At 38.8% G+C, this 72,089-nt stretch overlaps 4 protein-coding genes across 5 annotated transcripts; 3 read left to right on the top strand and 1 right to left on the bottom strand.

Moving 5' to 3' along the window:
• Positions 1–25,287: 25,287 nt before the first annotated feature.
• Positions 25,288–27,387, top strand: LOC143429848 (splicing factor YJU2). 2 transcript variants are annotated; one of them, XM_076905662.1, is made up of 3 exons: positions 25,288–25,422; positions 25,557–26,273; positions 26,368–27,387. In XM_076905662.1, exons 1-3 carry the CDS (start codon positions 25,399–25,401, stop codon positions 26,707–26,709), a joined length of 1,083 nt encoding a protein of 360 aa, XP_076761777.1. In that variant the 5' UTR covers positions 25,288–25,398; the 3' UTR covers positions 26,710–27,387. The 2 variants fall into 2 exon arrangements, with proteins under 2 accessions (XP_076761777.1, XP_076761776.1); XM_076905661.1 differs by having other exon boundaries at positions 25,557–26,277; positions 26,372–27,387.
• A 180-nt stretch (positions 27,388–27,567) lies between these two features.
• Positions 27,568–31,961, bottom strand: LOC143429915 (uncharacterized). The gene is made up of 13 exons (XM_076905767.1): positions 31,855–31,961; positions 31,737–31,786; positions 31,572–31,693; positions 31,024–31,242; positions 30,063–30,925; positions 29,860–29,979; positions 29,650–29,762; positions 29,430–29,569; positions 29,164–29,282; positions 28,675–29,023; positions 28,277–28,467; positions 27,635–28,045; positions 27,568–27,586 (listed from the first exon to the last, which is right to left on the bottom strand). The coding sequence occupies exons 1-13, from the start codon at positions 31,959–31,961 to the stop codon at positions 27,568–27,570; spliced, it is 2,823 nt and encodes a 940-aa protein (XP_076761882.1).
• A 1,818-nt stretch (positions 31,962–33,779) lies between these two features.
• On the top strand, positions 33,780–65,452 carry LOC143430035 (spondin-1). Its single transcript, XM_076906005.1, has 16 exons — positions 33,780–33,935; positions 41,972–42,173; positions 52,323–52,566; positions 52,945–53,131; positions 53,286–53,450; positions 53,648–53,902; positions 55,931–56,153; positions 56,615–56,780; positions 58,811–59,132; positions 61,353–61,557; positions 63,236–63,406; positions 63,830–63,952; positions 64,120–64,271; positions 64,714–64,792; positions 64,912–64,980; positions 65,169–65,452. The coding sequence occupies exons 1-16, from the start codon at positions 33,933–33,935 to the stop codon at positions 65,342–65,344; spliced, it is 2,742 nt and encodes a 913-aa protein (XP_076762120.1). The 5' UTR covers positions 33,780–33,932; the 3' UTR covers positions 65,345–65,452.
• A 2,554-nt stretch (positions 65,453–68,006) lies between these two features.
• On the top strand, positions 68,007–70,836 carry LOC143429615 (glucose dehydrogenase [FAD, quinone]-like). The gene is made up of 6 exons (XM_076905293.1): positions 68,007–68,369; positions 68,628–69,063; positions 69,212–69,591; positions 69,739–69,806; positions 69,944–70,220; positions 70,465–70,836. Exons 1-6 carry the CDS (start codon positions 68,007–68,009, stop codon positions 70,834–70,836), a joined length of 1,896 nt encoding a protein of 631 aa, XP_076761408.1.
• The last annotated feature ends 1,253 nt before the right edge of the window (positions 70,837–72,089 follow it).

Below are 72,089 nucleotides of genomic sequence, written 5' to 3'. Positions count from 1 at the left end.
AAAATTACCTTCTAGACTTAGCAGTACTATGCTAATCAATTGTCAGAGAAATTGATCTGCATTAAAGATGAAGAAAATGACTATACCTCCTGCGTTTCTATTTGGAAGAGAATCCGAAAAACATAATAATATAGACGATAGCATTCAAATCTCTAACAGCACATTGAAGAAAATTCCTAAAATAGTATCCCAACATCACTTAAACTAACATATAGTGACACTAAATCATCATCAGGATACAATTCTAAGAGCAGGACACTTCGACCCTAAAAGTGTCCACCAACTGTAGCACAGAACGCCAATATGGCGTCGGGAAGAGTAAAACTCCCTGCGCATGTCCAAAGCAATGCATCATGGAGCCTGACTACAGGTGGTCAATAATGGTCATAGATGGGGCTAATGTACCCGCTTAGGGTGAATTACAAATTATGCACATAACCCAACATTCCACCGCGTTAATTAATTAGCCAATCTAATAAATACCTGCAAAATTGCACAATATATACATCTCAATAATTCTGTACAATTTCAACTAGTTACTTATTACTTATCAAGTTACTTCTAACAATAATCAACAGGATGTACCCTCTTTCGACATCACACAATACTTGACTCGCAAACCTAAACGAGACAAAAACAATATTTCTACAAAACGTATTCACAACCACCTCTTAGTTTCCATTGCCAGACCCACTGTCACACCCGCTGAAACATCAACCCCCGCAATTACATGAAACGGATAAACATCAGCGAGAAATCGCGACCTTGGAGTCTCGCGGAGATCGTCACGTGTCTAATTGACGCCATTCCTCGAGGACTAGCCGCTGGATCACGCGAGAATCCATCGGGCAAGACGACGCGGCGGAGGAAAGAAAGCGAATTCCCCTTTCCTTCGATACTTATCGTTTCACGTCCGCGCGTAGTTACGTAAATGCCATATGGCTCCGCCGTTTTTGTCCCGTGGAGGGAAACGGCGAAGGGAGGCAAGGTTATTTATTACATCGGTTCTTGGCTACGGAAGTCTGGGCTATTGCACCGAAGCCTATTGTCGAGCGGGCCAGGTTCGAAGGTGGGGACCAGGGTTAGGGGTGGCCCAGCAAGCCGCCACCTTTGTCTTCTGTCGACGGTACAAATTCCCGAATTTGTTTAGAGCCGGTTGCGAAATTAATCGCACGCGAAACTCGCTGAGAAATTTGATGGACGTACGGTAAATTGGCGTCGTTTCGAGGGTCGTTAGACCACTGTTTCCCCTGGTTAGCGGTCGCGTACCCAATTTGCCTTCGACGACTGGTCCCGGGGGTAAGTCTGGTGGGGAACAGACGGATTTTGCGCGTGGACAACTTGGCGGACCGGTTCAATCGGAGAAATCGAGAATTTTGGCGAAGACAAGAGGGTTTGTGTTTAGGGAGGGTGAGAGTGAACGACTCGAAAGGGTTGCTGCGAGGGTATTCTTCGGGTGGTGGTTTTATGGTGATTCGTTTAATGAAGCTTCATAAATTTTAATAAGATTATTGGATCGAGGTTTGCAAACAGAAAGACTGTCCAAAGTCACATTCTTGTGCATTTTAATATCTTTTTCTTTCATAGAGATAGGTCTACTGAATGTAACTTGTGACTTGAAATTGCGAAGGACGTATCTTCGATTCGCCCTTTTAACGTTATCTGTAGATCACTGTAGGGCAGTCTGTATATGATACATGAACTAATCATTCTGAAATCTAATTTCATTAAAGTCGAGCCAGTATCATACAAAACCTAGCACAAAGAATACCACCAATATTAATAAAACTTTTAAAAAGTAACTTGAAATTATAACTTGATTTTATATTTAAAAAGAGGTGAAGAAAATCTATGTTTACTAAAACGAAAAAAGAATTGGTGTCAAAGCATTCCCGATGAAGCTACGATTTGTGTCAAGTCGAAGGAACGTTAAAGGGGTACAAAGAGCGAGCGGAAGTCGGCGGCAAACGGCAATCTGTTATGGAGGAAGCACGATCTACGAGTAGATTGTCCATTTTCCTTACAGCAATCTACTGATACGGATGTACGTCGGTCAAAACTCACGAAACGTCACACAAGGCTGCCTACGCGTTGGATTTGATCTCCGACGACTTCCTCACCACCTTGCGGTTACCACTGGCTTCTTGCTCGTGACCTGATACACCACTAATTTCGTGATTACCCCGGCAAGGAGTACGGTGACATAGGAAACTCGATGGGCCCTTTGTTTAACGATAAAGGGGCGCATGTAGCACAAGGGAAGCCAGTTTTTCTCAGCCTTGCTTTGGTCAGCGTATACTCTTCGCTTCTTAAGTCTCCGTTCGGCTTGATTTTGTCAACTAACTTCCTCTCTTCGAACTTTCTTCGCGAAGTTGTTGCAAAAGAATAAAACTACGCGATTGTGATCGAAAAAGACCAAGTTGGTAAAGTTACCTTACCCCATGAATCGATAAACAAAAAATCTTGCAAAGTTAATTATTTCTATACTTTAAAAATTCACTGATAAATAAATAAAAGATGTAAACGGTATTTAAATTATTTAAATGCTTCGAGTGGAATAGTTTAGTGGAATAATAGAGAATAATCAAGAACGATAAAGCTGTAGGAAAGTAATATCTACGACATAATAAAATTTAAGGAGCAGTATTCGATTAAATGAAACCGTAATTATGCGACGATTATTTCTCTACTCTACATTTATCGCGCATAGTATCAGCGTGCAATTAATAATCACTCAGTATATCTGACTCGCGGCGGAAGTGAAGATTTCTCTGAATGCGTCTGCTTGCCATGCAGAAGCACATCTTAGCCTCGGCATTCTCATTCTTCTCCTTATAGGCTGATGACGCCAGCGAAGGAAGTTGTAGCATTCCTCCTTGTAAAAATCTCGCTCCTGGCGCATAATGCACCCGCAGAAATTTAAATACGCGCTTCCAATTTGCAGCTGGCACGCGTTCCTCCATATTTACCTTCCAGCCGTTGCCAAAATGCAAACGGCCGACGCAAAGTCACTGTCATTGCTGTTTTTTACATTTAACAGTTTTTTTTTTTTAAACTTACATACCCTTTGTATCGTTGCAATTGATATGCAACTCAAACCTCATCCTTTTTCAACAAAATAAAAGGAATTAAGCTGCAACTTACATCTCTCATCTCAATGCACACAATCTTTATTGTCCTCGCGCTTAATTTATCCTACAGTTATTTCTTTCAGACACGACAGAGTAAGATTAGAACTGCGTTTGATCAGAATTATGTCTTGATTCGACTACATAGTTATGTATTCACATTAAAAGAACCTGAGATAACTTGTATTGCTCTACAAGACAGCTTGCTGAGGGCTAAGAGTGCCATAATTAAAATAAAATCCTACAAAACCAATTTTCCAAATGCAAATTCCTAATATTAGTTACAATATAAAATAAAAACTCTGCTAATTACTTCTAGAAATTGCACGAGTCGTCGATAAATACGTATCGATATTGTTCTGCCGTAAAAGTGACTGCCAATATCACGGAGACATTCCTAAAGAACCAATTTTCTAAATGCAAATTCCTAACATTAGTTACAATATGAAATAAAAACTCTGCTAATTACTTCTAAAAATCGCACGAGTCGTCGATAAATACGTATCGATATTGTTCTGCCGTAAAAGTGACTGCCAATATCACGGAAACATTCCTAAAGAACCAATTTTCTAAACGCAAATTCCTAATATTAGTTACAATATAAAATAAAAGCTCTGTTAATTACTTCTAAAAATTGCACGACTCCTCGATAGATACATATCGATATTGTTCTGCTACAAAAGTGACTGCCAATATCACGGAAACATTCCTCCTCGAGGCAGGCGACAAAAATGCCAGCCCACGGTCGACTGAACAAGCTCCACCGACACTGGGCTCGATTCCGCTCGCCACGAGTTTGATTCACGAGGGCGGCCGCGTTCTTATTCCACGGCGTTATTCTCACGCAATAAAGCCCGAACCGCGTCGACCACCCCGTGGCTCGCGAGCCACGCCAATTACGCGGAATTCTGATCGCTTTAGTGGCCGGTTGGCGAGATAAAAATAAGCAGGGCCGCGTTAATTTAATCTTAACGATGACAAACGCCCCGGAACCGATTAAGAGACGCGCGTCTGCGAATATCCAAGATTAAGCAGAGGGAACCGGGATCGTTAACATTTTCCAGCGGCTGGTAACCGACGCGACTCGCGTCGAACAGGCGAGGAGAACCGCCTGCCGCTGGAATTATGCCTAATGCGACGTAAAACCGCCGGCTGGAGAATAATGCCGGTTGCAGGAGGCCACGGGGATACGGGCAGGTTTTAATTAATCGTAAACGCGGCTTCCTAGGGAATTTCGTCGCGGCAACGAATCGTCTAGATTTCCCTTGGGTCGAACGGCTCCTCCGTGACGGGGGAACGCGTTCGACGCTGGCGCAATGGGGAAATTAGTCTCTGGATATTGTTCTACGAGTTCTGGAGCAGAGACCGCGTATTTTTCACGCTGCATCTACCGAGAGATCGGAATAACTTCGTTGACGTCTCGTTGAAACGAGATTACTCGTTTTTTGGATATCTTATTTTGTGAAAAACATTGCTTTCGATTTTTACCACGATGTATATGGTATAAGAATGCAGCTACTGTGCACGATTATTTTAAGATACAATTAATACTCGAAATACAAATTGAATTTTCAAAGAGAATTTGTGCATAATATAATTTTTTTTTTTTTTCAATGTTAAGTAGATTTTTTTATTTTTTGTGTAAATATAGTGTGAAATGTGCAAAATCTTCTGTGTTATGTAGACGACACACTTAATTGGTTATAAATAGCAGTGGCCTCTCCCTATCGTATTATCGGCGATGATAACGAAAACTGAGAACGGGGTTAATTTGCGACGCGTGAAAACCATTAGCCTTCGAAACAAGGGTGCTCCCCCTAGTTTGCCATTTATCCCTGGACGCCTACACACTGTCACACGTTCCAATTACGGGATTATTCGATGGAAACGTTGTTTACAGTGTTCAACCGTTAGCCAGCATATGCTGCTGGGGCTTTAACGTGTTTAATGTTTTCGATAGCGGGATATCTGGTGCGCGAGATAAAAGGAGCAAGGTGAATTAAAGATGTCGATCAAACCAGCCAGCGGAGCCATATTTTCAATCATTTCCGTTTAATATTATCGCCTACAGACTTGAATAAATAGAAACATTTATGATCCTTTCATAATTAAAATTTTGTTTAGACATAGATAACTGGAAATGTGTGATTTCTCTGTTACACGGTGTTACAAAAGTGTAACAACCTTTAAATACATGGTATTTGAAAGAAATTAGAAAAATCAAAGATTTTTTGTGTTACATGAATTCTAAATGAAGATCGTTAATTTCTCAGATAATATTAATGTTCCTCCATTAAGTCCTTCTCCTCTTTTCTTTTTCGCCTCTTCCTTTCATCCTCTTTCTCTCTCTCTCCCTCACTCTTTATCTATCTCTCAAACCCGGTTTCAAACTCGAAAAACCATTCCGCGAAGCAAATAAGTTTTAATTAATTCCATCATTTCTTTATTACGCGTCAATGAACGAGGATGAAACGAGGAACGAAGCCGAAGTGCCAAGGAGGTTTATTGAACTTCATCGACGCACAGGAGCGTTTCGACGCCCGTTTCGTCCTGACTGGGCAGCATTCTTCGAAAAACAACAATGTAAAGAAAAAGTATCGGCACGATGTTAAACATGGAACGGGTTGCATGAGCCTTCTCTGAGAAGAGTCCTCCAGGAAGGAGGGGAGAGTAATGGTTTCGAAAGAATTTGTTAACGAGTGCGTCGTTTTGCAACAAAATTTACGTTTGCCAAGAACTGTCGGAAACGTTTCATATTTCCACCTCCCTTCTCCCTCTTTTTTTTCCTTCTTTTCATTCCCGTTTTCTCAACCATTTTTCGGCTCGAGCTCATCCGTTTCGAGATTTTATCGCGATAATAACGTATTTCCGCGGGCCAACTTTAAATCGCTCCTTAGGGGGTCACGTCAGAGATGGTTAATTTTGTTAAATGCCTGCCAGTCGAGCGTTTAAATACCGAGAAACGAGACGCGTGACAGAGTGGATGCGAAACGACTTTATTTGAAAAATTCAACGAACGTCCACGACGAATTGGAAAATGTTTAAACATAAAATAGACAAATTAGAGTAACGAGTTGGAATTTTATACCAGCTGTTTTAAATTGAACGGTTCGACAGCAACAAAATACGTGGAACATTATTCTTTTCCTTTATTCAGCCATCCAATTATCATTCAAGTGATCACCACCCATTACATCATCCAAAACCCACGTAAGTCCTTCCAACAATTTTCCCAAAGCTTTCCCCGACATTCTCTCACATACGATGACTAATAAATATATTCATACATCGCAGACATCTGATTTCCGTTCATAATATTTTTCTATTCACGATATCAACGAGAATTTATTTTCAGTCCAACCTAAGCGCATTTTCATTCCAAGCTAACTAAACCAATCAAACCTTTCAATCACAATCGTCGATCATCAATTACCTCAAACATTACCCACCACTCTAAACAAACTTTCAAACCAAAAACAAAAGCCCTCTAGAAACAAACAAATACATTTTCCTCTTACATCCTCAAATCTAAAATACACCAAATTATAAGTAGTTTCCCTGCTAATCACCCTCTTAATTTCCCAGTCCCATGCACGATCCTCAGACGTGCCGAACCGTCATCCCACACCCTCTCCCTGCGCACATCCTCTTCGTCGATCTTCCTCTCTCTCTCTCACTCCTGATCGCGGTCAGTTCATTGAGCACACGTCTGGTATGCGAGGACTTCTTACCCTGGATCTGGCTGGCAGCCTAATGGCCGGGCAGGCCCCGGATCGAGCGACGCAGGAGGCACTCGAAGGACCTTCGTGAGTGTGAAACGGCCGCCGCGAGATGGCCTTCAACTTACGGGCCCAAGGTTTGGGAACCCGGCAGGCCCTCCCCGTCAGCAGGACACGCGCGCGGAAAGGAAGCCTTCCGACCCTCTGAAACGCGCGGCCTCGCACAATAAGTGTATACGCACGGGAGACACCGATGAAAGGACACCGCGAATTTATGATTGGCCGACAGGTGGCCGCGGTTGGTCCGCGCCGGCATCTAGACACGGGGCTTTTAAACTTGGCTCACGAGCCGCTTCGTGGATTGCTAAAATATCGCCTGGTCCCGATCCCTGGTGGCTCTCGACAGGATGGCGAAGGGAGGACTGATATCGAGGAGTTCGGGACATTCTCGCGGCATCACCCGTTATCTGCTTGATTTTCGAGCATAAAAACAGGTGGATGTGATATATGGATCGGTTTCGTCGGGCGTTTGGTTAGTTGGATTTAAGGAATACGGCGAATGACTCTTGTTTCATTTCTACAGTGCGATCGGAGTGTATGTTTAAGTTTACGTTGAATGCGAATATCTTGTGTATTGTGGCTGCAGAATGTTCGTTATTCGGTTGGTTCGATATGTAAAGTGGTTCCCTGGGAGGCTTGGTTTTCTGAGTTTTAAAGCATTCCTTGAATGATGCTTGTCTTATCAAATTATTTTATGATTATACTGTTTGCGTTAAAGTTAATATTAAATTGGTGAATATTATAAAAAATATGCGAGGAAATTATTAGACTGAACATTGCCAACTTAAAAAATTTTAATATGCTTAATATTCTCAGTCATTTAATGTACACTCAGTATACTTAATATTATCACTAATCTAATCGCTATACTTAATGAAGCGAAACTTTGCTTAGTGCATGGTAGAATAATAACCGCAACGACAAGGAACGACTCCATCGTTCTAGCCTTGCAACGCTGTCGAAAAGAAGAACGAGACGGAAGAGGAATTTTCAAGAAAGGCCAGTCGAAGCTTTCGACTTCAAATACCTTCAGGAATTCCGCTATCCGTGAGATTTGCATGTATCCGCAAGCAACGAGATTGTTCATCGTGGCTGCACATCACGACCTACGTACAGGACACCCTGGCACGTCAATGATTGCAGGCGACTTCCTGAAGGCTATTCAACGAACAGCCGTGGTAAAAAAAAAAAAAACGAGACGAAAAGGAACGAGGAGCACTTTCTGAACCGTACTTTTGAATTACCTTGCGCCATGCCATATTTCATCCAATACGAAACCTGCGTTTCCCTGAGAAAACCAGAAGCGATAAACGAGCGAAAAAGTAGCTAGAAAAATATCGTTGCATCTACTTTACTTGCTGACAGAAGCTGAACGTGAGAACTTTAAGTAATTTGTACGATTTGAAATACAGTACAGCTATATATGTAAATGTGAAAAGAATGCTATGCGAAACTAATATCACAGGAATTTACATAAATTAATGTAACAAATAATTACATGCATTCTCTGTGCATGCTGCATACCTTTTTAGATATCTTAATTTTTTATAAATCGTCTGCAATAAAAATTATAATTTTTCATGAAATATTTGAAACATGATAACGTTCAGAAATATGTTTCTCAAGATCGACTTTTGGGAGTGAGGCCCTCCTTCAGGGTCCAGCAGTAAAACTCTGCAGCAGAAACGCTCGGTTCCCACATACGTGGTCGACAGAACTTCCAGTAATGAGATATGGTACACCGCGAAATATCTGATACAATATAAACTTTACGTATTCGTTATCTTGCCGTTTATCATGTTTTGCGTATCACAGCCCACGTTGTAGGTATAAACTGGTACCTCTGGCGATCACACGGGACCACCCGGGGCCTCTCTCGCACGGTGAAACAAAACGAAGGCCAGAAACATCGCATATCCCCCACGATTTCTTAACGAATGCCTCCGAAACTCTCCGCGACGCCAAAAATCATCCGCGAATACCGAATCTACGTATTACGAACGATGCAGCTTATCGAAAAATGCAACAGCATAAGAATGTTGTTTCACGATTGAATCAAAAATACATCTTAATTCGCAAGCTTATCACAATTCGCGTTCAGATCGTAAAAAGTGGAACGAAGAAAATGAAACGAGAAAGATGAAGAACTCAGTCCAATAAAACAATAAGCAACAAAGAGACGTGACTCACAAGAATGTATCCAAACCTACCTACTATCTAAAATCAATCTGAAACATCTATCAAAACAGCGTCCGACAAAAAGACAGAAAGTCTACCAAAATAATATCATGGACGCAGACCTCTCATCCGGGCCACCTAACAAAACAACTCGCCTTCGAGGAAGATACACACGGAAAACGTACAACCTTGACCTCGAAACGGAGGAACGCTGAAGCAACAACGAAAAAGAAACGTGGTCCGCCAAGAACTAGCCTCTGATACATATTCTACGGTGTCCTTTCGAATATCTTGCTACCATTCGTCACGTCCAACTCTGAATATTATACGAGTCACGTGTTATGCCATTTCTTAAAGCTATTTTCACAGTTTCTGGATCATAATTTTTGCTATCTTTTACGATATGTTTAGGAATTATAATTCTCGTGAGAAATTACGAATCTGAATCAAGTATGCAACGCTAAAAAATCTTACATAATCAAAGTCCATCAGAATGTAGAGGAAGAGAAGAAAGGAACTCGGCGGAGTAAAAAGAAACTCACGAAATGACAAAAACGGAAGGATAATTGTAAATATGCGTGTAAGAAATCGCGGGACACTGATTTGCGAATAACGTTCCATTCATTACGGGACGTTATTTAAATTACAAGTGCCCATTGAAAATTTCAGATAGTCACACATAGAGGCTGAGCACTTTATATAGGAGGCGTCACCTTTCAGCTGCTGTTATTCAGTTGTTTACATTGCGGATGCAGAAGAGTGGATGACCACTCCGTCCGCGGAACTGCGAATAGCCCCATACAATATATGCGCATACTTACTTACTGGACAGAGCTGGAAATACATCTAACGGCGGTACAGGTGCAAGAGAAATTTGCCTGTGACTCTTGCCACTGACGCTGCTTTGAATACCGATGCGTTACCGATCATTTACACCGGCTACGTTCTGATCTTCGTCGTTGTGCCCGAGAAAATGAGTCTGTGCAGCTCTCGGACCTGCATTCCCCGCGCTAGCCCACTTTTCGCCCCTGCGCGGTAGGCAATTTGCGTTGCGCGCTCGTGCCTATAAATATGTAACGTGGCCAGCGCGGTCGCGCGCAGAATTCGCGCAGCTATGAAACTGGCCTAAAGGTTGCCCCTAAGGCGCGCGAGGTAGAAGAAGGAAGAAGGCTCGTCTCCTTTCCCTCCGCCTTTTCCCTGCAATTCCTTCACGAGCCTCGCCAAAACATCCTGCAACGGCTGACGCCTCTTCCACGTACAAGAGCTACCACCGTTCGTGACGACGCCGTGCCCGTGTATATACGTATACAGTATGTGCACGCGTTTTATGTAGACAGAGCCGCCACTGGCAGCCACGAGCTCACATGTAAATCACGTGTGCCACACACGAGGCCTGACGCTTTCTACCGTGGCGGAGGTTCAGGTGAGAGAAGAAGACGTTGGAATTGGACGTCCGCGGCGCGCTCGGACCGGGACAAACCAGATGCGCCAGAAGAGGAAAATGATCGTTGGACCGTACGCTCTACACTTTTCCTTTTTCATTCCTTTTCTGGAGATCAAAAGTCGTCGAGTTTTCTTCGCTATTTTTTTCATGTTAAATGTGTGACATTCCTGTGACGATGAACGATTAATAATTTTTAACGATAAGAATTAAGCTAGCATCTTTTATGAATCTTTATTTTACGATTGAATATTATTTATATGATAATACTTGTTGATATGTTTTTCCAAAAATTATCTTGATAAGTAAAGTAATTTTTTTTATTTTAGAAACAGCGAATCTAGGATCTACGAGTGGTAATTGTAGTATGTAAATACTGGTTTCTTTACTTTTCGAAATTATTCGCCGAAGCAGGAGAGGAAGCAACGAATATCGCTACCCAAGTGATAACAACACGCCAGACGGGTTGAGCGAAGTTAGAATGCATACCAATTGCAAGAATGCATCCGTTGTAAGCCGATGAGGAAGAACGTAAAGTAAGTAGAATGACGTCCCGTGTCACGGATACGTGAAGCTTCGTGTAAATGGTACATTTGAATAGTTACAACGTCTTTCCGAAACGTGTTAGAAAAATTAATCACATTCGACGTCCTACCAGACCTTTTGTGTTTCCATGTTGCCTCCAACTTAGTATCGCATAGGAAATGAATCCCAAACGTAAAAAATATAACTACACGTGTTACAATCCCTTTCGACAAATTAAGAAGTTACTACTCGTATTAATCAATTTTTCATCTGCAAGATCGTGTTCGAAACTAGTTGCCTTGTTCGTTAATAATTCTCTATCACTGTTACAGTGAACAATCGAAAATAAGATAACTTTTAATAGCAAAATTAATGAAACGTCATCTCCCTCGAATCTTGTTACATGCGATTTATTCTATATTTGAAATTAAAAGTCAGGGATAATGAAATAACGTTTTCTGTATGAAAACTCCCTCGCACACATACGTACTACAATTCTTAATGAAATAAATGAAAAACAAAATAACGCAATCCGTTTTCTCTCTCGTTCGAAAAAGCTAACAGCAGGGAGAGGCATTATTATATCAGATTCGCCAATTGGCAAATTAATAAAGACATTGAAAGCGGTGGCTGGCCAATTAGCCGGTGGCCCGCCAACAGCAAATCACGCGAACCGTAGGGCCCCACGAGAGTCACGGCGTGTGTGCGTGCACGCGTGAATGACGCCTAGCGCTTTTCAAGGAAGGCATCATCCTCGATGCGGCGTGCATAATCAAAAGCAGAATCCTCCGGGCGGAGAATGACGCTTGTTCGATTAGCGGCCCCGGTCTTTATCGAATCCCATCGCATACCGGGACGTGTGCTATAGGACGGCTGTCATTCACGAATGAAATCTCGCGCCGACGATCTGCGAGAGAGATTCAGACGAGGCATCGTCGTGTCATCCGGTGCTACATGCGAAACAATCACCGCGTCGTATCGTGTTTTATTTATAACGACTGCCTCCTGATCTCCGACCCGTGTTTTCTTACCAAGTCCCAACTGTTTTCGCGCAATTTAAGCGATCCCTGATCGTGCCGTGTCGCGAACAATGTCTCGGATAAAATAATTCATTTTTAATTACTAGCGTCGTTTCGTTACAGGGCATACGAAAGCTTTGAATGATACATGTGATTAGGACAATAGTAATTAAATACTGAGGATTTTAGGATACCGTTATGTGTGAGATCTTTGTTCTAGAAAAGGACTCAGTGTGAAATTTTTCGATGCATGCATGATGGAATGATAGCAATCTATTAAAGAGTGCAAAATTGATGGCTGCGCACAGACACGTGGAAATATTTCTTTTGCAAACGAAGCTTCACATGCAAATTTGTTATTTTTTATCTTTCATTTATTTTCTGTTGTATAATAACCTCATAGAGTTTCTTTTAAAGGTATGCGGATACTGTATATCAACCTCCTTGAATTTTATCTATTTTAGAGAGGAATTTGATGAGAAAATATAAGAATATATGATTGCTCTCATAGCGATGATCGATTAAGGATATTCAATGTGTAAGATGAGAAAATTCAAAGTTATTACTAACAAGATTACCACCAAAATATGAAAATACTCAAACGCAATTGAATTATTGCAAAAAGCCGAAAAAATTCATGTTTTGAGAGTTTGCTTCATTTTGTTTGACTTTAAAAAGAAAGTCGAAAGGTAAACAAGCGTTGAACAATCATCCCAAGCGACACTTCCTCCGCCACTACCAAACACCCTTCCATTCAGGATCTTGATATTCCGAATAGCATGCAAACATTCGCGATGGCTAACTAGAGGAGCGCATTCTGAATAGATCCACGATAAAACACCGTTAGAGGTTTCTCTTATTCCTCAGGAACGCGCCCCGTAAATCAACTCCATATGCGCGACGGGATGGAATTTTCAGGGTGACCAACGAACGCGGCTAACTATACGCAGAGGACGTACGATCAGGCAATACCACTTTTTCTTCTCACTTTTTACGAGGACACCCGTTGTGGATCATCGCTGCGACGTCCCCTTTCCGATTCCCACATATATTTAGCGGGTTGGCAGGTACGGGCCCCTTTTATCCGATTCGATGGAAAATGGATGACGAGAAGCCAACAGACGCTTAATGACAAGGGTAACGGTGAAATTCAATTGCACGCTGAAAAGCAGTCTGTTTTATTCGAGTGAAAACACATTTTTGAAATTCTAATTAACTTATTTTTTGGCTCGAGTACAGCAACATTCTTTAATTCTACAAAATATTTAGTTACACCATTCTCTGGTGTACGAGTGTTGCTCCAATTATTTGACCGTGTTCGAGGATAAACGCAGCGATAAAGAGTGCTGCGCATCCTCAGAGCGAAAAATGGCATACCGATGTGTAACGAGGCATAGGTTAGCAAGCCCAATCAGAAGGCACAGGTGGACTCGATCAGCGGTAACGTCCGTCGCGGTACGCACCAGCGAGATGAAAAACGCTTTGATCGGTACTCAACCTGTTCTCCGGTTGATCAATGTACCCTACAGGTGGAAACGGAGCCACATTTCTGTCAGCGGTTCGGTCTCCCCGAGTGGATCGGAATGCCCCAGCCTAGACGAGGAACTGGACTCGATGCGTTTGAGAAGTTGGACGTTCACCGAAAGAATCGATCGAAAAATCTGACGAACTGGTCCGGTTAAACCAGTCGACCAGCCGTTTACCGGTCGCCGCGAACGCTGATTACGGCGGAAAAATGATCGGTAAAGCTGTAAAATTAACCGGTAGACTGTCGCGCCGCGGAGACAGTGCGCGAATTCTTTTCGCCATCCGAACCGTGACAGAACTACCCGCGACGCGGCTCGAGTCCTTGAAATCCATCGTCATATTTGGAATACCATGGACGTCGATTAGGTCAATCTCTCCATCCCGTTTTTTTTTCCTTTTTCAGCGAAAAAGTGTTACGAATTTAACGACGGAAATGTGGTCAGTCAGATTAGAAACTGTAAATAGAATACAGTTACTCGAGAACGCGAGTAAGGATCAACTAATTTATTTTATGGGAATATTGTATAGTTTATTGTTTGAATCTGGAGTAAATTTAATTCTAATTTCAGTTTGTAATCAGTTGCTATTTTTCGATTTTGCTGCTCAGAATAGTATTTTGTACAGAAATGTTTTACTGATAGTGGTACTTTATAGGAGATGTTGTCTCTTCTTTTTTGAATAAATCAAATTATTAAATCAAGTTGAGAAGATTAAGATCGAGTTGGTTGATGATTAGCGCCTTCAAGATGAGTTCAACGACCCATGTTACAAGGCCATTCAAGGTCACGTAAGAACAGCATCAGACAAGGCAATGTGCCGAATATAATTCTCATTAATATTTTACAGTCTGAAATGTACCTTCATTGCGTAGAAAGTACGTAGAATATAGAATAATAAAAATCGCAAGATATTTGTAAAAATCAATGACTTAATCGAGTTTCGAGTAAATTTAAACTTCCTTAACCCCGAATGCATTTTGCATGGTGTGAATAGCATTGTACAAGAGGAATTTCAAGCGAGCTAACATAGGCGCGTGCCGTGTGTAACAAGTGAGACCATAACCATAAAAATGAGAACCAATCGGCACCATTTTAGGTGTCCGTTACTCGAAATCACTTGACTTGCGCGAGCTTTAAATAGAACTTGAGTTCAAGGAATTTAAATCGCCGTAACTTGAATTCAAATTAATCGAGTCACTGCAATCCGAAACTGATTCATTGATACTCAAAACGCTAGCAAAAGGTGGCCACTAAAAATGCTTGAAATCGCAATACATTTACACGCGCACTTCCTCTTTCGATCTTTCAAGTTCCTCCCCCCAAAACTTCGCAAATAAGCATCAATCATGGTACAAGAACTGCCCCGTATAAATTTCACATCTCTTGCTCGAAACGACGCAGAACGGTGTTTCAATCAATTCGAAAGGGGCTCCCTTTATTGACTCCAACGATGGTCGCATTGAGGATGCCCCGCTCGCAAAAGAAACGAGCTCACTGCGAAAACGGAAGAATGTAACAAATTAAGAGAACGATCAAGGCCCCTGTATACATGTCACTGACGTATTATGGGAAAATGTCTCAAGAATATAGGTAATTTTCTATTTTAAGCGCGACGAGCAATGACTGGTAATTTCTTTCTTAAATTTGTCGTCCTTTCTGTAAACTAGTATCATGAACAAATTTGTATTATTTTACGATCTAAAATGGTAAAATAATTCAAACAAAAAGACAATACTCCAGCGTCTTTACTTTACTATTCTCAATTCTATTGTCTATGCAACAAACAATTGCTCACATTTTCTCTGAAACTAACGCGTACAGAATAGCACTCTTTTTCAAACCACTCAATTAATCAAATTCCAAAATTTCAAGAAAAAAAAAAAAAAAATAGGAAACAGAGTCAGTAGCAATCAACAATTCCTCACACTTTCCCTCAAACTAACACGCACGGAATAGTACTCTTTGTCAAACCACTCAACCGATCTAAACTCCTAAATTTCAAGAAAAAAAAAAAAAAAAAAACAGGGGGAACGAAGTCAGTAGCAATCAGAGGAGTGAAAAAGGAACGTCGCGATCGCCCGTAAAGGAGAATATCGGGCGTCGAAATGCGAGTCGTTGATGGGAACGCGGAAAGGTTATCGATCAAGCGGATGCAAGGTCGCCGAGTCCCGACTATTAATTTAATTGCACGATCATCGGGGAAGGTGTGCCCCGAATGCAAAGGCCCGTTTCGACGGTTCCACTCGGCCGATGGAATTCAGCAATGCGGGAGGCGCGATCCTGGCTACGAGGTGCACGCTTCGGAATCCTGACTCGAGCCAGCCGCTCTGGCGACACGAGCCGCCTTCGTGGAAAAAGGAAGCTGCCTTCGCGGATCGATCGCCGTCCCTCGTGTCCCTCCTCGTAACTAGACCGAACGAAAACTTGGTACGCCAGATTACAGTTCGAGCGCCTTCCAGAATGTTTATGCCCACTCGACAAAAGGTTCCTCGTTCTGTACCAACGGCACACTGTGTACTCGCAGCTTTTTCTAGGAACGACTATCGAGATTAGCCTATTTGGACTTGATATTATACTCTTCAATGATTAATAATTTCAGATATTTATAGAAACGATACCTAATCTCAATTCTAGCTAAAAACGGCAAATAGAAATGAGATACCTTTGTCGACCCTCGATAGCTTACGTCAATTATGTGGATTGTCAAACTAATAGATCGATTTCTGAAAAAAATCCTGTATGTAAAGTCAACCCCCTGGTGCATTAATTTAGGTCAGCAAGATCAATTGAAGAGAGTGCGACGAATGATAGCAGGGGTCGCTCTAAATGGGTAACCCTGTGCGCAAAAGTCTCTCAAGCAACATTCACTCGTTTCACAATTGGCAACTAGAGATCAATATCTAACCTCGCACTTAAAAATCCTCGAAACGGAATATCAATCGAATCAGGAAGTCCTGACAAACAGTTACTCCAAGCAACCCCCGTGCAGCGCGACCCAACAAAAGCTACTTCGCTCGTTAATCTCGAGCAGCCTGGCAAGAGTGAACGCGAACGGCAGTAAATATCCGCGGGACCGTTCGATATCGGCTATCACGTCGGCCATTTCACGGGAATCGGATCAGCGAGGCCGCGACCCCTGCTGCAGGTAACTCAGTTAAGCGAAAGGCACGCGCGCCGCTGGGAACGCGCGGCCAAAAACGCGGGCTAAGTATTATCGGTTTTTGCCGAAAGTGTACGAGGAAATCGGCGGCGCGCGTTTTTGCCAGGCGCAACAGTTCGTGCGGGATCGAGAAGGGGGAGGGGGAGAAAAAAAGAACGCACCGCCCAGGAATTCGATAATCTCTTTACCAGGGTGTCACGTAGGTGCTGCAGTTGCGCGGCAAGTTTTTTCGTTTATCACGTACGAATCGGGGAGGCCTTCCCTCCGGCGGACCCGTGGGATCAAACAGGATTTCCGACAAGCTGCGGTAACCGAATACACGGCCGATCCCTGGCCGTGGTGGTGCCCTCGCGGCCATTCCGACCGTGGAAAGTATTCTTTTCCAATCCATTTAACGAACGTTAGCTTAGGCCAGCGCGGGACTGGACGCCTCGAGCCGATTGATGTACCGAGAGAAATGGGACGATCGAACGTTTCTAACCTAAACCTGTCGTTGGTTACATGGTTTCGCCGTCGGAGTTATCTGAATCGGCTCTTTTTCTTGGTAGTTCGGAACTGTTGGGGAAATTGTTTCGACAGCGCGCGTTATCTTCATGGGAATTGAAATGGATAGGCTTAAGGGAAACACCGTTTCAGAGACCTAAATATTTGGGGATGAAATGTTGATTGGTACACGGTGATGGGCTGTTTCGACTAATTGAAGACGAGACAAGATCGATAATATAACGAGGGACAAGAATTGGTTATGATTGTACTGTTATAGAAATATCAAACAGTTGCTTTTGAATTCTAACTAGTTTTACGGTCGATCTTCGCGTGTATTTCACCCTCGTAACATAGATACTTATTATCAGGCTAATGCTCGTGTAAAACCATGGTACACTTGGAATAATATTGCAAAAGGTGGTTTGAAAAGTGACGTGAGTGCCTAACAATGGCAGTGTTATCGTATCGCTGAGTGGAAAAACCTGTTACAGCTTGTCGCGACCGTGGAAACTAGTGTTATTGTCTCGTTAGATTGCCAACAATAGATACGTAATCATTTATGCTCGACGACAGCTAGAAGCGAGTAAAATCACATGAGCCAGCCATGTGAATAACAGTACACGCATAGGGATGTAAAAATATAAAAAAAAAGTGGGAAACAGCAGATATTCAGGTTATCTATCGGATCAGTAAACGTACAACTTCTACCAGTCCAGTGAATACATAATCTGCCTACTTGGCAAAACGATTTTCTGTTGACGATATAAAAAAGATGGCAGCCGGTTTTCAGACAGGATTTTTCAATTAAATCTCCACCGCGTTGCAGAGCAAGATTCATTATACACCTCGCGAACCAGAGCCTTAATAACAAAGATCGCCTCAGTATCCGAATCAAACTGAATATTATCGCAAATCCTCCAATTAAGGATCTCCGATGAACCCCCTGGTGCACACTTTACACACTCGCTCCCCCTACAAACGAGTTTGTAACGGGCAGAAACCCGAGCAGCAACATCCACCAATCTGGCTAACAACAAAATCGCAAAAGGAGGACCGCGTGAAGGGAGAAGTCTGCTGGAAATCGTCAAAGACGAGCGTTGAGAACGGATCGAGGATGCGCGAGAGGAGGAACGCGGTATCGCGTATACGGGGGACCCGTCCGTCTCAAACTGGTCCGCCCTTCGATGCGTGCCACTTTGTTTCGACTTTGATCGGAACTCAACACGGTCGATGGGCTTGCGCGACGAACCAGATCGCAGGTACACCCAGCGAGATTAAAATTTCACGACACGGTCGTGCTACAATGTATCCAGAGGAGGCGAGGACCAATTAAGACGTTACCTGCACGGTTGAAATTCGATAAGGGCCGAGGAATGGTCCGACCATTTAGAAGAGAGTCCTGGCGGCTTGCTGGCCAGCAGGGCGCGCTCTCTGCCCCCACTTCGAGGCATCCGAGCCCTGGACGCGAACGAACCAACTGGACCAGCCAGGGGAAAGGACCTGGAGGAAAGAGAGAATTGGCCAGCGAGAGGAATGGCGGTGATTCTCCGGTGTCACACGCGCCGCCGCTCTCCTGGAGGCCTGGCCAGGCTCGTGTTTCGGTTTTCGGCTTTCGTAGAAGCGCCCTCGAGGCCCGCCACCCGCTCTTTTCCCTTCTTTAAGCTTTGCTGCTCCTCGTGGCCCGTTCGTCTGGACAGACGCTGTCCTCGTGAGGTGCACGCGCGATAAACGACCGTACGCGGGGGTAGTAGATGATCGAGGATCTTTGAACTTAAGGAATAGATCCTTGCATGCAGTGTGAAAGCGCTCAGAAGCAAATTTTAGGAACCAAGCGTGTAAAGAAGTCACCCTTTTCACATAGGGATGAAACAGACGAAAGAGAATGAGATTGTTTTGTGAAAAAAATTGAATTCGATTAAGCATTTTATGGGGGATGAAAATGACTAATTTTTGATACATAGAAATGTTAGAAAATAAGGAAGAGGGGATAAAAATGGAAGTTTGTAAAATGAATCATTTATACGCTTTAGTGGAAGTTAGATTAAATGTATCTTAGCTAGCTATTTCGACTGATTAATGGACCTATTGTTAATTGGTTCTTTAACCCCGGGACTGGTGAAAATAACTCTACAAAAGTCACTGTCAGAGTCCAACCAGAGGAAACAGGTTCAACCGCTTCGGTACTATTTCAGGACACACGCGAATAATGAAAGCGTTCGTGTGTGCAGCCGTGAAATGAAAAATAAGGAAATGTCGATAACGACGGTACGCGGAAGGGGTTCGAGCAACGGGGTGGCGTCGAGCGTTTCTTTCCGCTTGGTGATAGCACGGTATCGCGTCTCGAAAGGGAAAAGACAAAAAGAAAGGGGAGCTCGTCTGGTGGCGCCCGCAGACGACTGTTTTTGTTCCTTTACAATTTGGCAGTAGTCGACCAGTCTTCGTAGAAGAGTAGGACGCGCGGATGCCTTGCCAGGACCGCGAGGAATTCGTTGCTAGCCCTCCTTCAGAAACTGCATCGCGTCTAGCTTTTAAAATACACACTATCAATAGGAAAACTATTTGTGACTAAAAAAGAACGTTTTCTTATGACAAAATTGAAGGGGATCGGGGAGACAAAATTAGTGAAACGATTAGCGAGATGACTTAACATTTGTCTTAACACAAGAAATAAAAAATTGCTACATCAATACCTAGTTAAGGCGAACAAAAGAATTTCCACCCAACTTCCACTCATCTCAGCTAATTAGTTTCGACGCTTTAAAAAAAAGCTAACCTTGAAACGAACGTTTCAAAGGAAACCGAGAAAGTCAATTTAGGAGAACTGTTGTATCTGAACGATAAGGATCTTCTGTATCCCTACATCAGGTATCTGAATCTATATAAAATATCGAGAAGCATCATCGATCATTTGTTCGTGAAAATGTGCTGAAGAAAAGGACGATTCCTTTATTCTTTACATTTTTCAGAAACAATTATGTGGAAAAAATATGTCACATTTTTACGCAAAAGCAATGTCAACATCTGAAATGCTTTTAATCAATCCTGTATCGCCACGATGCTAGAATAAAATCTCGATTCTCATAACCAATCATGGTACATATTTCGAATAACCGTCATATTTAAACGCCATGTTGAAAAAGATCGTACACTGAAGAGTTCGAAGCTCATTCTTGAACTTCGAAGGCCCAACAGCCATTTGAGACGAAGCCGACGAGCATTCCGTGGATCGTTCGTCGCTCCCTTTTGATTGGACGTGAATCGAAGAGGAGACAAGAAAAATGGGCAGAAATTTGATGATGAAAAGTTTCCAGGCGACGTCCGAAAGAAAGCTGCGCCCGATGGGTCGTGGCGCGCATAACAATAAGCGGCATACCGCGGATAAAACAACGGTGCAAAACACTTCTGAGAAAAATTCTGGCGGAGCTTCTTCGAGGGCAGAGCGCCACTCCTCCTGTCTTATCGAGGACGTTTTTGTGGAACGTAGAACGTGAGAGGTTGCACGGAGTGAACATTATTATCCCTGAACATTAAAAGTGGACGATGGATTTAATTTCTCGCATTTAAATTTCGCCAAAATACAAGATTTGCATTAAACGTTTGAGATTCTTTCACAATCATTCTCAAATAATTTAAGATTGTAAGTTTCTCTGTATTTCAACTTTCTAATTCCAGATTACAGTCATGTAAATGGAGAAAATGTGTAATACGCACAAGTTCTTCAAATACCGACTTTAAGTCACTATTAACCCTACTTCCCACACATTACCACTTGTTCACATCCTACAAAAACTCACATTGCGCTCCGTGCGATCCTCGAGAGCGATTATCAATTTTTCAACTAACAATTTCAAGTGCTACAGCCGAACATCCAGCTCCAAACAAAAATATATCCACCCATAAAATTCTTTTTGCTACATGTGTCAAGTCTTTATACTTTTTTATAGAAATAAAAAATTTCTTCTACATCCCTCTAAGTCTTAATTTAAAAAACACGATTAATAATTGTAGACCATGCATCGGCAACAATTATATATATGAATACAATACTATATGAGAGTATTAGAATATATTATTAGTTAGAATAATATATGTATTTGAATATTTCTAAACAACAATTTTTATTTGATAATCTATAATTTTCTTTTTGTAATTTCCGTTTTAACATTTCAGCCGATTCGATTCTAATAAAAGAATCCCATCCTAGCTCTATTATCTCCAGCCATTCTCTTCATCTCGCCCAGCCTCCCCCATTACCCTCTGTACCTCTTTTTCACCGAACCTTTTTGTACGAGAGAAAGTACGAAACCTTGCACAAAATGAGCACCGCTGACTGCTAACAGCATCCATATACACACCATGAATAGAACGGCTTCCACGAATAGTACAGCCCACTCAAAAATGCGAGATGCCGGCAGCCAGCAACGATGACCAGCAACACGTTGCTTGAAACCGGCTAATTAAGATTTCTCCCTCGTTAAGCTGGAAATTACTCGCGTTCTTAAATGTGCTATTTATTTCGTCTATTCTGCTCATCATCGTGACGTGTACAATTTAGGGTTCAAGCCCATTTAACTCCCCGTCCCATCGCGGTTGCAATGCACTTTGTGATAAGTGTATTGTATCACGTAATTGTATTGTGTGAAATTAGAGTTATCTGATTCCATGTTGACTCCTAACACTGTAATTTCTACACGCTTGCTCTAAGCGGATTAGAGCGGATTCATAAGTTCACGATTGAAGTTAGTTAGGTCCTGGATACTATAAAACTTAGATAGTTTTTTGAACCTGATATAACTCGAGTGGATTGTAACTTCGATGTCTTAAAAGGATTGAAAATAAAAATGTGTACGTCTTTAAGTTCCTTTTTAAGTTAAAGGACTAAGACGCCTGTGAGACGTCTTTTGGACGTGCACGACATCTGGAGTATCTAAGTAATCAGTCATCCGAAGTCTTAAGCATTTTTGTTGAACAAATTTTGAATTACTAGATTAGACGTTTTTAAGATGATCATCAGACTTTTGTTCTTATTGTCTAACACAATATTCCATGTTTGTTAGTGTTTTCACAGGTGTCTCAGATTTCCTTGAAACCAACGCAAATTACGTTAAAAAACTGTGGCCCGTGTTTTAAAACCTGAAAGTTCACTTTTACTTTCTCCGTTGCTCCTTTTTCTTTAGGTTTCAGGCCAATTTTTTTCCCGAAAAATATTATTACGCGTACGAACTGGTCAAGCAGTGTTTCCTCAAAAATTACGGGGCATTTAAAAACCTACCGAGGTGAAACTCTTTCGCAATTTATTTCAATCTTCTGTTCCGCGAATAAGTGACAATAATGTCCTTGAAAATTTTCCTTTGGCGCAAATGTTGTTATTAAAAATTAAAAAACGATCAATGCCAACATTTAAAATAACATTGCCATTCATTAATACAAATACAAATGTAAAAATAATCAGAAAGGCTATGGTGTCTACAATGAAACTTCCTCCTTCCACTTCTACAATCTTTACTACTCAATAAAAATTTCAATTGTTTTCAATCACACTTTGCGGCTTTAAAAAATATCCCATTTGTATTGAAAGAAGGGCCAAGAGTTTGACGCAAGTTCGGGACAAAGTAGGTTAAAACATTCACACTGACCCTAACCGTGGAGGTTGGGAACACCATAGAAATTTATAGCACCGTACGAAAGAGTTATAATTTCCTCTAGTTGAAAGAGCTAACTTCCGAGGTTGCGAAATTCAACAAGTTCTAAATTTTTAGATCAAGGATGACCATTACACTGTACTTTATATTTCAGGGTATATTGAACTTCCACGACTTTATCACATTGTAATTTTATACTATAATCCCAAATTTACATCGTCCAAACAGATTAAAATAATTACTGTCTTCCTTCTCTACGAAATTATAACTAAAACAATTTTACATAATTTATATATAAATTAATTTCTTTCCTAATCAATATATTAAAAAAAATGCTGGTTATTAATCGTGAACAATTACATCACTGAACATTATCTAGAAAACATTTACCACTTAATTGGGTCAACATTATAATACCACAGTAACAATAGAAACAGAGAGTAATAAAATTCCCAACCTGTCTGCGTTGCAAATCTAAAAGCTTAATAACTCAACAGTAACCTACAGAACGGCGCCAAAAAACGATCACACCACCCTCGAAACAAAACGAAGAACGGCGACCGCAATATGTCGATAGCCTAATGCCTCGGTAGACCATGAAGAGTCGAGTCTAGGAGGAACGGACTGAGGAATGGGAACGCGTATAGTGTACACGCTTAACAGATTTTAAGACGTCGCGGTCTCAGGTAATGTATTCATAAACGCACCTCTGCCATCCGACGAAAGGAGCATGGGATAATGGTGTGTTTTTAAGTCTGTTTCCTCTCTTCCCTCCCTTTTTCCCCGTTTTACGCGCTCGACTGACCCAAGTGATGTACCCGTGACCTTGCGTTTAGCTGAATAACCTTTACACACGCGTGTATACCGAACCGAATTGAATCCAGTTCCACGAAGGAACGACGACGAGCTCTTGCTTCGTATGTGCGCTCGCATTCATCGTTCGGTCAAATGCCCGCATTATATTCATGGATATTAAATTCACGTTACAGAGGAGAACCCGAGGAAACATCCGGGGAGGTCCCACCACCGATTTTAATTCGACCCACGTGAAATAAATTCCGTTAAAACCCCTACAAGATTCTCTAAGAGTAAATCTAATAAACGCTGTGAAGCTTACTCAAAACTAGATACTTAATTTATTAATTGTTTCAACGCTGAGCTTCTTTTTTTAGAATCTTTTTAGTCCAGGAATTTACTTTATGAGTTATGTAAACGTATCCTTCTTCTTTAGTATCAGTATCGCCATGTTAATTAATTATTACAACGACAGTAAACTATATTTTAGGAAATATGAATTCATAAACACTATGTGACTTATTCAACAGCAATCATTAGTAATGTAACTGTAACACTTGCAATGTTACTAATCTAGTAACATGTCTTGTGCAGTAGTAATAGTACATCAATATCACTTATATGTACAATAATTTATGTATGTATAAAAATATTAAAAATATTATGTATGTATGTATAAAAATATTTATGTCTATATATATTATATTAATGCTAAAATATCTTATTATAATATTAATAATTTCTTTACATGGGTCATTATTATGCAAAATTTCTCATCAATTGCATAATAATGACCCATTTAAAGAAATTATTAATATTATAATAAGATATTTTAGCATTAATATAATATATATATTATTTATATATAATATTATATATAAAATTATATGTATATAATTAATTATATATATTATATTATTATATTTATTATATATATTAGCATTAAATTAATAGATAACCAAATATACCATGTGTAAACACATATCAATCGTTAAGATGCAAAAAACATTTGTACAATAAGGAACAATTATTACTAAAATTTCAATGTTAAACAAGCGAACTTTGGAATATCACTCACCAGACTGGAACGACGTAACAATGGTTGCTCTGCAAGCTTGGATACTGCGTCTCGATCACACCGCACAGCTACAATTCATTACAGCACCTTCAAAATATCATTTTCGTCAATATTATACCACTATTATACGCGAACAAACGAAAAATGATATCAAACTACGTAGAAGTAGTTTCTCTTTGTACACGCGAAGGTTAGATTACGCATATCATCAAGACGCGATGCGTAATAACAATATATATTAGTCTTAAGTAGATAATAATGTTCGCATTTTCAATAAATAATGATTAATGATTGTTTTAGACACTTATTCTTTCCTACATACCTGTATTTTACAATTTTCTGCTCCGCAAACACTAATGACGGTTACACTTCGCACTTACAAAAACACAATGCACATAACGTATAACCGCGCGATTTTCAAATTCTAAATTTGCAATAAATTAAAGATCAGGTTTACCACTGGTGAACGATTGAAATCTTGTGTGAATAATTTGTACCGTGGTTGTGGCAGTACTGCGCTATATGACAGGCCTTACTTTATAGGTAAACTTAACCTAAGTTGCATTTAACCTATATATGGTTCCTTATATTTTTCTATAATAAAATACATACTTTTTCTTTGGTTGAATTAAACCAGCAACATGTCGGAGCGTAAAGTTTTAAACGTAAGTAAAAATTTATAAAAATTAATTGTTTTAAGTTAAATAGAAGAATAATAGTTTTCTATTATTTTTTATATTGTGTACATTGTGTTGATTTTTATTAATTTAATGAATGATAAATAATTTTGATATTCTAGAAATACTATCCACCGGATTTCGATCCATCGAAAATCCCTCGCATGAAATTGGCCAGGAATAGGCAATACACGGTACGTTTGATGGCTCCTTTTAACATGAGATGCAAAACTTGCGGCGAGTACATTTACAAAGGAAAGAAATTTAACGCACGTAAAGAGGACGTGGAGGGTGACGACTATTTAGGCATACGAATTTACAGGTTTTACATAAAATGCACTCGATGTCTACAAGAAATAAGCTTTAAGACAGATCCTAAAAACACAGATTATGAAATCGAAGCAGGCGCTACCAGGAATTTTATGGCCCTGAAATTGGCCGAAGAGCAAGCTCAAAGGGAAGAAGATGAAGAGAAAGAGGAAGAAGCCACCAATCCGATGAAACTCTTAGAGAAAAGAACATTGCAATCGAAACAAGAATTAGAGTTGTTAGAGTCTTTGGAAGAACTGAAAGACTTGAATCGTAGACAACAGACTATCGATTATGATCAAATGTTAGAACAATTTGACACAGATGCAGCTAGAGAGAGGACTGAGAAAGAACAAGAGGAATATGACGAAGAATATATTAAAACAATATTTGGTAAAAAGACTGTAGTAGAGGAAGAGATTGTAGAATTGGATGAAATTACAAATAAAGAACCACCCAAAAAAATGATTAAAAGAAGTACAAATGAAAATGAAAGTAATAAACTTTCTTCCACAAAAAGTAAAGAAAAGGTAGGTACAATTATACTTTGTATTTATAATAATTACTTACTATATTAAAACTATAAAAATTATACTTATAATGTATATTTATTTAAATTTACAGAGAGATTCATTCAAGCCAAAAGATGCACCAAATATAAAACCACCAGAAACATCACTATGGTCTGAAAATGTAACACCATCGTCAAGTAAAAAAAATTTATTGGGTATAGTTAAAAGAAAAACAAATCTAGATACCAAAGTGAACGCGAACTCAATAATTACCAAGCCAGACAAACAAGAGACTGGAACCACAGAAACAAGAGAAGTTAATGCCTCTACTCAACAGAATAAAGATGTGACTACAGTGATATCTGAAAGTACGCACAAGTCAACAGATAATAACAAAACTGGTCTCTCCTTATTAGGAGCATACTCTGGTAGCAGTGATAACGATAGTGACTAGTACAGAATTTTGTTTATATATTGTATATATAATACAATTTCATAAAGTTTATTATCAAATAAAGTATACACATATAAACGTAATGTACAGATATATAAATAAGTTTCATCGAATGCAATAATGTAAACTTGAATATCATAAAATGATTTTTAACAAGTTTATGGTAAAAGACTGTTACTATTCAATTTATATGCTGTTCTCGTGAGAAAAAGCCTTGCTAATAATTTGCAGTTCAACAGATTCTGTTGAACATTGAATTAAAAATCTTACAAACGATGTAGAATACCGCTCACCAAAATCTTAACGGTTAGCAATAGAAAATAATCTCTTTGGTCGTGATCTAATTTCGTGGGCACGTTGACGGCGATTAGAAAGTTCCTTACAGGATGCCGAAGCCCTTACCCCTAAAACACAGAAAAAGAAAATCGGTCAGAGAGAGGTGGTGTGGAATTTGAGCAATCGGTCTGTTTCAAAGGCTAGGCACTCTGTAAGGAACTTTTGTATCAACGATATAACATTGAAAAATCGGTAGCAGGGAGTACCTAGCCTATTAAATCAGACCATATTGTTACGAGATTCAAATTTACTTACAGTGTACAATTGTTCCTACATGAAACTACAATTAGGGACTACGAATTTAATTTAGAGAAACTTGCGAGATATCTGTAATTATTTCATCGCAGACTTATTGTACTTAATATTTTCAAAAAATGTAATAGTAACGCAACTTATGTATCATCCATCATGCATGTCTATTGTGTTTGTTTTATAAGGAAGAACGATTTAAGATAATTGAGATTTGGTGGTGCCAAGAGTCCAGCCACTGATTCCTACACGAACAGAACGAACGCTTCGAAATTACAGCGAGATATACTTCCTGAATACCAAAAGTATTTTTCACAAACAATGGATCTACAGTATTTACAAGGCAACGGTCCTATTCGACAGCGACAACCGAATACGGTGATGATGATGATAGAGGTGACGATGTTCTCTTTCATAAATGTTTCGCGACTCCCTGCTACTATCATCCACATTATCAGACTCTCCATGAGCATCGTACATCATGGAGTTATACCTTCTATTCCTAACTATCGAGGGTGACTCACGATGGTATTCATCGTTCTGGAAGTCGCGAGTATCGGTTAAGTCTTGGGTCACTTCCTGACTGGACACGTTTGCTAACCAATTACGAAAAGACTCGTGAGTATTGTCAGTGGAATCGTTGTTGATCGACCAACGTTCTTCGTCTTTCTCTATGCGTGTTTCTTCACGACAACGTTCACAAATGTAGGGTTGGTCGTCGTCTGAAGAAGTCTGTCGAGGGGTATAGTCTTCGTAATCGCGTAGGGGTCGATGGTCAATTCGCGAAGGACCGGTACCAAGTTCTAAGTCTGACCTTTTAGTGGGTGAATCATGCTGGTGGTTTTGATCGAAGAAAGGGTGGAAGTTAAAAGGGTTTTTCAAAGGAGACTGATCAGAATCGCTAAGATAATCTTGCGACAGTCTATCTCGCCCAATGTCAGCGTGAAATTTCAAAGAGGACGAGGACATTTCCCTAACGTACCGCTGTTCCTTGTTCCTTTGCAGAGCCAGCTCTAATTGAGCGATGCGGTTCTCCAGACGCGTACGTTGCGCTTGGGCTCGATCTTGATGGTCCTCCATCAGCTTCACCATCTTCTCCAGCCGCATAATCTGCAGCTGCTTATTCTCCAGAGCTGTGTACAACCCTTGAATCGCTTCTGTTTTTGCGGCTATCTGTTTATTAATTTGAACGTTCAGAAATACTTTCCAATTTCTCCACATATTTCTATTAATGCAAATTACCACTAACAATATACGTCTTACTTAAAAAGGAAAGTGAGACAACAGAAAATAAAACCTTTTTTCATAAACATTCTGCTGTACACTTTACAGCTTTGTTGCATAAGAAAATTAAATTAAAGCTAGATACTTTTAGATTACCTGCTCAAGGTACTCATTGTTCTCATCACTGCTTAATAGCTCCCCATTTTCTTGTTGCACTTTACCCTTCAATATCTCAAGCAACTCGTCCCTGACTTTAAGGTACTTGCTCTGTTCGCGCATCACACGATCGCGCTGCTCCAGCTGCAATTGCTTCTGAGTCAGTGCAGTTTCCAGCTCCTCTTTTTGCTGAATTATTTCCGCCAGATTGTTGCGAAGATCGGAGACCTGCTGTTGAAGCTCAATCGCATGAGCGCTTAGCCCAGCCTTGCCACCCTCCTTGGACTGAGAATGCAGCCGCGTTTGAATTTCGATCAGCTGTCTTTCTAAGATCCCATTTTTTTCTTGGCTGAATTACACCATGAAAAAAAATTAAGGCTACTTAATACTCTATGTTGCTGTTGCTAAAGCATTCAGGTTTACTATTAATTAAAAAAATAAATTCTCATTGGATTAGACAAATAAATAGTGCTATCTTTAGCAACTTACGCGTTTTTTGCGATCTTCTTCATTTCCGAATACTGCATCATCAGGTTTTGTAGTTCATTGGACTTGAAAACCAATTCCGCAGCCAGCTTCTCCCGGGAGTCTTCGTCTTCCTCGCGACTCTGGGTTACAGGAACATAAGAAAAATAATTAACAATTATCAACTTGTCGTCGATCGCAATAGAAGAGTGTCTAACAAACGACGAGATCAAATTGAGCGGTTCTTAGGACTTATACGAGGGCATGTCCCGAAAGTAGTGCAAACTAACGGCCGCTTGATGCATCACTGCAACGATCTCCTCTTTCTCCTGCTGTAGCTGCTGCATCACCTGCCTCTGCGCCTCCAATTCCTCTCTGGCTGCCTTCAGCTCGTTGAACAGACGCAGTTCGTTTTCCGAATTATTGCCTTCTGATGTGCAAAAAACAGACCATTATTTCAATTTTTATTTAAATGCAGAGACAACAATGTAAAAGATTCATCTTCTGTACCTGTAATAGTGAAATCTTTGTTCTTCTCTGCGAGCTCGCACAACTCATTGCTCTTCTCCTCGAGATTCCTGTACCGTTCCTCCAGTTCAGCAAAGGCCTCCTCTACGTGCATCCTGTTTCAAAATCAAATTGTCAGTATCGATGATTATTTGGTGCACAATGCACCATAATAAGAACGACAAAAAATATGAAAATATGTATTATCGTTACCTTTTCTCTTTTTCTGCCCCAACCTCAGTAGTAACATTGTTCAACCTCTCAGACAATTCCTTGATAGTGTTCATAGCGTCGTTCTCCTTATTGCTCATCTTCTCCCTCAGCTCCATCAACCTGAAACGATTTAAATCAAAAGAAGAGAACCTACAAACAGTATCCATATCCGCGAAAACTGGCAAGCATCCATAAAAAACAACCGTGCTTCAAAACTGTCCCTTTGTTTCTCCACTTTAGCGATCAGATCCTCGCTGCTCTTCATCGACTTCTGCACGTCCTTCAGTCGAGCCTCCATGGTCATATCCTTCTGCTTTATCTGCCCTTCCAAATTCTTCACAGTGGCCTGCAGCTGCTGAATCCTCTCCTGGTCGTTAGCCATGTGCATCTCGAGCTCTCTGATCCTCGTACGCATCTTCTGCAGCTGCGTTTCCGCCTGTCGAAGCCGATCCTTGCTCTGAACGCCCTTCTCCCTCTCCTTGCGCAGCTCCTCCATAGCCGCAGTCAATTGCGTGTGCAGCTCTCTTTGAGCCTCCATCGCGTTCGACTCCCTCATCTTCGCTCTCGATTGCTCGTACTCGTCGACTAGCTGTCGCACGTTCTTCGTCAACTCGGCTATCACGCCCTCCTCCACCTCCTTCGCCTCGTTCAAACGGGACCTGAGGGTGTCGTAATCCCTCTGATGGTTCGCCAGCTGCAAGGTCATGTCCGAATTCGTATTCTGATCCGCTTCGTTCGTATCCTCGCTGGCGTTGATCAGGCGCGAGGTGATGAAAGTCACGAAGACCGATTGCTTGTCCAACAGCTCCTGGCAAAGCGTCCGCGATGTCTTTGGGATCTCCTGCAGTCGTTCCTCCAGGGATTCGAGCAACTCTTTCCCAATGGACAGTTTCTCGACTGGAATGTCGGCTTGTTCGCTGGTGGTGGCTGCCTCGGTTGCAGGAAAAGGTTTGCACGATCCCACCTCCAGTTTTATGGTCTCCAGTCTACCTGGATCTTTCGCGCCGCTGCTGATCACCTCCTTGCGAAGCTGAGACATCTCGTTGTACAGGTCTTGCGCGACTTTCTGTGGGAATTTGATTTTGGTCGATGACGATCTTTTGGTTAAAAGTTTCCTTTGAATCCGAATCAATATCGAAATTTATGGGTCTGTGTAATAATTACTTGTTTATCGGTCAGCTCTTTTTTTAACGCTTGAAAACGTTTCTTTTTCTGTGTATATTGACTCTTTAGTCCAAACCTGGACGCAGGAGTTAAGGTGGATAACGGCCTGTTATACGGAACGGGGCTGACTGATGATTTCCTAGGTACACGTTGCACAGTACTGGTCTGCGATTTACCACCCGTCGAAGCATTTTCTGTGGAATTGCTTATGGAATCTCCCTGAAATTGCGTACCTTTTATAGTTACGTTCTATTTTATCCTTGGCCATTACAGAAATTGCCCTTCATCATCTTTATAGATCACCACTTTACATTCGAAACTTTATGCATATTTTTTATTCGTTCTGCTACAATTTTAATGTAACAGAATATTGTGATTTTGTCAAGCATGTGTAACAGAATCTAAGAAAATTCCGTTACGCAAAGAAACGAAGAGAAATTTAAAGAAACCAAAGTAATAATTTGATCATATAGATATCAAGCCATTGTTTGCAATTTAAATAATAATTCTCTAACAAAAAAAAGTAAATAGTTTGAACGAATACGAACATGGATGGAACTGCGTCCTGATTGGCTCGTTAAAGTCCGGTTCCTCTGTGTTGCGGAAACACTCCTGGTCCCTGGGCTTGACATCGCTCTTCTTTCAGCAACGCTGATGGGTTCCTTGTTTTCTACGTTTCAAAACACAGCACTTCTCATACTCAATTTATCTACCAACCATTCCCACCCTTAAACTCTCGCTCAACTCCCGTCGATCATTCTCCCTCCCCAATCAACCCATCACATTACAATTACATTACAATTCAAGGAAATCAAAAAAAAAAAAACGAGCCCAGATAAAGAGAAAAATATTAGTAGATTCGAAGCAGAACGAAATTTCTTTAATGGACCGTGGGGACCAGAACCTGACAGTTGCTGCACCGCAGTCAATTCGCTCATTATCGTTGGCTACGGCTCGTCGTCGCGGCGACACGGGATCCGGGGTTTCTTAGGCGTCTGCTGCACGTGGGCAAATTTACGGCGTTCTCGGAGACGTGGCCGGGTTTCGATTTCATGTTCCTGCCGGTCGGAAGGCAGCGGGATCGCACGACCGTCCGCTCGATCAAGACAGTCGACGACTTCGCGACATTGAACGACGCCACCGTACACACACACACGCCTGTCTCCTCTGGGGCGTTCGCCACTGGCTGCGAATCGTGCGGTTCGCGCGACTCTTAGACCATCGTTGGACGTCGATCGACACGCGACACGTCGATCCGATCGAATGCCCGGTTCTGTTCCAAGCTGGGAGTCTCGATGAGCTGCGACACGGTGATTTCAACTGTGGTCCTGTGGAACGTCGAGACCAGAAAGAGGGATGACTGTCGAGCAGCCAACTGGCAATTGTCATGGGCTCTGCTCGATGCTTGGCTAGTTTCAGGATAAACTGGCAGATTTGTCGCTGGATGCGTTTTTATGTTTTAAGTTCTGTAAATTATGAGATCTCTGCTGGTATAATATTGAATGTGAAGTAGATTTGTACGATGGTTGTAATTGGGATTTTATAGGAGCAATTATAAATTGTAATTACATATGTTACGACTGGCTACAAAACCGCTTAATTGGCGAAACATATTAATTTGTACCTGAAGAATGATAACTGTTCGCGTTTAAATTTAATTACATTATAATTGCTAATTATATCGCAGTTTCCTGTGAATAAAATGAATTCACTGGTTTTTATATAATTTTGTTCGAAAACAGCTTTATGAATTACTAGTTGTTTCGTGCAGTTAATGAGTAATTAAGTGTGCGGACTGAATGATACTGAAGAATTCGAATTATCGTTATAAATTTTGGATGAATAATAATGAAATTTTTAATATCTGATTATATTTTATGTTCGATTATGAATTCCCATAATCGTGCGCCACTCATACAAGTAGGGCGATTATTTTTTTTTTAAAGTAAACGGAAGATAAACGAGACAGTATTTTTGAGTCATTCAAGGCTGAATTCCAAGTTAATTGACCATGTGTCCAAACAGAAACGTAACGCGCAAAAAATAAGACGCACTGTCGTAGGCGCCACCATAATAACCAAAATTTGTACACACAGACTGGTAATAGCGAAACAAGCAAAATAATTCAATCAGCAACAAGGTCGACCTAATTAATAACCGCAACTTTTTAAGAAGACTTCCAGAAACATCGCATATCACCATCGTCTCGAAATTTCTATTTTCAAACACTACTCGAATTAATTACATAAAACAAACATGAAAAACATTTAATTTTATTAATAAAAACTATACAAATATAATATAACTATAGAACACATTTTTTCGAAGCATTCAATCAAATAGACTTATATAAAATCCCACTACCGATAATTTCAATAAGTCTCGATTAATAAAACATCTCAATTAATCGTCACAATCGTGTAACAATCTATTTTAATTACACCGTTCCAATATTTTCGCTTTTGTCTTAATTTCTCTCTTTCTTCCCCCAACAGATTTATCTCCATGAATATTCATACGAAACTCCTCGTTAAGGCGAAAATATCGAGTTCGAGTGTATTAAAAACGAACAAAAAAAAAATCCCATTGATTTCGTCATCCTACAGTTAGAAACGGAAACAGAGGAAGACGTTACGCACTCGAGGAGTCTCGCTGAAATAACACGGGACCATGTCTGACCCTTACCGAGAAATCTACTTTATAACGCACTGCGCACGCGGTCCGCGCAAGTGATGGGTTGTTATTAACTCACCTCGAGAGACGCAGCCAGTTGACCGGAGATCCGCGAACGGGATTGATCTCTTAGATACGTGTTTCGATAGTGTTTAACGCACGTGACATGAAGCACGGAAGTCAGTTGTTTTAAGTTCGATGCGCGCGTTCCACGCTCGTGTACGAATCGTTTCGTCATGGTGAGTACGAATTCCTCTTCTTCCTTTTTCACGCGCGTAGCATATAAGATTGTTACGTCAAAGAGTGAATGACTTCTGAGAAAACGAAACTAATAATAAATCCACGTTGCTGGATCGCGAATGAGTGCAAACGGATTTGTATTTATGTTATTGTATCATAGGTGGGATTTTTTTTAAGAGAGAAATAATTTATCTTAAGAATCTCTCTGTGATGCGTTCACCAAATCAGCTTCAGCGGAATCACTCGCGTACGAAGATATCAGGCGAACATCGATTCGTTCGATGCACACGATTTACCGAGTGCTACTCGTAAAAGGTCACGAGTGCACCAAGGGTGCAGACTGGCAATGACCCCTGTAATGACTCACTGGGACATTTTTTAAACTCAAAGTGCACGTTTCGCAACGATAAATAAAGTAGTCTTCTCTGATGATGATTTGCAACGTGCGCATTTAGATTGCGTGGCTTTTTCTTTTATTGCAGCAATTCTTTCTAATAAATATATTGGATCGTAAAATGGAAATGGTCGTGTGAACTTTTGCCACACTTCGCGAAATATTCTTTCGTTACTCTTTGTGTAGTTTTCGTCGCAAATTTTTTTATTATTTACCAAGGTACAAGTGACTTGTAATGAACACGTGTTTTATGGATAGTATCGAAGAAACTGGGTGTATTAAAATAAAGAGGTACGATATGATTTTGTTAATAGAAATTTTTTATTATCTTCTTCAGAATTAAACGTTTATTCTCAAGGAAGAATTCAATGTATAATATATATAGAAATTTAGTTAATGAAATTAGCCACTTCTGCTGGGCTTCAGAGGGTGTTAAGAGTTTTAAGAAGAGGTAAAAAGAAGCGATAAAACCCAGTTACGATACTCTCCATAATACTTGGAGTTTCTTTCGAACTTGGCACGACAGGATTGTAAATGATAGAAAATAGCGGCGGCGTGCTTTTTCTTTCATCGTTTGATCGGGTTCATCAATCATTTTGCGGGAAACGGATCCTCTGCAACTTTTCTTCATCTTTTTTTTGAGAAAATCGAGGAAGAGACAAGACACCCCCTCTTTTAGTTTAAAAGGGATCCTTTCCTAGGTGTTTAATAATGTTCCAACCTTTTATGAAAGAGTAGAAAACCCTTTAAATATTAAACTCTGCTGTAAACTACTTTTTTTTTTTATTTTATACGTTGCACAATTTTAATCCATGCGAAATTTTTTATTCGTATGCAAGCTTTCGTTATTTAATCTGTGACCAGTGTTTCGTTGTCTGAAATTCGCAAGTACAAATCCTCCGTTTACCCAAAATTGTAACGAGGACACTTTATCTTAATCGCAGCTGTGGACTTCAAAGAAAGTCTCGATCTATAAGAAAATATCCTCTCAAATCGGAATATCGCTATTTATCCCGTTCGAACGAATTAAAGGAAAAGTAATTTACAAGATACTCTCTGCAATTGAGCAGCAATATTTTCTTCCCGATTGGACATTCACACTCCAAATCCCGCGTTCAATCACGGCACTCTTTGGAAAGCAAACGCAATCAGAGTTTTATTCGTTGTCGCTAATATATCCGTTCCCGTTCGATGAGAATCCTTGCGTTTCTAGCTAGAAGTCTAAATACACGAACCCCTACGCGTTCCTTCGATCCGTGAAGTCGAAAGTGTTCAATAACGAAACGCGAACGAAATATTATCAGTTTTTATTAATAAAAATTCGAATGTAAGAGGTCCTTTTATTTTCCATTCATTATTTATACAATCAATTCTTACGTCCTTGTTAACTAACGCAAAACTACGTATTGTTCTGTAATACATTAGAGTTCATTAATGAATATTATAGATCATTAATGAACTGTAGACATTACTGAACGACGATGTTGATTAATTTTAAACATTTCGAGCCCATATATGCATATAGCTAAATATTTGATTTTTTTATTGTGTCAAAGCTTAAAAGTGCGGTATATAGCTAAATATTTGTTTTTTTTATTGTGCCAAAACTAAAAGCGCAGCATATAGCTAAATATTTGTTTTTTTTATTGTGCCAAAGCTAAAAGTGCAGCATATAGCTAAATATTTGTTTTTTTATTGTGCCAAAGCTAAAAGTGGTGTTCGAATATTTTCGTGGTCGACTGTATGTGGGCTCGAGATGTTTAAAATTAATCAACATCGTCGTTCAGTAATATCTACAGTTCATTAATGATCGCTGGTGTTAGCTGGTGTGCACCACAATTTTGCAGAATCGATAAATATTAACCTGTTGACCTGATACTACACAATGTATGAAATACTGTTATATGTGCCCATTGCAACTGTGGATTTTTATGCGAAAACAAAGGTCCATTTAAGTTCTAACTAATTAAACAGGTTTTCATTCGAATTTCCATGAAAACTGCTACCATTCAAGGAGTTAAAATTGTTCTCCCTTGACTTATTGACGTTCGAGTGACATACTCCACGACTGGCAGACTTCACGATCTGTCATTCCCAGTTTCACTCTGCTCGATGCAATTCCCATTTTCTGTTCCGCTTCATTCGCTCCCCAACTTCGTTTCCTTACCTACCGTCATATAATACGAATAATTTAGACTTCACTCGCGATTCCGGTGGGAAAAATTCAGTAACAGTCTTGGAGCCAAAGATTCTTCGATGTCTGAGAAAATGTTCATCTTTAGCAATAAATTAGTTTTGTCACAGAGAAATGAATAACAATAAATGATTTTTGAATCCGCTACATTGGGTTATTGGGTCCTGCTGATTCGGTTCATAAACAAACGGGTATCGTTTCAACAGTTTTTTGCATTCTACTTTGCAGAGAAAATGCAGAAATGCAAAAAAGTAGAAAAAAAGATCTGTAAGTTATTTAATTGGGAAAAGGTGATTCTATGGAATAAAATAAGATGAAAATCAAGAGTAACGAAATTTCATTTGATACTTCGTTCTTGAGATAAACGAGGTTGAACATTTTTGAAGGGCTTAAAATTTAATTAAACGAGGTATAAAATTTTAATGGGGAGCAACCATAAGTCAATTCGATACGATCTTTTACACTTAGCTAGATAAAATTTTATCACATGTACACCTTTCGGATTTTCACACTTATTTTTCTAAGAAACTACGCAATTTTTAAATTCTTAACTTGTCTTCTAGAATCGTTCCTCCCATTCTGGTCGAGCAGCAACGGAAATCGTAACTAAAAATCCATCCAACGGCTGTAACCGTGCGTTCACGCAAAAACTAGGTAAACGAACACCGACTGGTGTAAATTATGCCGAGTCGCGTCAGGATTGTTTAACACCAGAAACAGTGATAATCACTTGTCCGAGCTGCGTAGCAAAAGCGAAATGAACTGCACGAGTCCGCGCGATAAGCCACAGGGATGAACCCCGCGGGGCTGGAGGGGCGCGATGAGGGATTACAAATGGGCTGGCGTAAATGAAAACAGAGCCGGGGCACGCGAATGGAATTCGCGAACAGAGCTGCGTAAACTCTCGAATAATGACACGGCCTACAGGAAAATCATGGTCGTGGCTTAGCGAGGTATTGTTTGAATTCCTCTCGGCGCTCTGCGGTCGAGGGTATAGCGCGAATGGCAGAACGCCAGACGCGAGTCAAATACCCCGCCCTATATGCCGCGTATATACACTCTTCGAGCAATCTATTTAGACACGCCAGATTTATGGCCTAGCTGGCTTATTGTTCGATTGTGCGCCGTTACGCGATCTACGAACTTTCGGTGGAATTCAATAATAGTTGACCAATTGAACTTGAACAGAATTTGCGAGATATCGGGTACAGTGGAGAACAGATACATTTTTTTAAATACGAGGAATTTGATCAACTGCGTCAAGATTGATCGCTTGGTTTATGGAAAATGAATGCTTCTTTAAAGAATTACATTGGATGAATTTGTGAAAAGAAAGAGGGTTCAGTTTATTAATTAATGGAAGGTATGTAAAGGATAAGAAATTTAGTGTGTATTATAGTTGATATGAAATTTATTACGTATTTTGTCTCTTACCAAGCATGATAAGGAATATGTATTAATAGAAAAATATGCTTTATTTGCTATGCAAAATATTATTGAATTTTTCTTTTCTTTTTGTTGAATAAAAAAGTGTATGTCACTCGATCAGTTAAATTAAAAAATATCCGCTATACACAAATCAGAGACACTCATATCAGGGGACACTCATAAATCGTATTTATTCTACGATTTGACGTACGTTGAAAAAATACTAAATGGATTAAGGTTGTAAATCAAATTGAGACACCCTAGCTCGGCCATGCTACAATTCCTAGATGAACTCGGATGATCTCTTTGATGAAATTGAATGGAGATTTCAAATGTACACAAATATCACTGAAAAAAAAAGAAGAAGATCTGAACAAAAAAGTTCTAGGAAGTAAAACAATTGAAAATTTAAAGAATGAGTAAAATAATTTCAAGTTACTTCAATTGAGACATTTTGGAGTCAACTATTAGGTCGATGCAAAAAGAATATTCGTTTTAATATGGTTGAATCTTATCTTTGAAATTTAGATAAATTTTATAATAAATATTGTCAACATATAGATCATTTTAAAGCATAGAATCTGCTCTTTATTTTGGTTACAAATATTATTATATATATAATTTTTAAATAAATATTTTCAATATATAAACCAACCACATAAAAATCGACATTCCTTTTGGAAAAACCTAATACCTTCACTGATGCTAAATAACAAAACTCTTTAAAACTTGCACACCGTGCAAGTTCAAGTCTACTGAAAACACACTCGAGGCGTACTTGCACTGGGCTCGATCCCATCGCTGGTTGACAGACAATTCATTGGACTGGTGCCACGCACGAAGGAAAGAGAAAAGCATTCGGGCAATCATTCGACGCCGCGTTTGCCAAGATGAGTCAGCCAGTGGCCAGCCCATACGTGTAAGCCTCCCAAGTAGTACGAACACACGTTTTCCCGCACGTGTTGTTGAGAGGCGCCACGGGCTGACCCGGCGTTCACGTGCTTCGCCGCGAAATATTCGTATTCTAATTTAATAGAAGCCAGCATCCGGCAAACTGACATTCCCTATTTCGAATACGTGCTGGCGAATCCGCTGGCTCGTGTCTCGTCGCACAATGCGACGCCCGTTACGTAATTAGCGGCGCGGAACGCGGTTGAATCGCGTCGCGACGCGACGTCTTTTATCTGACGCGGACGTTGGATGATCGATTTCATTCATTGTTGTCGCGGTGGAACACGCGGATGGTAAACGGTCTTGGGTGAGCTTGCAACTTTCTGCATTCCGTATGAACTGTATTGCGATACACAGGGTTTTTGATCTTACAGTTTACAGGATCTTTTTGATTCTTGCTGAGACGTGGTAAAGAGAGGTTATGTAGTGGAGGATGGAAGGTTACCTCGAGCCGTTTAAATGGAAGTCACGATAAAATTGACTTTTATCGACGATATTACTTGTAACAACTTCGTCGATACACATGCGTGTTTATTCATTGAAGTATGTATTTAATATTTAATTGTGGAAAATTATGTATCATATTATGAGATGTAATAATTATTGCGCGCGAAGTAATCCACGTAATTAAATAGAAATTATTCGGTTCATTAATCGCTATCGATGTTAATTTCTTATTGATATTAACTCGTTTAAATATACAATATTGACGTAAATTCCTCCGAATATGGTATAAATTTTGCTTGTTTAATTTGTTGTTACTCACAGGCAATATGCATTTTATATAATGCAATAACTTAAATTGCAAATAATTTTACTGGGTAATTAATATATAATGTAGATGGGCATATTAAATTACTGCATTCGTAAGGATCTACAAACTGTTATTCACACTTAATGCCACGAGGTAATTCGGTGTAACAAAGAGAATTCCTGCAGCGTTCATATTTTTCTGTCATAATATGGCGTAGCGGCATTACAAAAAGCATTCCATTAATCCACATTACGCAAGATGATGCAAAACTTGGTGTCTGAAACAGATTTGCCAGATTGAACAATTTTAAACGCAATTTTATCTTCTTTACGACAGTTAAATGTGCGATTACACGTACGTATATAGTTCCAATATCATTCTCCTCCTTTCCCTGTATAAATTAAAACAGAAAAGAGAATGTAAAAAAATGAATTAAAAGCCAGCAAAAAAATATGTGCACGTACGTACCTTCTTAAATACTACGTGTACTTGCATAAATATTATTTATTACTAGAAACTTAACGTTTAAACAAACCCAAAAATCCGTGCACACGAAATGTAATACGTTAAAAAGACCAACAATTCGAAAATTAAAATCATTTTTCAATTTTATAGATATCAAGAAAAGCACAAACAATTAGGTCACAGTTGTATTGCACATAACGTGACATACATAAACCGTTTTTCGTTGGTGAATAGCTCGAAATGATACATCTTGCAACGGAAAGCAGCCAGCCACAAAGTGGTGTCCAGAAAAAAATGTTACGAGTCGTTTGGAAGTTACTTGACGAAACATTTCGCGGTTCCAATTCGTGGCTCATCGGCTGTTACGACATTGATCCTCCTGAGGCCACGTAAACGGATTCGTTGCAATCGCCACGGCTAAGATCTTCATCGTGGCGGACGTCGACGATACGGGGGCGTTATGTAAGGGAAAATCGTGTTATCGCCCGATTGAATGGGGCACGTAAGCGAAACGAGTCAAACTGAAACTTTCCACGCGCCATTTATGCACGCGAACCGACCAACGTTGATGTTTCAGCGTTTACTGGAACTTTCTATATGTGAAAAGTACAAGAATCCATGCGATACGCGAAACTATATGAAATGCTCGAATATTCGAAGCAAAGTGTATATGTAAAATATTCAAATATTCGAAATACAAAATGAAATAAAGTTTCATTTGAGTTTTGTCGGTTTTGGTTCAGTTCATGGTAATAACAATAAATTGTGACCAAGAAAACTGCACAAACTCTTCTACATTTTTAACGTGAAATACGAAAGGATTCTTGCACCGAAAAATGCACCAAAATCTGATATAAATTTTCAACTCCACGTGATTATCATTATTATTTGAACATTAATGAATTACATATCTACTTACATTTAAAAACAGCATTTTTCATTAACGTAATAAAGATGAAACGCTAGTAAAAAATTCCATTCCCGTTAATAAATTATTTTAAGATAATTATTATTCTAATAAAATTCTTAAATATCTGTGTGTTAATTTTAATTCGATATAAGTAGATGTCCATACTAAGTAGATATCGGTACTTTTTCTCTATACAAGTAACGAGCGAAAGTATCGATACCACGGGAGTATCGGAATTAAACAAAAAAATTTGTGTCGAGGATACGACAGGGTTCGCACAGTTTCGCTCGAAAGTATAGTTAAAACTTTCGTTTTTTTCCGTTCTGCGGCTAGCAAAGAAATGAAAACTCTCCGTATACCACCATCTGTCGCGGGTGTTCACGGGTAAATTGGGTCAATCGGTTTCCGATCCTAATCTCGCCCGTGCCGCATCATTCTTATTTACTGCGCCAGTTTTCGACAATTTCGCGGCGGACCGTCGATTAATCCGAACAACTGCCCGGGGAAGAAGTTTTAACCGGAATGTCATTTCCAGCACTGTCGTTTATTACCAGGCTTTTTCTCGCCCCGCTTCGAAATAATTTCCCGTGTCACGGTTAGCGAAAGAACCACGATCTGAAATAATAATTCTTAAACTATAATTTCCCGTTAAAAGAGAAAATCTTTTCGCGCATTAACGTTTCCGTTAATCCAATTTACAACATAGAAATTATTGATCCTCGAGCGGCCACCCTTTGTCGCCATTTTGAACGACCTTCGAAATGTTTCTAGCGCAAACTATTCTAAAAAGTTCAATTCGAATTCAAGCTAACTAATCTTCAGTTTATTTGAAAAGAACAGAGGAGTAAAAGTTTCTTGAATGTAACATGATGTTAGTGACATAAAATATAGTTTAGTTATTAGTAATTTAGTTAATAATCTTGTGCTTATTTTTCGCAGATAATAAAAAGCTTAAGGGATATCCGCGGGTTTTTGTTGCTGCTGGCGGCAGTGACAAGTACAAGTGCATCAAAATGTAGCAGAGTCATTGACGGCACGACCATGCCACGTTCAAATGCTGAGGGGAAGTACCACCTATTCGTCACCCTGTTCAACCGAACGGAAATGGTCTTTTCTTACATGCCAAATACTAGATACAGCGGTAAGTGCCTTCAAATAACTTCATGAAAGTTTGATATTTCATTTCTGAGATATTTATTGCTTTTATAACTCTTGCGTCTGATGGCCAATAAAATGTTTGGAAATTTTCTCTTATTAATAAAAATTGGTTAAAGTATTTTTAAAAGAAGTATTACAAAATTTCATTTACTACAAAAATGTTGGCCAATTGTAGTTAACATTATTTTCATATTTTAAAGTACCTGAAATTGATATTAAAAAGTAATCGTATTTTAATAATTCATTCTCCATAAAAGTCATTAAAGGACACATTTTATCACGCTTTAACTAGATCGGAAAAATTAATTCACGCACTGGTTTGTCTAAGACGCGAGCGACACTAAAGTTATGAACTTTGTCGTGAAAAGTTGAGGAGAAGATTTGAATCGGGTCGGGGAAACTTTTAATTTGGTTCGAGACTGCTTTGAATAGTTGAATGAACTCGCAGTTTGCAAATTGTTGAATTGTTTACCTGATGATCGCGACGAGATAATTATTCGAGCCTGACTATTAATTAAATATCCGAATAATAGCAACGGAAAAAGGTTACTCTTGTTTTCTGTATTTTAAATTCATTGCGAAACAAACTTGTTAACAACATAACACGAATAGACAAGAAAGTAGAAATATATAATTTAAAAAATAAAAAAAGTAAAGAATTTTAACATTTTATTTCATTTTAAAATATCGAAAGAAATTTTAGATATCATTTAGATTTAACACTTCCCATATTTTCATTCACGATGGACCATCGCTCGTGTAATAGTACCATCGATATATCTCGCAGTGGAACGCCATTGAACTCTGAATAGACAATCGAAAAAGATTTCCCTCGAGCTGCATTTCACGAAGCTAATGACGGTAATTATCGAAAAAACTGGGGAATCTCGGACATATTGTTACCTAGTGTGGGTTGCCGTCGCATTCAGGGCACAATGGCAATTCAACGATCGTCGAAAATCACCGTCTTCTGCAAAACCACCCCCTAACAGGGGTGGTCAACTTTCATACCCAGAAGAATAGCCTGAATGGTGGATTCATGATAAAAGAATGGTCCTTATTCTAATTCCACTGGCCACATAATCGTGAACTCGCTCGATAGTATATTCAGTAGCCATATTGACAGTAAATGGAGGTTATTCGAAAAGTAGTGGACATCTGGTTGTTCTGTAATCCCACAACTCTCGAAAATCCAAATAGTGTCTCGCAGTTTCCACCGTGGCACGTTCATCTCGCTCTACAAACTCGTTTTCTCTTCGTGCACTCCTAGATTAAATCTACATCAATCTCGAAATCCTATTTCTAACAATTTCCACGAATTCGGTGTCTCTGTCTGATCCAACACACTCGCCGCTATTTCACTCCTACTTTACACCTAGATTGAAATTTAGTAGTAACTCCGAATTTCTCTGCCTCGCAACTTCGCAAAATTCGGTAGCCTTATTTCATTGCACGAAACTTCCCCCACGAATTGGATCCGATTAAATCATCGGACACCCTTGGAAATTCTAAATCTCCAGATTTTTGTAAATTCGCTATCATTTCACTGGACGAACTCGCGTCTACTTCGCGCTCAATTTCAAATTGGATTTACCCAGTTGACCGGGTAACCCAATAGCTCAGTCAACCGATGAAATGTCATTTTTCAAAAATCCAACGCTACTCCTCCTACGTCCTCCTCAATCGACCAGGGTCACACTCATTCGTCACTCGCTACCAAATGATATTTACCATCTAGCACCAGTAAACCCCCGAAATTCCGTTCCACCCAAATTCCACAAATTTAATATCCCCACCGCTAGGCGAATTCACCTACTCACGTCGATCGAATCTACTCCGACGAATGAGCCATTGAAATTCTATTCCTCGCGAGTTGAACACGCATACCCTCTCCGTCTCATTTGACAAGAGTCGTGCTTGCTCGCTCCAGGATTATCTGCCTACTTACACCAGTGGACGCTTAAACTTCCATCCCCCGCGAGTCTCACAAATTCAATACCTCGAGCCCACTTAACGAACTCACATTTATATCCTCCCCTCCCCGCGAATCAATTCTTCCTGTCGCTTCCCAGCCCCGCCGTTCGATCTCTCGTCGATCGCAATTACACCCGCGTGGCCCTATCCCGGATTTACATCCACCAGGCTGAGAAACGGCTCGTCCCCCCCCTCGCAAAGGCCCTGCTGACGGAAAATAGAGTGGAACGACGCGCGACACAGGACCATTCTTCATTCGCACAGGGGGCTGTCCGCGCGGTTCACTGTCAATTACAGCCGATCGATCCCGATGGAGTGTTCGCGTGCCTCCTCCGCGATTAATCGGCCGGCAGCCCCGGGGGCTGGCTCGCGTATAATCCACTTTGTCCGGCTCTCGAACGAAACGCGCGATGCAATTATCGAAAATTAAGCCGGTCGACGCGGCCCGCAGACGATCCGCGTCTGCTAACGCGTGTAATTCCGGCGGGTCGGTGAATTAACGCGTTACGTAATAACAAGCTGGCTAGAGGCCAGGTGTACGCGGCATCGGTGGATGTCGTTCAACGGATCCACAGAGTGCGTGGATTGGATTTCAGAATAACGGCGTGATGGTGGTTCTACGACACTCGCCACTAGGGGCACGACGACACCTACAGTTCCCCAAAGGCACACGCGGTTTTCTATAGATTTGATCGGTGACCTCTGTCAGTTTGAAACTGATTGCTAGAGATGTAAGAGGAAAGATGAAAGGAAAAGAGGGAAGAACGTTTTGTCCTGAGCCTACTAGTGGACTCATCAGTAAGGCGACCTAGCAGGCCTTGCCTTAGACACGAAGATGTTGTAGGGTCGGGTAAGGCTATCCTAGAAGGCCCTGCTTTAGACGCGGGTATGTTGTAGAAATAGGTCAAGAAGTGGTATATATTGAAACAAATAGAAAACCTCTGCCTTTGAGAGACTGTAGGTGTCGTTGTCCCCCTAATGGCGAGTGTCGAAGGGCTGCCACAATGGAATGTCGCGTAAAATCGTTAAAAACGATCAAACTTGAATCTCGATCTCTCGCTGGCGATCTGTCGAGCAGAAATTGGCAAATGATCGAAGATCGCTTCAGGATCTTCGAAGCATAAGAATAGATTTCTGTTGCGAAGTTATGATTAGAAAAACGAAGAAGAAGTTCGCTCGAGGCGAAGATACAATTCCACTTTCGAAAGTTCCGCATCGATGGAACGTAGTAATGAATCGAGGCGGTAAAAAGTTTCACCGGGGTTTTATTAAAACACTCGGATGTTTAATTTTCAAAGCTGCATTTAACTTGTGGCAAGATGGCGGGGACTTTGATGACGGACTTCGCGTCTTCTTTCCGTCCCGCTCGTCGCCGGAGTGGGTTCAGCGCAGTGGGAAGAGACAATAACGCTCAGACAGCGGAGAATGTAATTTATGCTCATCCCTGCACGCGAAAGTTCCTGACTCTGCGTTAGCAAAAAACGTAACGAATTAGTGTACCGTGCAAAGTGAATTGCTACGTTCTCCGTGGTGCAATTAAAAGCTCTTGGTATCTCGTACTCGCGTTGGATGGTCTAACGATTCGAGAACTAATTTAAAGAGCAACGTACGCGTATCGAAAGGATAAACGTTTTTATTCGAGTTTAATAATAATCGCCAGTAATAACGACTGACAAAATTATTTAAAGCATCATTTTTGTAATAAAATTTCCTAAAATTATTATTTTTCTACACCACAGAAATTATTTCTATTAGCACTGAAAATAATAAATAAAATGTTCTTCGTATGTGAAATTTACAAAAATTCTTTATCTGAAAATGTTGAATGAAAATTATAAATTAACAAATTGGAAAAATACGAAATAACAAATAAACAGTACCGGGGCAAACGAAATTTATATCCGTTGTTTGTTATATTCGTTCAGCTAATGTTCAAACATATTCAACGCACCAATAGATCCATATATCACCCACTGAATCGTCGAGCAAACAAAAACGTTTTATTGCGAGAAAAAAAATGTTTGTTTCCCCTTTCCGAAACAATTCTCCAGGAAACAGCGTATAGCGCTTCGCGTGCGTAAACGTTCCTCGCCTCGTCACTTTTTTCCCCCAGGTTAAATTGCCCTAAGTGCCAGCGAAGAGACATAAATAATAACGTAAGCTTGCTCGTAATTTAATTGCAACGTTGAACCTAATTATACGCTGTCGAGCACAGGAAAAGTTCAACCCACTTGATTAAACTCTGAGTACAGCACAATGGTGAAGAATAATCGTTTCGTTACATTTTGTAGGCGTCGAAGAAAGTTGTTTAGATTACTACTCCACGATAACGTTTTTCCTATCTTTTAAAAACGAGTTAATAACACTCGTATCTAACGTCAAACAAAATTATAAGTAAAGAATTAATGAAGAATTCCATTCTGTTCTAAATATTAAAATGAAATCCTTAAAAAAAGAGGAATGAAAATTGATTTGTTTTGTAAAATGAAAAACGAAGGTTCCTTGAATGAAATATTCGTTTTTCTTTTACGATAAAAATATCGAATTATTGGTTAAAAATTAATAAAGATTTAAGTTGGTACAAACTTGAAATTTTTAAATAATCTCGCACAAAAATGTGGAAGATATCTGAATTTCTATCGAGGGGAGGAATTACGAAAAATTCCGAGATTTAATCTTGCAGAAATAGGGTGTACAAAGTTTAAGCGAGGAGAAAATCGAAAGGGAAGGTAGCCTAGGGGATGGGATAAGATGACGAGGATTCACGTTATCGTGAATTCGATTAAACCTTGTCACGCAGACAACAAATCTCTGCGATTTACCTTCGAAGGGTTTCTAAAGGCGTAAACGGAGAAGCGATCATGCTGCGTGACAACTAAATTCTCGAGAGTGCACAGGGTGAAAAGCTCTGCTTGTCCTAGAATTAGCTGAACAAATTTGCCCCATCAAACATGTTCTTTCTTCCTTTACGATAATTATAACAACGCTGTGACGTTAAGAGAAAAATAAATAAAATAAATATATCATCAGATGTAATAATTAAAATGATTAAATTAAATTAATAATAAAACAAATAATCAATATTTATATTCTTGTAAATTATAATTGTGGAAAGATGAAGTTCAAAATTTAATAACTCAACTTCAATTCTCTTATAAAATTAATCAGAATAAATAATCATTTGATGTCAGGAATAATCTAAATTAATTATTCATCTTTTATTAGATTAATAGTTTAACTTACGATCTTACGTGTTTCTTTTAAGTTCGTCTTTTAATTACAGAAAATTTATCGATTATTTTTCTCAATCAACAACATCATTGAAAAAACGCCGCTTAAAAATTATTATTCGTTCAATTTTAATCAACAATTGTTACTAAGAAACTACAGAGAGGTCCTATAATTAATTGTCGCTTTAATAAATAAAGTTATCGCAACCTTTACGAACGAAAAATAGAGAACAACAAATAAAAATGTAACGATCGGGAAACTGTGCGACGTTCTCAGAACGCGCCTTAGAAGTGTCGTCCCTAATCACATTAGCAGATTAACGAACGCCACCTTAAACAAGATTTTTTCCGAGGGGCACAATCGCAAAATCGAGCTTGGCGAGGTTCCTTTACTTTCAGTTTCTGCGCGGCAGCGTGGGAAACGCGATACACCGGCGAAGGTTTCATTTAACTCTGTTTTCCCTCCCCCCTTTTTCGCAGTTAATTCTTCTAATTCAGGGTTATGGGAATGATCGCGGGAGGTCACGAGTCATTGATTGTTGACGCAATATTACTCGGAATTTCGGGACAGGATTTATTCAAATCCCATCGCATTCAGGGAACGTTCGCGATTTAAATGTTTACTTGTTTTTTGGAGGTGATGGGCGAAAAAATGACAGTGGTTCTAGCCAGACTTGACCTAGACCTAACCTAGACCCGATGAGTATGTTAGCGTTTATGACAGGCAACCATAATCAGATTAAGCTTTCCATAGTTTGTACTTGTACGTTGAAAATAAATATTTGATATTGTTTTGTTGTTGGACAAATGAGTTAGAAATTTTTGTTCTTTAATATACATACTCTGTACATTTTTTGTATATTTCAAAAGCTTGAAATATTTTATTTCATATAATATAACTTTTCAATTCCCTCAATTTAAAAATCTTTCAAAATTTGTTAAATCTACAATTCTTAAAAATATTAAAATTTTAGGAATCTCATATTCTTCAAGAACGCATAAAACCTTTAACTAATTTGAAATTGAAATACATCTCGACAATAGTTAAATTTATTAGTCGTTCTTTAAAAATAAATTGCTCGAGAAGTTGTCATCTGATCTGCGAGAATCTTGGAAAATTCATTAGAATTACTCCCATTGAATCGAATTGAATAGAAATTTTCAGCGCGACTCAATTAAATCTGAATTATAGATGAAATCGAATCGGTAATTGGTTGGTTAAATTTTAATTGCATTTCTATGGTGTAGAACGGCTGACCTTTCCAGACATAGAATGCAAGTCAATTATTTAACCTGAAAATCACGGCTAAATCTGGCGCCGTCAGAGATCTAGGTAACAAAGTTTACGCTGGTACGGTGAATAATTACTAAGTCCTTCGAGTTTCCATTGGGCATGCAATTTTCTTCACGCGATCACTCTGCTCGAGTACGTCACTTCTGCAACAAGAACTCCGTTCGTGATACAGTTCTGAAATGAAATGCCAGGAACAGCTCATTAAATTTATTAGTCAAACTGCAGATCTTAACAGATCTAATTTTTATAAAAATTAATGTTCGCATACATTTATCCAGATGAACTCTAGAAGTTAACAAAGCATTCGTTCTCCGTGTCAAATAATTCAAATAAAAATCGAGGCGACTACACTCGCGATACGTGAGCGATATTATGAAAGAAATATTATCAAAATTTTATAAAACAGTATATCACACTGGTTTTACTGCAACCGTTGCGGATAAATCAGATGAAAAGCAACGAATCATCACTTTTGTATAATACAAAATGCTGGAACTTTATTAAAAGTGTATATCACGTTTTATTTATTGTATGCGGAATATATATTCTTCGGTTATATATTTTCAATGGAAACTGTGGGAACGAGAGGCAGAGTGAAACGTACGTTCGAGTAAAATTTGTACAACTCTCTGGTGGACAAGTAAATTACATTTCGCGTGAAAAAATATTTGTGATCAACCTTTAAGTGGCGACTGAGTATTCGAAGTAGACGCAGTTTACGAAGACCCGTAATACCGGAAGCCATAAATGCTCTAAACATCTGCGTGTGACGTCCCCGTTGTATATAGGGTGATTCACAAAGCTAGAGTAAATAGAGTAACTTCTGTTCGCAACTGCAGAAAAATATTTAATTAGATCAGTTTTCGCGAAACCTCCCTTGTATATTTTAATAAAATTTAAATACGTATAACTATGATAATAATTGTTTTACAGACACTAAGCCTGCTAACAAAAATTAAAAGAGTAATATTTTCCACTTGTACAGTGAATCTGCAAGGTATCAACACATTCTATAATTTTTTAAAAATTATACTGGACACCTTGAATCATTTTAAGAAGTTAGAAGAGACAAACGAGCAACAAAAATAATTTTTCAAATTGCAATCAAGTCAAAATCCCTGTACACGATGCAAAATTCAAAATAGCAGCAGACCAACACATTTTTATGCTTTTTATAGATCATTTATGCTTTTTATAGATCAATTAATCGTTAGATGACGCGGATTGCAAAAATTATCCGCCGCGATACAAATATAAAATGACGCGCGATTACGTTGACGCCGATCATTTATAGATCCCAATGTGACGTGGAATTATGTCGAGCAGCAACCGACTATAGATGCTCAAATGACGCAAGATTACGTCAACGGATGCTGAGACATTTCCCCGTTGAATTCTGAACGCTTGGTATATCGCTTTTTCATTGTTCTCGCAAGCGGATCGAGGTGACCTGTTACAGTTGCGGCATATATCCTCGTCCATTGTTCCGTGTCTTCGACACAGAACTCAAAGGACGCGACTGTGCCTTATTTTTCAAACAAAACGAATCATTGCTTCCCAAAACGATGTGTATCACCCCAAAATACCATTTTACACTGCGTTGCCTTGGGTAGTTTCTTCTCAAACTCTTCAATCGCGTTCAAAAGCTCGATACGACTTGGACATCGGTGCAACAGCGTGAACCACCCGGTAGACGGGTAGTTACCAACGCAAAATCGAATGGAAGCGACGCTTCGTGTGCCAGGAACCTGCAGTCCATACCCACGGTGGTTGGAAAGTCGTTCAAGTTCACAGAGAAGCGAGAACTCAGCAAGTTGGGCTCTCGTAGACCGCGCTCCTCCATTTCCATACATACGTACCTCATAAGTTGTTGCTATTGACCGAAATTTCGGAATCTCTATCGATTGGTATGACTTTCAGCCGTATTTGCATAAACACCAGTCACATGGAGGGTGGGTTTCTATCGAGGAATTCATCAGAGGCTACGAAGGCAATCTCCGTGTTGTAATCTCGAATTTAAGTAACTCCAACACGTAAGTTAAAGGTGGCACGATTTTAACGATTTATCACCAGATAATAATAAATATGAGATTCATCGATCTGACTATAAATCAGAATTTCGTTCGCTCGCTCGAAAATTAAATATCGATCGTCCACGATATATATTTCTTTTTTTTTTTAATACTTCAGTTTTTTTTTTGTTAATTTCGTTAAATCTGCTCGAGCTTCGTTCGCGCGCGTACAAATCCGCGTAAAATTTAATCGGAAGTGTTCGTTTTATCAAACGCGATCCCTGCAGCTTATTTCGGGCGAGCGGCGATGGCTTTTTAAACGCCGTCGTGAAAAAATCGCGTGCCTCTTTGATATCTCGACACGTTCACGGAATACCGTGTTTAATCCGAGTTATAATTAGCCGGGCACAGAGCTACGAGCCTCTATATTTCTATTTTCGGCACACGGATATTCCTTCGATACATGGAGATTGTATAAACACGAACTTCCACGAGGCTTGTTTCATTTAACAGCCGCCAGCCGATTTTCAAACAAACACCGCGCGAAGAAAGGCAGATCGAAATTTGTTCGAATTCAAAACGCACTCGACTGAACCAATATTAACAGAACCGAGTTCTTATTTGGTCTTTCACGATTTCGAGTGTTATACAGTGCCAGTAAAAAGTAATCATCTCTTATGTTATTTGTGATATTTTATTAATTTCGTATATTGATCAATCCAAGGTATTTAAACGAAATTAAACGGTTAATATTTGACCGTATCGACTCTGAATTAATTAGTACTTTTAAAACCAATAAAGTACACGTTCTAATTATTGTTAATTATAGTAAATATTATGCAACATACGTGGATGGTATTATTACGTGTCTGCAAAAAGAAGATTGTAGAATCGCATCGTTTAATTGCCAGCCATCTGAATTAATGAACTTTGGCAGACATTTACACACGGCACATTGTAAACGTTGCGATAATAAATATGCATAGAGTTCAGGGGTGCGTTTAAACAATGCTGCGATATACGCGTAAAAGTAATTCTCTCCCGAGGAAAATCGGAACAATTTATGTACCTTTGCCCCCGTATAATGGAAATGTACGATTGCTTAATTAAGAATGGGAAATCAGACAATAAACTCGCTTTAATCCATATTTTCTGGCACCAATACGTCACAATATAAACGAATTCTCGTGCTGATATAAAGTATTGTACGTTATTCTGAACCCGTGAGTCGACCCGAATAAACGCATCTTTTCAAGTAAATCGAAACAAATGCGATATCATAAACAGATATTTTTATTTGGATTCAAAAACGTTTGAATTCTCTGAAGCAATAAATTTTATTTCCAAATAAAGTTTTAGTTCCATTTTTTAATTACAGAAATGCTCGTTTGAAATTACCTACCTTGTTTTAAAAACGCGATTTAGTAATTTATTGCAGTATTATTGCAGATTTGACTATAATTTAACCAGACCAACACTTTTATTGTTAGTTGACACTGCAATGAAATAAATCTGACAAGGTTCGCAAGAGTTTCGATTGGACAGAGTCTAAGTAAAAAATGGTGATGTTCGAATGTACATTTTAAATTCGCAAATTAGAAAAATGCCACGTTCTCTTTCAGTAAACGTAGAGGCAGACAGCATGGGCATAATACCCCGGAAATTCACGAGGTTTCTGATCACCGCCGAGCCGGAGAGCGAAGACGACGAGGCGGAGAACGGTGTCTTCGATCTCCAAGACGAGACGCTGATGAGATACTCTGAAAATTGTCCAAACGCCGTGATGGAGACCACGATGATGCCCAAGGAAGAGATCAGCGTGGCCTGGACCAGCCCTTCCGAAGGTAGCGGTTGCATATTTATCAGGTGAAGGGATATTTTAATAACAAACATAAGAACGACGCGTGCGAGCACGAAATTTCATAATTACACGTCTTAGAAATAGAAATAGCTCGACATCGAATATTTATAAACGATAAAAATCGATTTTACATCGAGAACATTCACTGCATGATCCAACAATTTTTCCTATTCCTCACAAGCACAATCAAAACCTTGGACTCTATCTTTCAGCACCAAATATCGCGTAGAAAAAGATAACAATTTAAGACTGCACTGGTGTTCGATTATTTTCGTTGATCACTGTATATGTAACGCTTGTCCAACACTGGCATGTCGAGTTAATGCGATGCAGAAGGCGCGAGACCATTCGTAACGCGTGCCATCCACTTCTCTTTCCTACAGGGCGACGATATTCGAGACGCCCGATACGTGGTTCATGGACGATCCCAACTTGACGCAAAAAATATGTCAGGACTCGAGAGTCGAGGCGGACGACCAGGGGACGGTACTAAGGAAGTGCTGCGCCTGCGAGGAGGCGAAGTACGAAGTTACTTTCGAAGGACTTTGGTCCAGAAATACTCATCCCAAGGCACGTAAGAGATCGGCAAATAAAATAGAAAATCCGTCGAGCCGCTATCGATGAAATCTGAGCTTTCCCTTCGCGAAGCTGAAAATTAAAATTTTGGAAAATTCTCAACGGTGGAATACTGTGAAATAATATTTCTGTTCGTTTAATTGCGCAGGATTTTCCCAGCAAAGGTTGGCTCATTCGGTTCTCCGACGTGATTGGAGCATCGCATACAGTCGATTACAGATTCTGGGAGTACAATGGATTAGCCAGCAGCGGTTTGCGACAAGTGGCGGAGCTTGGGTCGACCAGGAAACTAGAGTCTGAATTAAAAAGTCAAGTAAATACTCTCGATACAACGATGATATTCTATTATTAAAAGTAGCATCGAATTTATCCACGTGCATTAGTTCATTTTTATCAGGCACTATAAACTTTCACGATACATCGAACAATAAGAGACCATACAACAGATTAATGCTATTAAAAAGTGACGAATGTTAACAGAGAAATGTTTTTGTCCGGCAATTTTCCTAGAGTGAACACATCAGGACTATAATTAAAGCCAGGGGAATAAGTTACCCCAACGTAACCGGGAAAACTTTCGCAGTCTTCCGTGTTGATCGGAAACACCATCTTATGTCTTTGGTGTCCATGATTGACCCTTCGCCAGATTGGATTGTCGGAGTCTCGGGTTTGGAACTCTGCCAACTGAATTGCACTTGGATCGAGCACAAAGAACTGAATTTGTATCCCTACGATGCTGGTACGGACAGTGGAATAACGTATTTGGTAAGTAACATTTTTTAATTAAACGATACTTAAAAAATCCTGTGGAATTTTCATTTTGTTTCCTCTGGATACCAAGAGAATACTAAAATGGCAGACACAACTGTAGATGGAGAAAAGTGCAAGTAGATTCGCTCAGACGCTACGTCCGGTCAGCCATGTCTGAATCTACTTAGAGTTACGCGGATCAGCGTACTCTATCAAGCTGCTCTGATCGTAATTTTAGAGTTCGTTCGTTTTTTAAAATCTCCTATACGTATAATTATGATTTGCAGAATTGGTTAACGATAAAATTGATCGCACACTGAAACAAATGCGAGTAACGCATATAAAATATGTCGCGAACAGGATCATGACGAGTACATGTTTTACGATAAAATATTAAAACGTGAAATTTGTAAAGGGAATTTACAAATATCGAATATACAAAATATCGCTTTTAAAATTTTTAAAACGTAAAACAGAGACGTCATACTTGTAAAATGAAAACATTTTTAGTATTTTCGTAATGGAAGAAACAGTTTGCGCGAGCGCAGCGCAAAAATGCGTTAAAAATAACAATCTTTAACAGCAGAAGAATGAGGTTACTACTTTTTCCTTCGTTTGATTGTCGATAAGTGAAAACGGTGAACGAATCGATAAAAGAAAAAAGGAATTCCATAGAGCACAATGAAAAATCGTAAATGGCGGATGAAAAACGAATAGGCTCGAATCTGACAGAAACGGATTTCCCCAATGGCAGGACAAAAGTCTATCCGTCGCAGTATTCTGCAACGCGGAACAGAAAGGGTTTCATTTGGCGGGGTAAAATGAACGTCAGCTGTCGGGCGCAGAAAATCGCATAATAAATTCGACAGCAGGGCTTCGAGGCTAACAATTGACAATGGGGTTGCGAGTCGTCGAAAAATCGCTGACGGCGTCGAACTAAACGTGCCCTACACGATTCTCCGTTGCATCGCGTCGCTTTCGTTTTTCATTCACCCACGAATCTACTCATATCCAACCGTGGATTCCTCAACTTAACTTAACTTAAACTATGACTGAACTAATTATACAATTTGCAATTCAATTGAAACTTTCAGAGTGCTGAGAAGGACTTGGAAAATTTCGACTGAATTGCAAACGACTTAAATCTATGCGCGTAGTCCTTAGCTTCTTGATATAGTTTTCGAGGGGGCCCAGACGCACCTCGTGGAGATGACTACGATTTTGACACGCAAGAGAGCTATATCACTGAACAAAAACCAATTTTCTCATCATTTTTCTAAGATTCACTGAGAATACTACTCAAAAATGAAATGCACTCACATATTGCACGGTGATCCATTTCTGAATGCACGTTGAGTATGTTTGCAGTTCAACGGAGGTGTCCTTCGACCGAGAGGTCAGTTTGCAAAGACCATACAGCAAGTACCGAGCAATCGTAAACGATTCTTCGTTGTAAATTAATTTCGAAAATTTAATTCCAGTATTAAAATTAGTTGAACTTTACTAAAGTCGAAAATAATTTAGAAATTATTTAGTATTACAGTTTCAGCAGTTGCACACCCCCCACCTCTGATACAGTAGCAAGGCATTTGTCATTATGATTCATTAATTAATTATTTCTTTCATATGCAATAATTAATTAATCTTTATAACATTTCAATGCTCGAATCTACTCGTATACGTATATTCTTCAATAAAATATAATCACATAACAATTATTACTAAATTCGTGCTACCTTTTAAGCCATACAATATTAATTGTTGAATTGGAATTTTTGTTACATTAATATTCATGTTTCGTTCTCTACACTCACTGATAAACACAATCTTATATTACCGTACAGTATACCAAAAATATATTTTTATGCGAATTGTGATATATTTTTTATGAAAATTTGCTTCCATTTATTCGTTCCTTTATTATCGCGGAAGATATTGAGATATTTTTAGGTATTATTATCATATCGAATATTGATATAATAGGATGACGTTGAAATTTGTCCCACAGACAGTAAGAGAAGAGCATCGTTTTTGTCATTACAGTCGCCAGATTCACCAACCGAGCCTCAAGAACGCATTCATCGCATAACATCGACCTACCCAAACGATTCGAGGTCTCCGTTCTACGATCCTGCCGGTTTGGACATGAAACCACTCGCCAGGCTCTACTTGAACCGACAGAGGCTGTATGAGAAAATCTGTGTGGCTGCACCGTCAGACGAGGTTGACACAGATATAGCAAAGCCCAGCAGTAATAAACCCTCCAGCAAGTATCGTTCTTATATTAATTTCCTTTATTTTCCGACCACGACTACGGAAACCAGACGTTACCATTACTGTATTAGCGCGCTGTAACTCCGTGTGAATTTATGTCACAGTTACTGTACCATTACGTGTTACATTGCAGTTACATGCAATTTTATTTTATTCTTAAATCGTGCATTTATTCTACTGTTATATTTTGTGATAAAGTGGTTTTAATTGTTTGCTTTGTGAAGGAATATTCATTCCGATATAATCGAAATTTATATTTTTCTCTATTAAAATTTGATTTCAAGAATAATTATCTCGAGTACATTCTAAGAGATAAAGTAAGGAGGACGGTGACGTGGAAAGGTTTTCAAACTTTCGCGATATCCTTATTGCAAGGATCTTAATCGAGAATAAACAAACATGACAATTTCTAAGAATGACGTTGAGAGATAATAGAATTTCTGACGTATACAGAAGCCTGCAAAGTGACGCCATGGGGTCCTTGGAGCAGTTGTTCCGTGACGTGTGGTCGTGGCAACCAACTCAGACAACGATATTTCACAGACAGTTCTGCATCCCAGGATAAATGCAACGTTGATTTATACGAGAGGAGGTCATGTTTTGGAAAGGATCCTCATTGGTAATTATTACCATAATTACATGAAAAAATGAACAGTCGACGACAGGTGTAAAATTCCACAGAGCAAACTTGGAAAGTACTTTCATAATTTCTATTAATTTTATTAATTCAAATTTGCTTCTACTACTTTTGCTCAAATTATTTACAGGCATTATAATAGTGATTTAATTATGAACTACCATTTTTCTGCTTCCTAACGAAACGTTATTCACAAACGAAAAGGAAATTTAGTTACATGCCCAATAGTATTTTATATTTCAAATTTAATATTAAATAATAATTAATAATAAGATAAATTTAGGACTAATGTCTCTATTACTCCTATTCTTTATCTTCGTTGTAACTTCACTGCACACAATTATTTAAAAAGAAGAAGCTTCTGTTGATAGTTGGAAAAATAAGAAATCAGCAAGTAGTATAGACCAACCATTCTTCAGCCGTAGCGAAAAGGTCTGTGTTCCTTCATCGTGAAGAGATTACGCACCAAACCCTTTCTCTCCACAAATATAAACAGCTCTTCCTATAAATATGATACACTTAAAATAGGTTTATAACATAGTATTATTATAAATATCTTATTATAAAACTGAAACGTACCTGCTGTTATATTTCGCAGCGATTTCTATTTGCTCGCTATTTACGTCCACAAAACGTTTCACAGATTTTTAATATGAAAACGTTGCCGAGTAAATAATTCGAGCGAAATGTAAAAATAGATTTGAACGCTCGCCAACTGTAAACATCCATTCCGTCCATTCAATGTGTATTTCAGAAGATACCGTTTCCATTAAAAGCCGGCCGGGATTTCAACGAAAAAACTTTTCAAACACTTTCCGCCGAGGTTAGATCGATTTTACGGCCGGTCGAGCTTCGATGCTCGGTTCAATTAGCAGTTTTAATTTGTACGCCGACGAGCTGCAGCCGGCTGCACCGGTTCAGCAGCGCTGAAGTTTCTCACAACTGGATCCTTTGAGTACTCACCCCAAAGTAACTTAAATGTAGCAAAAGAGGTCCATTCTTTGGGACACTCTTCATTCTTCGAATACGTTAACTAATAATTTAATTAGATAACATATAATTACACTATCAACCGTTATATTCTAAAGTAGTCATCCAGCAAATTTTTCATTAATACTATCGAAGCTCCTTCAAATTAAAAAACGGTTGCAAGTTACGTGCAATTGCTATTATTCCAAACGTATGATAATTCTTCTGACGCGCTGCGAAAACACAAAACCCCAATTTTACAGTAGCTATGATGAAAAAGAAAAGAGAGTCGTATCTTACATCGATATCGTAAATATAGAGAACAGCATTCAATCCGTAATAGAACTAGTTGGAGAAAACTGGTTAACTACTCTCATTAGTTAACTAGCTCCGATCTCTATCGAAGCTGTTCCAGCGATGCTTGACAGCCATTTGCAGGCTCGTTAAAATCCTGCCAGCTTATATTCGTTAAAAGTGTTTGGAAATGGACTTTCGTTGGCTCAACCACAGAAACGAGCTCGTCGAGGACTTTTCGAATTTTCGAAATTACCGAACCGATCAAATTCTACGGACTCTCGCGACTCGCACGGGCACCAAAGAGTTTTTCTCTAGCCCACGCTCGGATTTGGACTGTTTCTAATACACGCTTTATTTCTGCATCGTTTCATGAAACTTAGAATGTTTCTACGTCATGATTTTCTAATTTTTCGTATATTTTCGCATATTCTTTTACTAAGTTGATCGAGGTTACTAAAAGATCCATTTGTTCAATTTTTTCTATAGTAGACACGTACTTCTAAATTAATTATTTTTATAAGAAGAATTACATGAAGTAAAGAATTTAAATTTTCTACTACACAAGTGTAAGTTACATAGTTAATAAAAATTACATTTATTTGGTCTTCCAATGTATAAGCTTTGACAATGGCTACTTAGAAAATCCCTTCCTCGATACATCATCGGTCACTTTCTGTTCTTACATATTTCTAATGCCATCGATAATGTCGTTTCCCATTAAAAACGATGATTTCTCGTAACTCTAGCAATGGGAACGGCTCAGCAATTTTAGATACAAAGGCGTGTGCGCTGGAGGAGTGGAGCCCCTGGAGTTCCTGCACGAAGACCTGCGGGTCCGGTCAGATAACCAGATCGCGGAACTTTAAGAACAAGAAAAGACGCAAAGAGTGTAAAATCGTTGAAGGTAGCCCAGCATTGCAAGAGACGATCCCGTGCGACAACCCAGCGTGCGCTGACAACGATTCGGAAGAGGTAAGAGAGCCGTCTAGCCAGGAGGACGAGGATGATTACAATGTTCAGCGCAGTAGTGGCAAGGAGGATTACAAGGAAGAGGAACCGGTGTCGGAGGTAACCGAGGCATGGATGCAGATATAAAACATCAGATAGTATCGCAACAACTTACTAATTATCGTGTAACACGCTGGCCAGCTAACGGAAATATCGTAAGACGGGAGACATTTTTTTCTTTTCTGTTCATGGCTCGTCGAGTGCGTGTAAACAGGACGAGATGATCATGGATCGTGGAAAAAGTATCGCTTAGTAACTACGCTCCTTGTACACGAAGATCCGTGCTCGTATTTCTCAGTTAATATTCGTAAACGTGGATTCTGAAATTGTTTTGAAAATGTAAACCATTGGAGTTAGATGTCTTCATTGATTTGTACTGAAAGCACGTTCGTAAAAGGATTATTATTTCTAGAGGTACTCAAGATATAATCTTTATTCTCTTCTTTTTATTTTGAACTTAGAAAGAAATATTTTCTTGCTTTTTACTTTAAGATGATTGAGTCGCGTTTTTAAAAATTTGAAGAAAATATTACCATGTTCTATGATATTTTCTCTTTAGAGATAATTTCTCATATTTATGAAGCGTATAAAATGGTGGCCATGGCAGGCCTATAAAGATCGCAGCGCACAGTAATTCAGTTAACTTTAAGTAGATTTAACCATTCTGTCCGTCCACTGGTAGTGTTGCTAGCTGAATCTACTTACAGTTAGCTGATTGATCGTACACCATAGCCTTTGCAGACCTATTCTGGCTATAATTTTCGAGATTCAGCAATATTAAAAACATCAGTTGGCAATTTTTTTGTGAAGACGATAGTCAAATTTGGATAAAAAATATTCCTCTAAAATGAAGATAAGAAAAGAACGAAACTTGCATCATTAATAATTACAGAGATAAAAATTTTTCTGCGATCGTCGTTTCAGTAAAAATTGATGAATACAATAAATTTGAAAAGTTATTAATGAGAAATTCGTAATATCAATTTTTATTGTCTTAATAATAAAGTAAATGTTAACTCGTCCTGGACTGTCAAGTACTTGACACATAAATTATCATGATGATGCAGAGAGTAAAGCAATAAATTTGTTAAATATCGAATTAAAATTAAATACATGAATAACTATTATTATGCAGAAACGTAACGAACGAACATTAATTATTCATGAAATATTCATACCATCGAAAGCCAAAAGCTTAGTTAAGCATTAAAATTCATAGGCGATATCATTATAATAATACCATTCACTGGAAAAATTGTTGCAATATGTTAAACGAACAATGATAATATATCATCGCGTATAATAATATATCATCAACGATGATAACATATTATCGCGAACATTGAAAATGAATTGTTTTACTCTCTTCTATAATCATCAGTAATATTTAATAACGAAAATGCTCATTGGTTATCCGTAACAAAAATGATTAACAAATTATCGAACTCGATCATCGTAATAATACAGATTACATCCAAAATTTCGTCTCGTTTTCGTCTGTTCAATAATCGAACTCTTGAGCGATGTTCGAATCATTACTAACGAATTTCGAAATCGATCAGAATAACAGTTTCACGTGCGAGTAACTTACAAACCATACCTGCACCATTACTCGCAGATCCATCCACGGTACTGGTATCCTCACGTAAGTCGAGCGACGAAAGTTATTTTTTATTTTGTTCTCCGTCTATTACCATCGACACAAATTTTTATTTCTATATATCCTGATTACTTTATCTCCTTTTTTCTTGACGATATATTCGGTTCAGTTATTGGTAATAAATAACGCGTTCGTCCTTCATTCTGCTCACTCATTTTCAACACAACGCACTAGTCGTAAATTACTTGTTTTCCATTTTATATATCACTTTACATTTCATTAAATAAGTCGCTGAAATTGCTTCTTCAATATATATATATATATGTAATTAACAAATGTTCATCGTACATTGCAACGTATAAATTCAATGTTATCAGAATAACTAGCTATTCTTTTTTTCTTCGACGTAACAATCATTTAAAAAAGGAAAGAGAAAAAGTATTATTTTACAAGATTAATGATAACTAACATTTAGTTAATTCATCGTTCCACCCTTTACGTGTTACATTTTTCATTTGGCAATAAAATTATTTCCACACGAGTGCAGATAAGAAAACTAGAATAATATTTAATTAAAATTCTTAAAATATCAAACGCGTAAAGGGTTAAACGATAATTATAGGAGTCTCAGCGCATAAACGAACAATCTAACTTGTCCACCGTAATTAATCTTTAATCAGAAGTGCCCTGAAGATCGTTTCGAGCCTTGGTCACTGTGGACACCCTGCAGCTCCACTTGTGGCCCTGGTCTCCGACTAAGATCCAGATTCATAAAGAAAGATTGGGACGCTGACAAAGATCTGAGTCTCGAAGAGTGCAAGATGGAACAAGCTGCCTGCGTGGCCAGCATCCCAACCTGCAACTTCACGAAGGAGGAAGCAGAAAGTAAGCGGAGTTAACGTCCATCAAACGCTTCATAATTTTATTCTTACCTGACTTGAAATACTTAAAAAAATTTATCTAGAACCAACGAAGAGCAACGTTTAAAACAACAATAAGGGAAATTACATATATTTATGTAGATTAAACTAAGCGTATTCGGTAAATACACTGCTGATAAATACGACATGCACTTATATTGGCTTTCATATTTAACATGTAACATTCGTTTTATCTTTACTCTAAATACTTGCAAAAATTACTACGGAAAATTACTATGTAATTGTGCACAACACGAAATTACAATTTGAACGTAAACGGTATTAGGTATGATAAGCCTGCACGTATAGTTCAAAATGCCAATATTTCGCGCAAGGAACCTACAATTAACGTTTCCAATTAAAAGTAACGGCACACAGGGGCTGGTTCTTATTAAAATGAAGAGCAGAAGTAAAACCCCTTAATACCCTCGTAATTCTGCTCACTGTCCGTCCGGAGCTTCGGATCGTCCCCTTAAAATTACAGCCAGCCCCTCGTATAATCCGCAACGGCGGCTCCTAATCTCGGAATATAAACTCGCGCTGCTAACACCTGAAACTGCTGCATCTAAACGAGCCGACTTACTGCAGTTAACGCGTATCGCGATTTCACGAGGGCAGCCATAGCGTGTGCCCCGTGATTACCAACTCGTTTTGCAAATATCGACCGTCCTCGCCTCGCACGCGATTTCTGCAAGCGAAAGTTCGTTAAAAAATGAGAAACTGTTGTTCGCGAACTAAAAAGTTTCATTACTAACCAAGAGGCCACGTGGATCTTCACGTTGTCAGATGTTTTTCATCCCCTTCAATTAAATGTCTTTCAGCGAATTTCTCTCGAGTTTATTTTTCGTCCAGGCTGCGGATACGAAATATAAGCAGTTAATTGTTCATTTGTAAAATAATGAACAGTATTATTTGTAAAAATTATTTGTAGAAAGTATTTTTGCAATGTAATTCAATTTATGTTATCGCACGAGATTTGGAGCAAAATCTAACGATTGTACTGTTGTGTTTCATTGGTAATATTCTTCTAACTTTGTACTTATGGTAACGTACGAAAGTTTTGGATTGTGTTATATATTCTAGACAATGTGAAACTTGAGAGCAAAAGAGTTTGAAATTGAATCAGAAAGTCCTTTAATAAAAAATGTACGAAAGTGCAAAAGTTACAACCCGGAAACTGGTTTGAAACTTTTAGTCGATAATGCGTATAAAGTGACTGCACCCTCGAAAGAAAATTTCAATCGAGGAACGTACCGTTATTGAACGTATTTTCAGAATTCCTTTTTTTTCGAAAACAGAGCTCGATCAAGCGCAGTTTCTTGGATTCTCGGAGAACTAGAGAAAAGAGATAAAAAATTAATAAATAGTCAGATATATAAATGTAAAAAATGTAAAGCAGGAAAGATTATTATCAATTGTAACAAATTGCAATGTTAAAAGTTGATCGTCAGTTATTATAAAAAAATTAAAATGTGTCTAATCGTTATTAAATCTTTTTACCACGTATTACGTGAATCATTTAGAGACGATCAACTTGCGATAATTAACTTCGTCGATAATAAAAATTTGCAACGACTATTCGGTTAGGTATCTCGATTTTACGAAGAAGAAAAGAAGTTAACGAATTGTGCAATTAATTGCAGAGATCTGCAGCGAGCCGATGAAAAAGGGCCGATGCAATGGTAACATTTTGCGCACGTATTTCGATAGACAGTCTGCCCGATGCCGTTGGTTTAGTTATTCCGGCTGCGATGCAAATCGTAATAATTTCCCAACAGAAGAGGACTGCAAAAAAATTTGCGGCGACTTCCAAAGTATGTCTTGCTCCATCATTTCTTTACTCTACCATTTTTCATAACAAATCTCAATAACTTCTGCATTGGAGCTCAGCAAATCTTCTTCGAGAACAGCTCTGTTACACATTTTAATATACTTCGTTATGTATATATATTTTTAACGTTAAACAAATTCGAGATACTCACAGAAAATAAAATAAAAGGAAAAAAATGTGTGGCACATCTCGTAGATACTTTTTTAAATATTAATATTCGAGGAAGATCTGCGGGAAATAAATAATTTAACGTTATTGAAAAAATATTTTAATGTATAAGAGGATGAGTGATTTTGAATTTTTCAAGTAGCTTTCAAAATTGGTAAATGAAAACAGCGAGGGTCCGTATTTTTTAATAAAATTTCCACCTTTATTCTGTGCACGCTTGCTCACTAAATAAACGCAGAAGAGACAAGGACAAATTTATCGTCTACGGTGAAAAACTATAAGGTGTCTCTCAGCAGTGTTCTCAGTTATCACATACCTGCGCAGGAGCAACGCAGCACCAAGATGAAACGAGCTCACCATGGTGATGCTAATTAGCAAACTTTTTAACTATTCCATTCTGAAAATTGAATTTTCAATCCGTCCCTACGTTTCGATTACGATCCAAAATGTAGACCAGGAAGCATACGTATATCTTAGATTAATTCTGTCTTAACGTCACTTGATCGCAAGTTTTATACTTTCTTACAGAGAAATTGGAATTCAAAGGCATACAACCGGATAGCCAAGTGATGGAATCGCCTGACACCATGGAAAACGTCGATTGTCAAATGTCGAAGTGGAGTCCTTGGTCAAAGTGTGTTAGGTGTAGCGGATACTCGACTAGTAAAAGGGAAATTACGGTGAATAATTTTATTATAGTTAGATTTTAATATTCGAGATGCCCGTTTAAATAACAAAACATTGAATATTCCTTTAAACAACATAATATTACTAATTATCGGAAATTGTAAAAAATATTCCTGAATTTTCCAATTTTACGGCACTCAAAGGTTCAAGTGTTTATTAAAATAATATTGGAAAAGTATAATTAGATAGGATTTATACTTTGATATATTCGTTCGAAATATTTCTGTGCGTGACAAACGCTTTAATTGATATGTGATGAGCGGATTAATTATGAAATTCATCACTGTGGCGGTCCCACCGTTAAAGTTTATCTCGATTGCAGAAAACGGTCATTTCACCCATTAAGAAATGTTATATTCCCTTTTCTCTAAATATAAATTAAAACTGCGAACGTTACAAACAAAAGATACGATTCATTTACTTTGAACATTTCAGGTGCAACCGAGAGGTAATGGTAAACCGTGTCAAACCAGATTACAGCGTAAAAGAAGATGCCGTAAATTGCCACAGTGCAGTAAGTACCATTACATAGAGTAAACCTGCAAATTAATATTTCAAGTATAATTAGACTATATACGTACGTAACGAAAATGAAATTTAATACGCAACGATTGAACGAATATTAACTCATAGCTATGCAAAGCGATGGACCCGGACGACGTATAAATCGCAATCAAAATTCCCAAACGGAGGATGAACAGAGTGAGTTTCATCAATTATCAAATAATAAATTGAAATCTGACTATTCTCGTTTACTGTGCCTCGTCGAAAAATTTAAAACCACTATTCTTTGAAGTCATTCTTGTTGACTTACATTTCAATGCAATTTTACACTGTAATTAAGTACACAAGTTTAACTGTAAAGCTTTTCAATTATTTGGCAAAATTAGTTTCAGTCGACTGCAAAATGGCACAATGGTCCAGCTGGTCGCGTTGCACGGTCACTTGCGGAGAGTCGTCGCAATATAGGACAAGGACGATCAAAATCGAACCCGTTGGCCCAAGAGCAAGGCTGTGCCCTCCTCTAGTGGAATACAGAAATTGTCACACGATAGAATGCCCATGATGATATCTATCCAGACATTTTACATATCCATTTTCTATTCTACTTTCACCTTTGAACGTGTCTCAATCTTAGGGGTTCCATTCAGTGTCGCTTGTGTATCATTAGATCAAGCGCAATGGAAATTAAACAGAACGCGATATATTATAAAATACATACTCGATTAGATATTGCACACGATTTCAAATCGATTTCTCTGCCACTATGAGAATCTGGGAATCTAATTTTCACGCATGCTCGACAAAATCTCTCTTCGACTCTCGATGGTTGCTTTAGATAGGAACAGAAACGAAGACACCGGAGCTATAAAAATTATTTTCAATGCTTTTAATTTAAAACGGAGAGAGAAGAAACGAATAGAAAATATAAAATTTCGACATTGACCATTGTGAATGTGATTGATTATTGTTAAAACCCAACTTGCTGGATGCACTGTACGCAATACGTAACGTGTCTATGTTTCTTGTAGTTTTTCGATGTATTTGCAAAAAATTCCTGGAGTTACGAACAAATGGTGACAATCAGTACCGTTTAGATATCATCGAATGTAACGTGTTCGCAGCATTCGCTTCGAAGACGCTTGATACATTGATACATAACAATTTGGAATTCCAATTTGCCGCTTTAATCGGAAGGTTTTGAGGGGAAAGTGAACCCTCCTATAACACGATTAATTCGCAACCCTCCTATACACGATTAATGAATAAGAAACTCTGAAATGATTAAAATGTGAATCAGTTTCGTTCTGCGTGTTATATAAAAATTAAACAAAATTGCACCCTCAGAGCACGAAGTTACAAAACCGTGTTATAAAACTACCGCGTTACAGGAGGGTTGATTGTAAATCCTAATAAATTATTGCGAGATACATATGTTATTAGAAAATCGAACACTGGAAAATGTTGAAAAAGAAATTCGTTGTTTATAGATGAATATATAAAGAACCTATTTATAATGAACTGTAAACCAATTAACATAATGTAACGCACAAAATATCGTGCCACATTTCGTGTCTGCTTCACTCTTCTTCTTTTTTTTTTTATTCTATTCAGTTGGAAACTTTGGTAGACTACAACGAGAGTTACTTAACATCGAGCAATCATGTTATTAAATCGTGGGTATACATTACGATTGAGTTTTATTGTAAGTAGTAGCTTACTTTTGTACGATAATAGCTCGTTCGCAATCAAAAAAGGACTGCATTCCAATTATTCATAAAAAAAAGAAAACAAGAATAAATTACGTTAACAGGATTTTTAGTAGAATTGTTTTTACGTCGTATTATAATCACAATACGGAATAGATTATATCAAAATTGAAGAACAGAAAACGATACTGTATATTTTACTCGAATTGTTATTAAAACAAAATCGTTCCGTTTCTTAAATATTTTAACATCCGAAACAACCTATTTATAGTAACGATATATAATATATATTTATCTGTACGAGTATTATTATAAAATATATATTTGTGGCATTTATATAGTGTAAGATTTAAGGAAATATAGATCTCAGTTTAAGACCAAATATATCGATTAGTGCTTATTAAAATTTGTACGATTACACATATCGCTAGAAAATAAGATCTTTGTTTATTACCGAGCAAGGCATAGCTACATTATTATATTCATTTGTATCCGACAATAATGATTATTCTATACACGATATGATAAAAAAAAAAGAAAGATGTCGTTTAAATTGCTATTCTTCTCTGGTATAAATATAGTAATCCTTGTAATAAAAATAAATATGAACAATAAAAACTAATGCAAACATTAATAAACTTAATAAATTGTTTAAATAAATTATAATTAATTATTTAATAAATTATTGGTAAAAGCTCATCGCTAGTAAGATGACAAACAGAATGAATAATAATGCTTAGAATCTTTCCAATGATATTCCAACGTTTTTTAAAAATGTATTATAATTTAAGAAAAATTGCCTTTTCATTAAAAACCATTGATACGATACCGGAAATAAATAATAATTCTTAATAGAGTCATTCTAATTTTGTTTTGCTAGAAAATGGATATCTTTATCATAAATGTCGTCCATTTAAAATAAAATACATGCAAATGTCTGTATATACAGGGTGACTCAGTATTCGTGTGACAAATTTTTACAGATGATACTACACTTCAAATGCAACAAAGAAAGTTCATATAAACCTAGGCCCGATTTGCAGAAATGGCAGCGAAAATTGGGATTTTTGTATTTTTCTTCAGGGAAACAGCAGTTTCAGAGGTGCATTTCACAGGTGCGGTATCATAGGTAAAAATTTGTCACACGGGTAGTAAATCACCTTGCACATTCGTAATTCGATACAAATATTTATTACATATACTTAGCATTATTCCAAACAAAGGCAATCTATAATAATTATTTTACCTTGAATGGCGTAAAAATGTATGCGATATTTATATGGAACAAGTCTTATTTATTTCAGTTGAGTGTCATTCTGACGTTCCTCTGGGCATGAACAGCGACATCAGTGTGTGCAAATCATATAAAAATATTATTTAAATATTTTTAATTTACCAAGCTCTTGCTGTGATCGTCAGGACACAGCAAGATAGTTTTGGACGCAGAACAGGAAAAGCGCAGTCGTGTCATCCGAACGGTTAAAAAAAGAATAATTACAGGAGATCTGTCTCTCCACGATGCGACTAAGACAACTGCTCATTTTGCTTCTTGCTGTATCCAATAAAATTTGCCGGTCGAGCCTCCTCGATGACGAGATACGGGTGGTACCGACACCTCTGTCCAGCCTTCGAAGTAATTACGATTTCATAATAGTGGGAGGTGGATCCGCTGGATCTGTGCTAGCCAATCGTTTGTCGGAAAATGAAAATTGGACGGTGCTACTACTGGAAGCTGGCAAAAACGAACCTTACGTATCCGAAATACCAGCATTGATGCTGAATTTGATAGGCAGTTCGTACGATTGGCGATTCAAGACAGAACCGGCTCATGATTATTGCAAAGCACTAAAAAATCGAGAATGCTCCTGGCCACGTGGCAAGGTAAGAACATTTTTCTCACTTTCTCATGTACATACTCGTATTATGATAAATGTCGATAAATTGGTTTCCTATTTACCAACCCTTTGTCTGAACACCCTATAATCCTATCACCTTGCATTTTTTAAGTAAATTGCTAAGTTAAGATTGCTTATCGTTCGAACATAATGCAAAAATAGAAAACCCATAGCATTCAAAGAATACACAACGGCATATTTAAACGATTCTGAAACGAAAGGAGAAGTAATAATTACTGCACAGGTACTAGGAGGAAGTAGTGTACTGAATTACATGATGTACATCCGTGGCAACAAGCACGATTACGACGGTTGGGCGCAGCTGGGCAATCCAGGCTGGGATTACGAGAGCGTGTTACCTTATTTCAAAAAGTCTGAAGACATGAGAATCAAGGAATACCAGGATTCACCTTATCACAGCACTGGCGGATACTTGACCGTCGAACGTTTCCACTACCATTTCCCTGTGACCGAATACTTCTTAAAAGCGGTCACCGAGATGGGTTACAATATCACGGACGTAAACAGACCCACTCAAACTGGATTCGCCTACACGCCCGGAACGTTAAGGGACGGATTCCGTTGCAGCGCGTCGAAGGCTTTCCTTCAGCCAGTTTGGAAGAGGGATAATCTGGATATCATCCTCGAAGCGTTAGTGGAGAAAGTACTGATACGCGAAGGCAAGCGTTACGTTACACCGTTTTATGATTCAATTAAACTATATACAGATTATCTACACTTTTGTTCACATCTCACGAAACTATTTCTCTTCTGTCATGCAACTACTACTAGAGAACGTATCGAGTAAGAATAATCGTTAAATTGCAGATGGAGAGTCAAAAATTGCTCACGGCGTTCAATTTCGTTCCGGATTGAAACGTTACACAGTGAAAGCGGATCGCGAGGTGATCCTATCAGCTGGCTCGCTGCAATCACCGCAACTGTTAATGCTGTCCGGGATTGGCCCGCGGGACCAACTGGATCAATTAAACATTTCCTTGATCCACGATGCTCCCGGCGTGGGGCAAAATCTTCAGGATCATGTATCATTAGTCGGATTAATATATTTGTTGTCTCCACCAGAAGACTATGAGGGCGACGAACCTTTCAACTTTAACGTACTGTCGCTAACAAACTTCACCGCAGTGTCGGAACTCATCGAGCACAAAGCGTGGTTCACGAACCTCCTATCCGAGAGCACGGGTTTCGTTTACACCAAATAAGTATTCTCATCCCCGTTATATATTACTAAACGATCGCTTTCGTACAACTGGCCCTCGCTTCTCCTTGTCTGGATGACTTTCTCCGAGTTCTTAATTTGGCTTCATCTGATTTGAAACTTCATCCTCGGCCAGAGATACTTGGATTCGCTTCCAAACATTAACCTTGCACTGACTTCGATGTTTCTAACATCTTCTACTCTGTTTTTAATCTTAAAACCGCAAATCTAATGCGGTTTTAAAGTACTTTTTTATAAGAATAAGCGGTGAGGGATGTAAAAAGTTGTGACGATACTGCGATAGCCGTGGTGCGATCGCTCATCTCATGTTTTCTCTTCAGGTACGCAAATGAAACTCATCCAGATATACAGATCATGTTCAGCGTCGCAGCTCCAAATACGGATGGCGGTATTTTTGAAAGGAAAGACGTAGGCATACTGGACGATTATTTCATGGCGGATATTAAAAATATCGAGTTCCATAACTCGTACGCACTGTATCCGACCTTGATAAGACCACGAAGCAGAGGCTACATGAAATTGCGAACGACGGAACCCGGTGATTCTCCGATCTTCGTCGCTAATTACCTCACCGATCCTCATGACCTTGACGTTTTGGTATAAACACTCGATATTTATTAACAATCTTATGCTTTTTAACCAATTATAGTTTGTATAAAAGTTCATCGATCTTTGGCTTCGCTACCGTTACTCGATAGTGAAAATGAACGATTACTTTGCATTCGGTTTTTAAGTCGAATGTTGTCAGGAATAGTGCAACGTGGCCAGGCTAATATTATATCATTCGCTCCACAGATTAATAAAATTAACGTTATTAATGTTCGTATATGTTTGAACGCAGGCAGAAGGGATGCAAATTGCTGATAACATAATGAATACGCCAGCAATGAGGAAGCTGAAAGTGCAGCGAACTCCGAACAAAATCCCTGGATGTTCGTCACTTAAGTATCCATCACTGGATTATTGGCGTTGTCTTGCGCGGTACTTTACGGCGACGTTTTATCACGTGTGTGGAACATGCATGATGGGCCCAGCCAGCAATAATATGTCGGTGGTCGACGCCAGACTTAGGGTGCACGGTGTATCCCGTCTCCGAGTAATTGACACCTCCATTATGCCGACAATTAGTTCTGGAAATACAAACGCACCGACCATTATGATCGCAGAGAAAGGCGCTGATATGATTAAAGAGGATTGGCAGAGTAACCCGTAGTTCCGCCTGCCCTCTGAACTGTTGTTAATTACGAGATATCAATTTTTCTCCGCTGTTTGTGTTTCATAAAGGAATGTGAATTATTGAGATGTTCTAAACTTTTACCAGAAATAAAGAATACAATTTCGTTATCCAAAAGCTTTAGAATTCTGGTATCACTTTAGTGTTACTAACAACGACAATGCCCCTTATATAATTTATCGTCTACGGTGAAAAACTATAAGGTGTCTCTCAGCAGTGTTCTCAGTTATCACATACCTGCGCAGGAGCAACGCAGCACCAAGATGAAACGAGCTCACCATGGTGATGCTAATTAGCAAACTTTTTAACTATTCCATTCTGAAAATTGAATTTTCGATCCGTCCCTACGTTTCGATTACGATCCAAAATGTAGAACAGGAACCATACGTATATTTTAGATTAATTCTGTCTTAACTTCACTTGATCGCAAGTTTTATACCTTCTCACAAAGTAATTGGAATTCAAAGGCATACAACCGGATAGCCAAGTGATGGAATCGCCTGACACCATGGAAAATGTCGATTGTCAAATGTCGAAGTGGAGTCCTTGGTCACAATGTGTTAGGTATAGCGGATACTCGACTAGTAAAAGGGAAATTACAATGAATAATTTTATTATTGTTAGATTTTAATATTCGAGATGTCCGTTTAAATAACAAAACATTGAATATTCCTTTAAACGACATAATATTACTAATTATCGGAAATTGTAAAAAAATATTCGTGAATTTTCCAATTTTGCTGCACTCAAAGGTTCAAGTGTTTGTAAAGATGTCGTTTAAATTGCTATTCTTCTCTGGTATAAATATAGTAATCCTTGTAATAAAAATAAATATGAACAATAACAATTAATGCAAACATTAATAAACTTAATAAATTATTTAAATAAATTATAATTAATTATTTAATAAATTATTGGTAAAAGCTCATCGCTAGTAAGATGACAAACAGAATGAATAATAATGCTTAGAATCTTTCCAATGATATTCCAACGTTTTTTAAAAATGTATTATAATTTAAGAAAAATTGCCTTTTCATTAAAAACCGGAATACGATACCGGAAATAAATAATAATTCTTAATAGAGTCATTCTACTTTCGTTTTGCTAGAAAATGGATACCTTTATCATAAATGCCGTCCATGTAAAATGATATATATGCAAATATCTGTATATAGGGGGTGACTCAGTACTCGTGTGACAAATTTTTACAGATGATACTACACTTCAAATGC

The sequence above is a fragment of the Xylocopa sonorina genome, chromosome 12 (genome assembly GCF_050948175.1).
Source record: "Xylocopa sonorina isolate GNS202 chromosome 12, iyXylSono1_principal, whole genome shotgun sequence".
NCBI classification, from domain to species: Eukaryota; Metazoa; Arthropoda; class Insecta; order Hymenoptera; family Apidae; genus Xylocopa; species Xylocopa sonorina.
Note: the sequence above shows the minus strand (reverse complement) of the source record. Positions and strands in the feature narration are given on the sequence as shown.

Bases quoted from the DNA above. Each gene is read 5' to 3' on its own strand.
- LOC143429848 (XM_076905662.1), top strand. From the start codon at position 25,399: ATGTCGGAGCGTAAAGTTTTAAAC. The intron at 25,423-25,556 runs GTAAGTAAAAAT...TTGATATTCTAG, and splicing joins CGGAGCGTAAAGTTTTAAAC to AAATACTATCCACCGGATTT. The intron at 26,274-26,367 runs GTAGGTACAATT...TTAAATTTACAG, and splicing joins CCACAAAAAGTAAAGAAAAG to AGAGATTCATTCAAGCCAAA.
- LOC143429615 (XM_076905293.1), top strand. From the start codon at position 68,007: ATGCGACTAAGACAACTGCTCATTTTGCTTCTTGCTGTATCCAATAAA. The intron at 68,370-68,627 runs GTAAGAACATTT...ATTACTGCACAG, and splicing joins GCTCCTGGCCACGTGGCAAG to GTACTAGGAGGAAGTAGTGT. The intron at 69,592-69,738 runs GTTTACACCAAA...ATCCTCGGCCAG, and splicing joins TATCCGAGAGCACGGGTTTC to AGATACTTGGATTCGCTTCC.
- LOC143429915 (XM_076905767.1), bottom strand. From the start codon at position 31,961: ATGAGCGAATTGACTGCGGTGCAGCAACTGTCAGGTTCTGGTCCCCAC. The intron at 31,787-31,854 runs GCTCGTTTTTTT...TTGATTGGGGAG, and splicing joins ATATTTTTCTCTTTATCTGG to GGAGAATGATCGACGGGAGT. The intron at 31,694-31,736 runs GTAGATAAATTG...TTTGAAACGTAG, and splicing joins TTTAAGGGTGGGAATGGTTG to AAAACAAGGAACCCATCAGC.
- LOC143430035 (XM_076906005.1), top strand. The intron at 53,451-53,647 runs GTAAATACTCTC...CAATTTTCCTAG, and splicing joins AGTCTGAATTAAAAAGTCAA to AGTGAACACATCAGGACTAT. The intron at 64,981-65,168 runs GTGAGTTTCATC...TGGCAAAATTAG, and splicing joins CCAAACGGAGGATGAACAGA to TTTCAGTCGACTGCAAAATG.